We start from the raw sequence: 72089 nt of genomic DNA on the forward strand, positions 1-72089 counted from the left end.
TTAAGCCGTAGCTCCGAATCTAACAAACTTTATATGTAAATGGGGTGGAAAAATGCATAGAATAACTTGGTAGCATTACTTTGCATGTTTAACAACTCTAAAATATGTTTTAGGGCAGAACAGTACCAATTCCAAAATATGCATATGAGGATTTTCCGGAATTGTTGTTTGGTGTTTCGGTCTCATTTAAACTTGCCTAGATAGGTAGTTTCATTATGCTTCACCCCTTGCCATGTTCAATAACATTTAATAGTGTTTAATAGCTTAAATGAGAGCGAACTAAATAATCTGAATGTGGTGTTTCGTCAATATGCAACACGTTGCATATTGAGCTCCATTTAACTTGTAGTATTATTTGTTGCACTTTGCCATGCCATGCCTCATTAAACCGGTCATGCATCATACTTGCTTGTGCATCAAGTAATGTTTATGCTTGTGTGTTTACCATGTTGTTTGCTTCTTTCCGGTTTGCTTCTCTCGTTTGCTTCGGTTTCATTCCGGAGTTGTGAGGATCCGTTCGACTACGTCTGTTTGTCTTCTTCATGGACTCGTTCTTCTTCCTTGCGGGATTTCAGGCACGATGACCATTACCCGCGATATCACTTCTATCTTTGCTTACTAGTTGCTTCGTTCTATCGCTATGCTGCGCTACCTATCACTGGTTTACCATGCCTCCCATTTTGCCATGTCAGCCTTTAACTTTTTCACCCTTTCTAGCAAACCGTTGTTTGGCTATGTTACCGCTTTTGCTCAGCCCCTCTTATAGCATTGTTAGTTGCAGGTGAAGTTGAAGATTGCTCCATGTTGGACAGGATCATTTTGGGATATCACAATATCTCTTATTTAATTAATGCATCTATATACTTGGTAAAGGGTGGAAGGCTCGGCCTTATGCCTGGTGTTTTGTTCCACTCTTGCCGCCCTAGTTTCCGTCATACCGGTGTTATATTCCTTGATTTTGCGTTCCTTACGCAGTGGGGTGATTTATGTGACCCCCTTGACAGTTTACTTTGAATAAAACTCCTCCAGCAAGGCCCAACCTTGGTTTTACCATTTGCCACCTAAGCTTTTTTCCCTTGGGTTTTCGCGAGCCCGAGGGTCATCTTTATTTACCCCCACCCCCCACCCCCGGGCCAGTGCTCCTCCGAGTGTTGGTCCAAACTAGAGCACCGTGCGGGACCATTCCTTGGCAGCTTGGGTTATGTCGGTACCTATACGCTTTGCTTATCCGGTGTGCCCTGAGAATGAGATATGTGCAGCTCCTATCGGGATTTTCGGCACAGCGGGTGGTCTTGCTGGTCTTGTTTTACCACTGTCGAAATGTCTTGTAAACCGGGAGTCCAAGGCTGATCGGGTCTTCTTGGGAGAAGGTATATCCTTCGTTGACCGTGAGAGCTTGTGATGGGCTAAGTTGGGACACCCTTGCAGGGTATTATCTTTCGAAAGCCGTGCCTGCGATTATGTGGCAAACGGGAATTTGTTAACGTCCGGTTGTAGTGAACTTAACACTTGACTTTATTAAAAATGCATCAACTGCGTGTGTAGCCGTGATGGTCTCTTTTTGGCGGAGTCCGGGAAGTGAACACGGTTTTGGGTTATGTTTGACGTAAGTAGGAGTTCAGGATCATTTCTTGATCATTGCTAGCTTCACGACCGTTCCATTTGTTTCTCTTCTCGCTCTTATTTGCGTATGTTAGCCACCATATATGCTTAGTCGCTGCTGCAACCTCACCACTTATCCTTTCCATACCCATTAAGCTTTGCTAGTCTTGATACCCATGGTAATGGGATTGCTGAGTCCTCGTGGCTCACAGATTACTACAACAACAGTTGCAGGTGACGATGATACCAGTGCAGGTGATGCAACTGAGCTCAGATGGGAGCTCATCGAAGATCTTGGTCGTTGCTATGTTTCGTTTCATGTTGATCAGTAGTGGAGCCCAGTTGGGACGATCAAGGATCTAGTAGTTGGGTTATCTTCTTTTCTTTTGGCTTCGTCCGTAGTCGGACTATGTGTGTGCTCTGATTGATGTATGAATTATATGTTCTTTGTGTGAAGTGGCGATTGTAAGCCAACTATGTATCCCATTCTTGTTCATTACATGGGATTGTGTGAAGATGACCCTTCTTGCGACAAAACCACCACGCGGTTATGCCTAAGTCGTGCCTCGACACGTGAGAGATATAGCTGCATCGTGGGTGTTACAGGACACCTGCATCGCCTACACCCGGCGGCCTCGCGCCATGCGGCAGCCAATCATAGCCGCCGCTTGCGCGTCGGTCCGCCAATCGATCCACGCCACCCGCCTCCGCCGTGTCTGCTCGGCAATCTGGCGGTCTACCTCGCCGACCTCATCCTCGATTGCATCGGGACGGCTGCGTCAAGCTCGTCGGTTGCCTCAACTTGGGCGCCGCTGCTCTGTTGGTTGCTCGGGCCTCGCTGCCTGGGCACCGGTGCTGCTTTGGCAACCCGGGTGCCGGTGCTGACAAGCTCGTCCGCACAACGTCTCACACCGTCCGTCGTCACCGGCCTCACCTCGGACTCCGCCGCCACCCCGCCTCCACCGAGCGGCGTCACCGACCTCGCGTGCGATCGGCTTGATAATCCGCTCGCCGCCGCGATCCACCTCATCTACGTCGCGCGACCGACCTGGCCCGTCGGTTACGCACGCCTCCGCAGGTCCCGTGAAGATCGTCCCCGATTTCAGCGCGCCCCTCCACCGATCGAGCAATGGGCTGCCGTTGCGTCGCCCCGTCGGGCCGCAGCGCCACCGCCCCGTGGTTCACCTCGCGGCTGCATCGACTCACGCATTGCCATTGCGTCGCCCCTACGGGTCGTAGTGCCACAATACGCGGTACCAGCCGCCGCCCCGAGGTCATCCACGCGGTTGCACCGACCCGCGCTCCGCCGCTGCACCGCCCCTTCGGGCCATAGCGCCACGGCCCGCAGTCCCCGCCGCTGCCCCGAGGTCTTCCTACCGTCGCCCCGACCTGCCCACCGCTGCTGCCTCGCCTCTTCGGGCCGTAGTGCCGCGGCCCGCGGTTCACTTCGCCATCCCCGCGCGTTGACTTCCTATGGTATGCATCGCGCCGCCTCCGTTGGCACGGGAACGCCACCGACCGCGCCGGTCTTCGTCACGCTGTCAGGGTTCTTCGCCTACTTCGAGCATCATCGCCGCGCTCCTAACCTAGCCGCCGCCGCCGCCGTTGGTACCCCCGTAGCCGCCGCAGCCGCCCGTCCACCCCCTTTGTCTTTGTCCAGCACCAGCCCGTCACCAGCGTCGTCGTCATCTACCCCGATCGCTTCATCTACTCCGACAACCGCGAGCGACATTGGCCCTGCGCCGATTGGCGCTGCAACCGTCGTTGAGTCCTTCTCTGTTAGCCTCTCCGACTTCTTCGACATGGCGTATAGCTCATGCAGGTCCCAGTCTACACATGCCCGGTGCTGGCAACACTGCCGCGTGCCTTCGTCCATGACGTGTCCCCGGGCCTGGCAAGCCTAGAGCGGCGCTTCGTCAACTTCATCTTCGTCCGTCTACGCATGCCCGGTGCTGGCAACACCGACGTGTGCCTTCGTCTACTGTCCCCGGGGTTGGCAACCCCGGCGCGACGCGTCGTCAACATCATCTACTTCCTGGCGCACCACTACTTCGACAGCACTGCGCCCATGACTAACTCGGCGCCTCCTTGCGCCCGCGGCTCCATGGCGACTTTCTCGACACCGGCTAGCCGGACTCAACATCGACCACGGCATTCTTCGCACGGCTACCACGACCACGGCTCCACCACCCACGCTCTCGGCTACATCGACAAACGGCACAAAGGGCTACCGCCTGCTTGAGCAACCTCGTTGGTTTTCACTCCAGCCATGACTCCGCGATGCATCGACTGTTACGACTGTGTGGGGGCGTCAGTCAGCTTGCCTTCGGATTCTTCTCCAATCGACTGTTACGACTGTGTGGGGACTTATTCACATAAGCCGTTTCATGAGTAACTTTTTCGACAGACATTAGCCCCCAAGTGCCAAGTGTTGTTGCTTGCAAAAGGCTTGGGACATCATGTTTCTAGCCAAATCTTAACTATGATTTTGATCCGGTATATGTACAGACCACCACTGCTCAACTTCAATCAGAGCTGTCTGATCTGAAGGCTCGTTTGGACCTGCAAGAATCTGAGACCCAGAAGGCGAACTCAAAGTTCCAATTCAGCATGACTGAAACAGAAAAATTAAAAACCAACTTGGAAGAGGAAAAAAGTGCCTGGGCTGAAGAAAAGACGACCTTGACACAGTGTGCTGAGAAAGCGGAGGCGGCTCTCCAGGAGCGACCACTGAACTTACCGGCTTAAAACGCCATGTGTCTCATATGGTTTCTGCAATCTTTGGTAATTCACCTCACTAGTATCCATTTAAATTTCTTCCTTGATTCATATAAACTGCCTCTAACCCATCCATTATTATCATGTAGGCCCCAGGAGCACCAATCCCAACCAGGATATGCTTGTAAAGCTGAAGGCGGTTTACACACTTGTCGAGCAGCTTTACACTGGGGCTCAGCGCGCATTGGCCACAATTTTTCCATCTAACCAAGCGCCTACACTCTTAGTTGAGGTCTTGAGGAAGCTTTTTGTGCTGCCTGAGAGGTTTATTGAGATGAAGCGATCATCTGCGAGAGCCGGAGCTATGATAGCCTTAAGCCGGGCCAAAGCATGGTTACCAGAGCTAAACCCGGCTAATATATCTACCGGGTACCCAATATTGAAAGAAGATGGCACCCCGTTTGATAAATAAGACTTTGCCGCCTGTGTGAAGGATATACGCCCCCTGGCTAGTCTGATTGCCAATGAAATAGACCTGTCCAGATATCAGCCGGCTTATGACTTGGAAAATAAGAAGATGCCGACGCCGTCTTACAAAGTGAAGGGTCTAATACCCCCAATCCGTAAGCACACTTTTGCTCCTGAAGTTGGCCCGTCTGAGCTTATTGATGATGAGGATGAGTTCGAAGCCTTAAATGGCATTGACTAGTCATCACCAACCTTCCAGGAAGTAGAATGATACATCTCCAACGTATCTATAATTTTTGATTGCTCCATGCTACTTTATCTACTGTTTTAGGCAATATTGGGCTTTATTATCCACTTTTATATTATTTTTGGGACTAACCTATTAACCGGAGGCCCAGCCAGATTTGCTGTTTTATGCCTATTTCAGTGTTTCGAGGAAAAGGAATATCAGACGGAGTCAAAACGGAACGAAATCAACTGGAGAAGTTATTTTTGGAAGGAAACCCACCTGATGGACTTGGACCCCACGTCAGAAGATATGGGAGGTGCTCACGAGGGTGGGGGCGCCCCCCTGGGCGCGCCCCCTGCCTCGTGAGCACCCCGGAGGTCGACCGACGTACCCCCTGCACCCATATATACCTACGTACCCTAAAACTTCCAGAACAGAAGATAGATCGGGAGTTCCGCCGCCGCAAACCTCTGTAGCCACCAAAAACCAATTGGGACCCTGTTCCGGCACCCTGCCGGAGGGGGATCCCATCACCGGAGGCCATCTTCATCATCCCGGCGCTATCCATGACAAGGAGGGAGTAGTTCACCCTCGGGGCTGAGGGTATGTACCAGTAGCTATGTGTTTGATCTCTCTCTCTCGTGTTCTCTCTCATGTTCCTCTATGGCACGATCTTGGTGTATCCTGAGCTTTCCTATTGTAGTTGGATCTTATGATGTTTCTCCCCCTCTACTCTCTTGTGATGAATTGAGTTTCCCCATTGAAGTTATCTTATCGGATTGAGTCTTTTATGAGAACACTTGATGTATGTCTTGCCGTGATTATCTGTGGTGACAATGGGATATCATGTGCCACTTGATGTATGTTTTGGTGATAACTTGCAGGTTTCGTGACATTGGGAACCTATGCATAGGGGTTGGCACACGTTCTTGACTCTCCGGTAGTAGATTTGGGGCACTCTTTGAAGTACTTTTATGTTGGTTGGATGAATCTGAGATTGTGTGATGCATATCGTATAATCATGCCCACGGATACTTGAGGTGACAATGGAGTGTCTAGGTGACATTAGGGTTTTGGTTTATTTGTGTCTTAAGGTGTTATTCTAGTACGAACTCTTTTATAGATCGATCCGAACGAATAACTTTGAGGTGATTTCGTACCCTACCATAATCTCTATGTTTGTTCTCCACTATTAGTGGCTTTGGAGTGACTCTTTGTTGCATGTTGAGGGCTTGTCATATGTTCTATCTATGTTATTATTGTTGAGAGAACTTGCACTAGTGAAAGTATGAACCCTAGGCCTTGTTTCCTACCATTGAAATACCGTTTATGCTCACTTTTACCGCTCGCTACCTTGCTGTTTTTATTATTTCAGATTACAAAAACCTATATCTACTATCTATTTTGCACTTGTATCACCATCTCTTCGCCAAACTAGTGCACCTATACAATTTTCCATTGTATTGGGTGTGTTGGGGACACAAGAGACTCTTTGTTATTTGGTTGCAGGGTTGCTTGAGAGAGACCATCTTCATCCTATGCCTCCTACGGATTGATAAACCTTAGGTCATCCACTTGAGGGAAATTTTCTACTGTCCTACAAACCTGTGCACTTGCAGGCCCAACAACGTCTACAAGAAGAAGGTTGTGTAGTAGACATCAAGCTCTTTTCTGGCGCCGTTGCCGGGGAGGCTAGGTAAAGGGCACTCACTCACACCCCATCAACTAAGCTCTTTTCTGGCGCCGTTGCTGGGGAGGTGAGTGCTTGAAGGTATATCTTTAGATCTTGCAATCGAATCTTTTTGTTTCTTGTTTTATCACTAGTCTAGTTTATAAAAGAAAACTGCAAAAAAGTGGAATTGAGTTTGTCTCATACGCTTCACCATTTTAATATCTTTCGTTAGTATGATGGATAGGATAATTGTGCTCAAGTGCTAGAAGAAGAAATCTCTAAAATGTTTGGCACTAAATCTATGAATGATGAGCATGATTGCAATGTTGTTAGTATGAATTCCTTGAATATCCATGATGCTAATGATATGCAAAGCCACAAGCTTGGGGAAGCTATGTTTGATGGAGATGATATTTTTTGTCCCCCAAGCTTTGATGAGCAAATTTACTATGACGAAAGCATGACCCGTATGCTATAAAGAATAATTATAACCATGAAACTTGTCATCTTGATCTTAATTTTCAATCACATGATAGTTGTTTTGTTGAGTTTGCTCCCACTACTATTGATGAGAAGAATTTTGCTTATGTTGAGAGTAGTAAATTTTCTATGCTTGTAGATCATGAAAAGAATGCTTTAGGTGCTGGTTATATTTTTGAATTCATTCATGATGCTACTGAAAATTATTATGAGGGAGGAACATATGCTTGTAGGAATTGCAATAATATCAAGTTTCCTCTCTATGTGTTGAAAATTTTGAAGTTATGCTTGTTTTACCTTCCTATGCTTGTTGATTATTGTTCCCATAAGTTGTTTGCTCACAAAATCCCTATGCATAGGAAGTGGGTTAGACTTAAATGTGCTAGTCATATGCTCCATGATGCTCCCATTATGTTTCAATTCTTATCTTTTATGTGAGCATCATTGCCATCATCATGCCTAGCTAAAAGGGCATTAAAGAAAAGCGCTTGTTGGGAGACAACCCAATATTTATCCTTACTGTTTTTGTGTGTCCACATGATTATGCTACTGTAGTAATCATGTTTTATGGCTTTTGTTTCAATAAAGTGCCCAGTAGAACCTTTGGGAAGACTTGGGTGAAGTTTATGTGATCTTGCTGTGAAAAACAGAAACTTTAGCGCTCACGAGATTAGCTGCCATTTTTTACTGGAGAGTGCTTTTAGGTTGATTCTTTTTGCAGATGATTAATAGACAAATTTCTCAGGTACAGAAATTTATTTCATAATTTGTGGTGTTCCAGAAGTATACGTTTTATACAGATTACTACAGACTGTTCTGTTTTTGACAGATTCTGTTTTCTATGTGTTGTTTGCTTATTTTGATGCATCTACGGCTAGTATTAAGTGGTATGAACCATAGATAAGTTGGAATACAGTAGATATTACACCAATATGAATTTAGAATGAGTTCATTACAGTACCTAAGTGGTGGTTTTATTTTCTTATACTAACGGAGCTTACGAGTTTTGTTTTGAGTTTTGTGTTGTTGAAGTTTTCAAGTTTTGGGTAAGGATCCGATGGACTATGGAATAAGGATTGGAAAGAGCCTAAGCTTGGGGATGCCCAAGGCACCCCAAGGTAATATTCAAGGACAACCAAGAGCCTAAGCTTGGGGATGCCCCGGAAGGCATCCCCTCTTTCGTCTTCGTTCATCGGTAACTTTACTTGGAGTTATATTTTTATTCACCACATGATATGTGTTTTGCTTGGAGCGTCATTTTATTTTGCTAGTTTTTGCTTGCTGTTAGTTAGAATAATGTTTTGCCTCTTTTGTTTCAATAAAAAAGTCAAGGATAGCCTTTGTCATGCTTATTTTGCTAGTTTGCATGTTGCTGTTTGAAAACAGAAAGTTTACCGCTGTTGCAAAAATTCCCTAGAAAAGTCAGAGCACGGTCTAATGTTGAATATTTTTGCATATCGTGCTCTGATAAATTTATTACAGTGGGAATTTTAGTTCATATATTTTGGAGTCAAGAAAGTATTGATACTCTTGCATTCTTTACAGACTGTACTGTTTTGGAAGATTGCTGTTATGGTTGCATTGTTTGCATATGTTTGCTTGTTTAATGATTCTATTTGAGGATAGGAGTATTAAATATACAGAGGCATTTAGTATGCAATGTTGAATAATAATTTAAGTGATTTGTTACAGTAGAATATGATAAGGTTTTGCATTGGTTTATACTAACCTATCTCACGAGTTCTTGTTGAGTTTGTTGTGAATGAAGCTTTTGATAAAAAGAAGAGAAACCATGATATGAGAGGAATTAAGGAGACACAAAAGTTCAAGCTTGGGGATGCCCAAGGCACCCCAAGATAATATTTCAATAAGTCTCAAGCATCTAAGCTTGGGGATGCCCCGGTAGGCATCCCACCTTTCTTCTTCAACAACTATCGGTTAGTATCGGTTGAGCCTAAGTCTTTGCTTCTTCACATGAGTTGTGCTATCCTTGCAATGTAGTTTTCTTTAGCTTTGCTTGCTGTTTGAATAAAGTATCAAGATCTGAAATTCTTTAGTGAGAGAGAGTCTTCATATAGTTGCATAATTATTTAGCTACTCATTGATCTTCACTTACATCTTTCGGAGTAGTTTTTGTCATTGCTCTAGTACTTCACTTATATATTTTAGAGCACGGTGGTGGATTTGTTTTAAAGAAACTATTGATCTCTCATGTTTCACTTAGATTATTTTGAGAGTCATTATTAGCATGGTAATTTGCTTAATGATAATATACTTGGTATTCAAGATATGTGAAACTTTCTTTTGAGTGCGTTGAATATTAAGATAAGTTTGATGCCTGATAACTGTTTTGAGATATGGAGGTAGTGATATCAAACTTTTGTCATATTGCTATTGCATGATCTTGTAGTTGACATTGTATTTGTGGAAAAGCCACCATGCATTATTTTTCATACATGTCACTCTTGATTCATTGCACCATCCCGGTACACCGTTGGAGGCATTCATATAGAGTCATATCTTGTTCTAAGTTTCGAGTTGTAATCAATAGAAGTGTGATGATCATCATTATTAGAGCATTGCCCAAAGAAAAAAATTTAAAAAAAAAGAAGAAAGGCAAAAAGAAAAAAAGGAAAGGCCCAAAAAAAAGAAAAAGAAAAAAAGAAAAAGAAAAAAAGAAAAGAAAAAAGGGCAATGCTACTATCTCTTTTTCCACACTTGTGCTTCAAAGTAGCACCTTGTTCCTCATGTAGTGAGTCTCATATATTGTGCTTCAAAGTAGCACCTTGTTCTTCATGTAGTGAGTCTCATAAGTTGTCTTTTTTATACTAGTGGGAATTTTTCATTGTAGAACTTGTCTTGTATATTCCTACGATGGGCTTCCTCAAATGCCCTAGGTCTTCATGAGCAAGCGAGTTGGATGCACACCCACTAGTTTTCTTTTGTTGAGCATTCATAGCTCTAGTGCATCCGTTGCATGGCAATCCCTACTCCTCATGTTGGCATCAATTGATGGGCATCTCCATAGCCCGTTGATTATCCCTCGTCAATGTGAGACTTTCTCCTTTTTTGTCTTCTCCACACAATCCCCATCATCATATTCTATTCCACCCATAGTGCTATATCCATGGCTCGCGCTCATGTATTGTGTGAAGGTTGAAAAAGTTTGAGATTATTTGAGTATGAAACAATTGCTTGGCTTGTCATTGGGGGTATAGAAGTTGGGAAAATCTTTGTGTGATGAAAATGAAGCATAGCCTAACTATATGATTTTGTAGGGATGAACTTTCTTTTGCCATTTTATTTTGAGAAGACATGATTGCTTTGATTAGTATGCTTGAAGTATTATTATTTTTGTGTCAATATGAACTTTTGTCTTGAATCTTTCGGATCTGAATATTCATGCCACAATTAAGAAGATTTACATTGAAATTATGCCAAAGTATCACTCCGCATCAAAAATTCTTTTTTATCATTTACCTACTCGAGGATGAGCAGGAATTAAGCTTGGGGACGCTTGATACGTCTCCAATGTATCTATAATTTTTGATTGCTCCATGCTACTTTATCTACTGTTTTAGGCAATATTGGGCTTCATTATCCACTTTTATATTATTTTTGGGACTAACCTATTAACCGGAGGCCCAACCAGATTTGCTGTTTTATGCATATTTTAGTGTTTCGAGGAAAAGGAATATCAGACGGAGTCAAAACGGAACGAAATCAACTGGAGAAGTTATTTTTGGAAGGAAACCCACCTGATGGACTTGGACCCCACGTTAGAAGATACGGGAGGTGCTCATGAGGGTAGGGGGGCGCCCCCTGCCTCGTGAGCACCCCGGAGGTCCACCGAGGCACCCCCTGCACCCATATATACCTACGTACCCTAAAACTTCCAGAACAGAAGATAGATCGGGAGTTCCGCCGCCGCAAACCTCTGTAGCCACCAAAAACCAATTGGGACCCTATTCCGGCACCCTGCCGGAGGGGGATCCCATCACCGGAGGCCATCTTCATCATCCCGGCGCTATCCATGACAAGGAGGGAGTAGTTCACCCTCGGGGCTGAGGGTATGTACCAGTAGCTATGTGTTTGATCTCTCTCTCTCTCGTGTTCTCTCTCATGTTCCTCTATGGCACGATCTTGATGTATCCCGAGCTTTCCTATTGTAGTTGGATCTTATGATGTTTCTCCCCCTCTACTCTCTTGTGATGAATTGAGTTTCCCCTTTGAAGTTATCTTATCGGGTTGAGTCTTTTATGAGAACACTTGATGTATGTATTGCCGTGATTATCTGTGGTGACAATGGGATATCATGTGCCACTTGATGTATGTTTTGGTGATGAACTTGCAGGTTTCGTGACATTGGGAACCTATGCATAGGGGTTGGCACACGTTCTTGACTCTCCGGTAGTAGCTTTGGGGCACTCTTTGAAGTACTTTTATGTTGGTTGGATGAATCTGAGATTGTGTGATGCATATCGTATAATCATGCCCACGGATACTTGAGGTGACAATGGAGTATCTGGGTGACGTTAGGGTTTTGGTTGATTTGTGTCTTAAGGTGTTATTCTAGTACGAACTCTTTTACAGATCGATCCGAACGAATAACTTTGAGATGGTTTCGTACCCTACCATAATCTCTACGTTTGTTCTCCGCTATTAATGGCTTTGGAGTGACTCTTTGTTGCATGTTGAGGGCTTGTCATATGTTCTATCAATTTTATTATTGTTGAGAGAACTTGCACTAGTGAAAGTATGAACCCTAGGCCTTGTTTCCTACCATTGCAATACCGTTTACGCTCACTTTTACCACTCGCTACCTTGCTGTTTTTATTATTTCAGATTACAAAAACCTATATCTACTATCTATTTTGCACTTGTATCACCATCTCTTCGCCGAACTAGTGCACCTATACAATTTGCCATTGTATTGGGTGTGTTGGGGACACAAGGGACTCTTTGTTATTTGGTTGCAGGGTTGCTTGAGAGAGACCATCTTCATCCTACGCCTCCTACGGATTGATAAACCTTAGGTCATCCACTTGAGGGAAATTTGCTACTGTCCTACAAACCTGTGCACTTGCAGGCCCAACAACGTCTACAAGAAGAAGGTTGTGTAGTAGACATCATAGAACAGGACGAAGAAGCGGAGAGGGGTGATACACAAGCTTCAGGCCATCAGAGTCAAGAAGAGTGATCCGCTGGGCGGTTCATATTTGTGACTTTTCTAAAAAACAGTTAATCATTTTGACTCCTTGAGTCATGTAATAGGGTAGCAATAACTTTCCTCTGTCGTGCCATCATGCATGTTTTTGTTGTTCTCAACACTGTTAAGCCGTCACTTGATAATCATCCTTTAGACTTATCATGATGTTGATTGGGGCAGATGAAAATTTTGAATTATCCTGCACACAAGTATATCACAAAAACCCTTGGCGGTTTACCGCAAGGCGGGTTATAATACCTCATATATAACCATTGTTGTTCAAAATAGTTCTAGATAGGGCTGGTTTAGTTATAACTAGATGTAATCATAACAAAAAATATCTTAGCTTTGATATTTAATTGTACTGCCGGCTTATGATACCTGTGCAGTAAGGGCGATAACCTGAAACTTAGAAGCCAATACTTCTGAATATTAATATTGTCATATGCTGGCGACTTATCGTCCAAAGCCAGGCCGGATTAGTAGAGACCATAGGTATTCTTCATATATGAGCAAGAGCGTATCAAGAAAACCCCGAAAAAACTGTTCAAAAACTCAAACCAAAGAGAGAAAAGACGAGGCTATGCTTCGAATACGAGCAGGAAGCCGGATAAAAAATGGCTATGATTCGAATACGATCAGGAAGCCAAACCAAAAGGGATAATGGCTATGATTTGAATACGATCAGGAAGCCCCCAAGTGGTTTGTGGCATTGCGCCGATCAAAGGGGTATCGACATCTATGATTCGAATACGACCAGGAAGCCCCCAGTGACCATAATGATTACTGGTTATGATTCGAATATGACCAGGAAGCCAGACCAAAAGGGTTAATGGCAATGATTCGAATACAATCAAGCCCCCAAGTGGCTTGTGATGGTTTAATGGCTATGATTTGAATACGATCAGGAAGCCGGACCAAGAGGGTTAATGGCAATGATTTGAATATGATCAAGACCCCAAGTGGCTTGTGATGGTTTAATGGCTATGATTCGAATACGATCAGGAAGCCGAACCAAAATGGTTATTGCAATGATTAGAATACGATCAATCCCCCAAGTGATCATGAAATTATGATAGAAGACTCATTATTCTTGAAGATGAAATGACAGAGGCCCTGCTTTATTATAATCATCATAATATAAACATTGTCAAAATATGTACATCATAAGAGTCGGTGGCTCAAGTGTAGAAGATGAGCAATATTCCACAGACGGCGAGTCTCCTCCTCCGACTTACGTGAGTCCTTGTGCTCTCGAATATCGATAAGGTAGTATGACCCATTGTTCAAGTTCTTGCTGACCACAAAGGGCCCTTCCCAAGGTGGGGATAACTTGTGCACATTAGTTTGATCCTGGATGAGCCGGAGCACCAAATCACCTTCTTGAAAGGTTGTGGACTTAACCCGACGGCTGTGGTAATGGCGCAGATCTTGTTGGTAAATTGTCGGGCGGGCTGCCGCAAGGTCACACTTCTCATCTAACAGGTTAAGTGCATCCTGACGTGCTTGTTCATTATCAGCTTCAACATAAGCCGCCACGCGAGGTGAGTCATGACGGAAGACACTAGGGAGAACCGCCTTTGCTCTGTAAACCAGGAAAAAAGGCATGTAATCCATAGACCTGTTGGGGGTAGTGTTGATACTCCATAGTACTGAAGGTAACTCCTCCACCCAACAACCCGGCGTCCTCTGCAAAGGAACCATAATTTAGGGCTTGATGCCTCTCAAGATTTCTTGATTGGCTCTTTCGGCTTGACCATTGGATTGTGGATGAGCCACCGATAATACATCAAGTCGAATATGCTCGTGTTGACAAAACTCTTCCATAGAACCTTTGGACAGATTAGTGCCATTACAAAACAGTATAACGCAGTCACCTATGCCCCTCCACAATGATTTGAAGTTTTAAACCATCGGATTTATGAACTCAACGCTTCGGATATGCTCCGAACGCACCGTGCGTCCCAGGGGCTTTTTCCTGCGACACCGTGACTCATGGTCTGCCTCAATGTGCCCGGTCCACTGCTCCCGAGAGCGACCTCAACTTCCTCTCATTAATCGGGCCGAAAGCTGTTAAATGGGCCTTGATTTATTTTTTACGCTCCATAAGAAGATCGTCAGGCAGACGCCGCCGACTGAGCAAGGAACCCTAAACAAACAGAGTGGGCGGAGCCGCGTCGTGGGGGAAGGCGATGGGTGGAGTCTCCGCGATTTTTTCGTGCAATTAATAGCACGGAAGGTGATTCACACTGCCCTTCCATTTTCTTGGCTTCCCATTGTTGTTCATGGTCGTTTCTGAACTGGCCACCTCCTCTTCCCTACACGAGGCTACTTATGCCCTTCTCTCTCTACTACATCTTTCCTCTCCTTCTTGCCTCCTGAGCAACCATGGTTGACGCCTAGGTTCTCTCTACTTTCTTCTTCCTCATCATGCTATAATAGATGCTAATCACTACTTTGTTTGGAGATCATGGCTACAACGGCGATAGGCTGGTGAGTGCTAACAGCGGCGACGAGGGATGAGGAGTAGGGCACGACGTCAACGGCTTCAGGACACAAAGGAGGACAACGAGAACACAACACCACTCGAGCCATGATATGAGTGCGATACTGGGCCTCCGCTCGAACTGTGGTATTGCTTCTCCCTTCGCTGATGGATAGTTCATAATATCACTGGAGCGATCTGTTCCAATCCTTGACCCTAAACGTTGGAATGGACAAGAAATTTGTAAGCTACTTGTACTAGAAGGCCTCCCACCTACTTCTTGTGAATTTTGGTATAAATTCAGTGTTCTTATCGACCAGATGGAGTTCAGATTCTCTCGAATTAATATGCTTACAATTTATCTAATGCTATGAGTTTATATCATATTGCAGGAAAGCTCTTCCGTATGGCGATTTATTCCTTTCCAATGTAATTAGTCTGCGGTCGCCAAGACTCTTGGTCATCCATCACACAAATTATGTGTCTTAAATAGTACTAATAATTTCAAGGGCCAATTCAGTGAACAACACCAGTGAATTAGTATTCGTGCCCTTTCAGTTTCCTCACTGAATTGAAATTCCATTTCTATTCAATACATAGATTGTAATATGGACATCCAAATAAAGAGTAAACCCATTCCCAACAGATTTCCAGGTAGATTTATATGCAGAGGGTGTCCCAATAGGGTCCTGCCTATTTGAGCTTGTTGATAACAATTGTTCAGAAAAAATATTTTCAGTTTGACAAGCTAGCCGGTATTTCATAGGATCTTATTGTGGATCCTTATTTCTGGCTAACATGTGTGATAGTGCTTGGAAAATTCAAATGTGGATGTCTGTTGCTCAGTTGCGGCTAGGAATGAGAATTTGTAACTTATGTTCTTGGTTGATTAGTAGATAACTTGTGCTTTAATACTATATTGGCCTTATTGTTTGCCTGTTCCGGCTGGTGCTGGAGCATATGCTACCAGTAAATAGCTTTGAACTGCTAAGTCAAACTTTATTTTTTCTAGTTTAACTTGAACTGATTTACGGAAATACTAGATAATGAGTAATGTCATTGTTATTGTATAATTTTTCTCCCACAAGTGGGAAATCTATTAGTTGTACATGATAAAGCACTATGTTGCGTTGACAGTATGAAACATCCTTTTTAATTACTTTCTAGATCATAACTATTGTTTGCAATGGTTGGTTTCTACTCTTTGTGACTGTTCAGTCCCGTTAACCAAATTTGTGCCACCACAATGATCCAGATCAATTTGTTTGTCACATGTGTGTTCAACCGGTCATCCATGATGCAAAGCAAAGTTTCATCGCAGCAGCAACAAGCAGGTTGGAGTTTGTCCATGATGTGCTATCAGCAAATATTCACAAAGTCACCAAGGTCCTTAGCTAGCATACCACATCAGTATTCATTGGCTGATTATGTACAAAAAGTAACACCACTACCTATACTTTGAACCAATGAAATTTTATCATATATTTTTCTATGATTGTATTTGTAACGGACGGGCGCAACAACACGCGCCTTCATGGTCTAGTTATCAGTTATAATGCTGCAGGGAAAGCCAAAGGGAAAAATCACCTTTTTGATGAATTGAACCACCGTTGCCGCATCACACTTACTAGCCGGCTCTGCTTCGACCCACTTTGTGAATTTGTCAACTGCCACCAAAAGGTGTTTTTTTATATTTGGACCTTTTAAAAGGCCCAACCATATCAAGCCCCGAGACTGCGAATGGCCAAGTAATTGGAATCATCCTCAATTCTTGAGTCGGCAGATGAGCTTGCCGTGAAAATTTGTGAAAACCATCACATTTACTGACCAAATTCTCTATGTCAGCATGAGCCGTCAGCCAATAAAATCCATGAAGAAAATCTTTGGCTACAAGGGACTTTGAACCGGCATGATGACCACAATCTCCTTCATGAATCTCACGAAGAATCTCACGACCTTCCTCAGGAGAGGCGCAACGCTGAAACGCCCAAGTGACACTACAATGGTGTAACTTGCCATTGACAATTATCATTGACTGCCTGGCCAAAATTTTGTCCTCAGGTAACTCGCCCCGGGTCGTAAGCCAAATATGGTACTGTCCAATCTAGGATAGCGTGAAGAGCCACCACCAATTGTGCCTCCGGGTCAGGAATAGCTAGATCTTCCTCTATAGGCAATTTGATAGAAGGGTTATGCAGAACATCCAAGAAAGTGTTAGGTGGCACTGGCTTACGCTGAGACCCCAGCTGGCTTAAAGCATCAGCCGCCTCATTTTTTCTGCGATCAATGTGTTCCACCTGATAACCCTTGAAGTGCCCAACAATAACGTCAACTTCATGTCGATAAGCCACCGTGAGTGGATCATTAGAGTCCCATGTGCCTGAGACTTGCTGAGCCACCAAGTCTGAGTCGCTGAAACATCTCACCTGGCTTAATTTCCTCTCCTTAGCCATCCGAAGACCATGGAGCAAGGCTTCATATTCAGCTACATTGTCAGTACAGGAAAACATCAACCTTAGAACATAACAAAATTTGTCACCTCGAGGGGAAGCTAAGACAACTCCATCCCCTGAGCCCTCCAATTGCTTGGACCCATCAAAGTGAATAGTCCAATATGCGTTATATAGCTTTTCTTCAGGAATCTGCAGTTCTGTCCAGTCATTGATGAAATCCACAAGTGCTTGAGACTTGATAGCAGTGCGAGGCATATACTTCAAACCATGCGGTCCAAGCTCAATGGCCCACTTGGCTACCCGGCCTGTGGCCTCTCTGTTTTGAATGATATCCCCTAAGGGAGCAGAACTGACCACAGTAATAGGATGACCCAGAAAATATTGTTAAGCTTCCGACTGGCCATGAACACCCCATAAACGAGCTTCTACCAATGTGGATATCTCTGCTTGGACTCAATAAGCACTTCACTAATATAGCAAACCGTCCACTGAACCGGGTACTCCTTGCCTGCCTCCTTCCGTTCTACCACAATAGCTACACTGACAGCCCGAGCGTTAGCCGCCACATATAGTAACAATGGCTCCTTGTCAATGGGAGCAGCAAGGACTGGCAACTCAGCTAGCTGTTTCTTCAAAGCTTCAAATGCGTCGTTAGCCGCATCACTCCAAACAAAGTCATTTGTTTTCTTCATTGATACAGTGGTATGGCCTTCTCACCCAACCAGCTTATGAACCGGCTTAAGGCAGCAATACGACCCGCCAGACGCTGAATATCATTGATACACGCCGGCTTTGCCAGAGAGGTAATGGCCTTGATCTTCTCCGGGTTAGCCTCAATGCCTCTGTTAGAAACCAGAAACCCCAAAAGCTTGCCTGCTGGCACACCAAAAACACACTTGGCCGGGTTAAGCATCATATTGTAGACCCTAAGATTATCAAAGGTCTCCCTTAAATCGTCTATCAAAGTTTCCTTCTCTCTGGATTTCACCACAATATCATCCACATAAGCATGAACATTGCACCCAATATGACTGTGAAGACAATTATGCACACACCGCTGGTAAGTCGCCTGGGCACTCTTGAGAGCAAAAGGAATAGACACATAGCAGAAGGCTCCAAAGGGAGTAATAAAAGTTGTCTTCTCCTGGTCCTTAACTGCCACCTTGATCTGATGATAACCAGAATAAGCATCCAAAAACTCAAACGCTCACAACCCACTGTAGCATCAATGATTTCATCAATACGAGGGAGAGCAAAAGGATCAGCCGGACAAGCCTTGTTTAAGTCCGTGTAGTCCACACACATACGCCAAGTGCCATTCTTCTTAAGCACCAACACTGGATTAGCCAACCACTCAGGATGAAAGACTTCAACAACGAACCCAGCTGCCAAGAGCCGGGTCACCTCTTCACCAATGGCCTTACGTCTCTGTTCATTGAACTGACCAAGGAATTTCTTAACCGGCTTAAATTTCGGATCAATATTAAGAGTGTGCTCAGCGAGTTCCCTCGGTACACCCGGCATGTCAGAAGGTTTCCATGCAAAGATGTCTCGGTTCTCAAGGATGAACTCGATGAGCGCGCTTTCCTATTTAGGATCTAGATTAGCACTGATACTGAACTGCTTGGATGAATTACCAGGAACAAAGTCAACTAGCTTAGTATCATCAGCCGACTTAAATTTCAAAACCGGATCATGCTCTGTAGTTGGCTTTTTCAAAGATGTCATATCAGCCGGGTCAACATTATCCTTTAAAATTTCAATTCCTCTATTGCACAGATAGACTCAGCATACGCAGCATCACCTTCTTCACACTCCAGAGCTATCTTCCGACTCCCAAGTACTGTGATGCTCCCTTTGTAACCCGGCATCTTGAGCTGCAGATAAACATAACACGGTTGTGCCATGAACTTGGCATAAGCCGACCGTCCAAACAAAGTGTGGTATGGGCTCCTGATCTTGACCACTTCAAAGGTTAACTTCTCAGCCCTGGAATCGTGCTCATCTCCAAAGGCCACTTCCAGCTAAATCTTGCCTACATGGTATGCCAACTTACCAGGCACCACTCCGTGGAAAGCAATATTGGATGTCTTAAGATTCTTATCAGTTAACCCCATGCGGCGGAAAGTCTCGTAATAAAGGATATTAATGCTACTATCCCCATCCATGAGTACCTTAGTGAATTTGTATCCACCAACTTGAGGCGCCACCACCAAAGCTAAGTGACCCGGATTATCAACCCGGGGCGGGTGATCCTCTCGGCTCCACACAATGGGTTGCTCAGACCATCGCAAGTAATGGGGAACTGCTGGCTAAACAGCATTCACGACCCTCTTATGGAGCTTCTGGTCCCGCTTGCATAGACTTGTGGTGAAGACATGGTACTGCCAGCTATTCAACTGCATTGGATAACTTTGATATCCAGACTGCTGCTGCTGACCCCCCTAGCCGGATTGTTGATTGTAACCACCCTGATTGCCTTGATAATTTTGATGACCCTGAAAGCTGAAATTAGAACGCCACCTCCATAACCCGGGTCATGAGAACCGCCGCCACCAGAACCTGAGCCGCCGCCCGGCCCATGGTGGTTTTGGAATGAATTAGAATTTTTGAAAGCCCTCATGATTGTACAATCTTTCCAAAGGTGAGTGGATGGTCTCTCCTGTGTACCATGCTTTGGGCAAGTCTCATTAAACAACTTCTCAAGAGTGGGATTTGACCCACCTAACCGAGGAGGCGGCCTCCCCTTATGACGCTGACCATTGTTATGTGTATTGGTATTAGCTACAAAATCTGAGTTACCATCAGCCTTGTGCTTGCCGTTGCCACTCTTCTTTCCCTTTCCCATCTTTTCATCATCGGACTCGGGGCCCTTGGTACCATCAAAGTCGACATATTTAATTAAAGCCGCCATCAGCTGCCCCATATCATTACAATCGCACTTGAGCCGCCCCAGCTTCTGCTTAAGAGGCAAAAAACGGCATTTTTTTCTCCAACATCAAGACCGCAGAGCCGGTATTGATATTATCAGATGAGTGTATAATAGCTTTGACCCGGCGCACCCAATGGGTCGTTGATTCACCTTCCTCTTGGGCACAAGCAGATAAATCCACAATTGACATGGGCTATTAGCATGTATCCTTAAAGTTCTGGATAAACCGGGCCTTTAACTCTCCCGATGACCCGATGGAGTTGGCAGGCAGCCCCTTTAACCAAGTACGGGTCGTCCCATCTAACATCATGATGAAGTATTTAGCACATGCAGCATCACTGACCTCCAGTAGTTCCATGGCCATCTCATAACTCTCAATCCACGCCCCAGGGGGTAAGTCGGCTGTGTAGTTAGGCACCTTGTGAGGTCCTTTGAAATCCTTGGGCAGACGCTCATTACGCTGAGCCGACACCAAACAGGGTACACCCGTGGTTCTAGAAGTCATGCCTGCCTCTAGTGAAGCCGTTGGATAATCCGGAAGGGGCTGGTGAGCTGCCCGCTGAGCCGCCTGCTCAGCCTCCTGACGCACTTTGTCCGGACCGACCAGGTCATGAGCTCCATCACGCGCCGGGTCATGCCCACGCGGCTGGTTACAGCGTTGTTCATTGCTTGAAACGGCTGGTGAGTCCATGTGTCTGATATAACTACGCCTTGGCCGAGGGGTTGAATGAATCCTATCCCGACTGTAAGAATATGCATCCTGCTGCTCCGATGCAGTTTGAAGAAGCTCCCTAGCCCTTCGTGTCTCAACCGCCGCTGGAGAGTCGTCGTCTACCGGGAGAGCCACCAGTCGTGCTGCCATAGCGATCATGTTATACAAAGGGTTAGAATAATGACCCAGTGGTGTTGGCACATGCTGAGGCGGAACATTATTCAAACGAGGTGGCTCCGTCACACATGGTTGAACCGACGTTCTGGCCCCAGGTGCTGCAACCCGGTTTGTCTGCATGGGTTATTGGTCCCTGCTCCATGTGTGCAAAAGAGTTTTCTTGCCTTGTAAACCGGAGGTAAATGAGACTTGTGCCTCCTCCTGATAATTTCATTTGAAGCGTTCCGACTCATCGTAAGCCGGAAAGCCTCTACCTGAATCCGCTGAGCCTGAGCATCCAGGGCAGCCCGTTCTGCAGCTGTCCTGACGTCCTCTGCCGCCAGGTCTTCCTTGGCTAGTGATACCTCATCACATAACCTTGCAATCTCTGCATTATGCCGAGCTTGATTCGCCGGGTTGACCTGTGCTGCCAACAGATCTATCAGTTTATCCATTAAATCCGTCAAACCTGAGTCGGCGGGCGCATAGGGCCTCTGATGACCCACAAGTGTAGGGGCTCTATCGTAGTCCTTTCAATAAGTAAGAGTGTCGAACCCAACAAGGAGCAGAAGGAAATGATAAGCGGTTTTCAGTAAGGTTTTCTCTGCAAGCACTGAAATTGTAGGTAACAGATAGTTTTGTGATAAGATAAATTGTAATGACTAACAAGCAATGAAAGTAAATAAAGTGCAGCAAGGTGGCCCAGTCCTTTTTGTAGCAAAGGATAAGCCTAGACAATTTCTTATATTGAGAAAAGAGCTCCCGAGGACACATGGGAATTATCATCAAGCTAGTTTTCATCACGCTCATATGATTCACGTTCGGTACTTTGATAATTTGATATGTGGGTGGACCGGTGCTTGGGTAATGCCCTTACTTGGACACGCATCCCACTTATGATTAACCCCTATTGCAAACATCCGCAACTACAAAAGAAGTATTAAGGTAAACCTAACCACAACATTAAACATATGGATCCAAATCAGCCCCTAACGAAGAACGCATAAACTAGGGTTTAAGCTTCTGCCACTCTAGCAACCCATCATCTACTTATTACTTCCCAATGCCTTCCTCTAGGCCCAAATAATGGTGAAGTGTCATATAGTCGACATTCACATGACACCACTAGAGGAAAAGATAACATACATCTCATCAAAATATCGAACGAATACCAAATTCACATGACTACTAATAGCAAGACTTCACCCATGTCCTCAGGAACAAACGTAACTACTCACAAAGCATATTCATGTTCATAATGAGAGGAGTAATAATATGCATTAAGGAACTGAACATATGATCTTCCACCAAGTAAACCAATGAGCGTCAACTACAAGGAGTAATCAACACTACTAGCAACCCACAGGTACCAATTTGTGGTCTGGATACAAGATTGGGTACAAGATATGAACTAGGGTTTTGAGAGGAGATGGTGCTGGTGAAGATGTTGATGGAGATTGACCTCCTCTCGATGAGAGGATCGTCGGTGATGACGATAGTGATGATTTCCCCCTCCCGGAGGGAAGTTTCCCTGGCAGAACAGCTCCGCCAGAGCCCTAGATTGGTTCTGCCAAGGTTCCGCCTCGTGGCGGCGGAGTTTCGTCTCGTAAGCATGCCCCCGATTTTTTTCAGGGTAAAAGCCTTCATATAGCATAAGATGGACACTGGAGGGCCAACAAGGGGCCCAGGAGACAGGGGGCGCACCCAGTAGGGGTGGGCGCGCCCCCCACCATCCTGGCCAGGGTGTGGGCCCCCTGAGGTGTTTCTTCCGCTCAATAATTCTTATTAATTCCAAAAATAAGTTTCATGGAGTTTCAGGGCTTTTGGAGCAATGCAGAATAGGTTTCCAATGTTTGCTCCTTTTCCAGCCAGAATTCCAGCTACGGGCATTCCCCCTCTTCATGGTAAACCTTGTAAAATAAGAGAGAATAGCCATAAGTATTGATATATAAAGTGTAATAACAGCCCATAATGAAATAAATATTGATATAAAAGCATGATGCAAAATGGAAGTATCAACCCCCCCAAGCTTAGACCTTGCTTGTCCTCAAGCGGAAGCCGAAATCAAAAAATATGTCCACATGTTTAGAGATAGAGGTGTCGATAAAAAATAAAATACGGACATGAGGGCGTCATGATCATTCTTATAACAGCAATATATATAGATTTTATCATATGAATTATTATGCTCAAGTAACGATCAATTCACAATGTCAAGCATGGTTCAGAAACTTCACTGGGAGCTAGCAAACTATAATCTCAGTCATTGAAGCAATTGCAATTTATCATAACATCAAAAAGAGTCAAGAATAGAGCTTTTCAGCAAGTCCACATACTCAACTATCATGTAGTCTTCTACAATTGCTAACACTCACGCAATACTTGTGGTTATGGAGTTTCATACGGACACTGAGAAAGATAGGGGCTTATTGTGTTGCCTCCCAACTTATTCCCTTTAGGTGATGTCAACAATAAAAGTCCATGCTAACTTACACCCAATTGGATATATATATCATGATCTTTCAAACACGAGGAGCTTGCCAAAGGATAAAATGAAAAAGGGAAAGGTGAAGATCACCTTGACTCAAGCATAAAGTAAAAACATAAAGTAAAATATAGACCCTTCGCAGAGGGAAGCAGAGGTTTTCATGTGCTTTTTGGGTTGGATGCATGAAATCTTAATGAAAAAGAACGTCACTTTATATTGCCACTTGTATGTGGACCTTTATTATGCAGTCCGTCGCTTTTATTGGTTCCACAACAAGATCATACAAAGCTTATTTTCTCTGCACTAATAAGTCATACATATTTAGATAGCAATTTTTATTGCCTGCAACATGACAACTTACTTGAAGGATCTTACTCAATCCATAGGTAGGGTTGGTGGACTCTCATGGCAAAACTGGGTTTAAGGATATTTGGAAGCACAAGTAGTGTCTCTACTTGGTGCAAGGAATTTGGCTAGCATGAGACGGAAAGGCAAGCTCAACATGGTTGGAAGGTCAATGACAATATACTTTAACTGAGATGTGAGAAAACATAAACCATTACGTTGTCTTCCTTGTCCAACATCAACTCTTTTAGCATGTCATACTTAATGAGTGCTCCCAATCATAAAAGATGTCCAAGATAATATATTTGTATGTGAACATCTCTTTCCTTATTACTTCCTATTAATTGCAGCGATGACCAAAACTACATTTATCAACTCTCAAGAACTTTTAAGCCCCATACTTTCTATGTGTGAAGTCATTACTATCCATAAGATCAATATGAACTCTTTTATTCTTTCTACTTTCCCAAGATCATAGCAACATAGCAAAGCCCTTGACTCAACACTAATCTTTATTATAGATAGCTCACGGACTCGATTACATAAAGAGATCACAAAGCAAAACTCAAAGCTACTTGATATCAAAACTTCAATCTGCTAGATCAAGATACTACTAAAAGGATCGAACTAAATAAAACGGTAAAGATAGGAGTGTGATGGTGATACGATACCGGGGCAACTCCCCCAAGCTTGGCAGTTGCCAAGGGGAGTGCCCATACCCATGTAATTATGCCTCCTTCTTCACGGTTGGTGTTATGATCTTCTTGGCAATGATGCCCCTCGGGATACGATTCTCCTCCTCGAGCTTATTGACTTGTTGTTTGAGGTCCATGATTTCTTTGTGGAGCTTCCCTGTAACGGCCAAAGATCCCTTTACCCAAGGATGCTGCATGGCTTCTGGAGAACAAGTGACGCTCTTTTTCATATTTTCATAAGAAAGAAATTTAACGTTGGAAGGGATAACCGAATTTGGAATAGCCGAGCTATGTAGTTCCCCCATCATGAATCCTGCATGGAGACGAGAGGTAACTTCTTGATCCTCCTCCATGGCATCTATCCTTTTCAAGTCGGCCACCATCTCATCCTCCGTTGATGGTCCAAAGTGATAAGCATCGCTATTTGCTCCTGGACCTGGTGCCGGGTGAGACACCCGACTCTCCCCGACTGACTCTTGAGAAGACATCTTGCTCTTAAACTGCAACAGAAACAACTCAAAACAAAAACAGAGGATATTTGCATGATACGATGGTCAAAACCTTCGGGGGTTTATATAATGATTTTTTACCGACCATAATACATAACACGCAAGAAAACGGAGTCCGGGAGGCACACGAGGTGGCCACGAGATAGGGGGGGCGCCCAGTAAGGGTGGGCGCGCCTTCCACCCTCGTGGAGGCCTCGTGTCCTTCCCGGACTACTTCTTTCTTCCTAAAATTCTTAAATATTCCAAAGCTGCTAAAAATTGCCATTAGAATTGGTTTGGAGTCAGTTTACTTACCGTACCACATACCTATTCCTTTTCGGAGTCTGGAACGTTCTGGAAAGTGTCCCTTATGTATTCCTCCCGGGTTACGGTTTCAATAATATTAGTTTCAACATTGATAGGATTACCTGAGATATAATGTTTAATTCTGTGACCGTTCACCACCCTCGGACTTGTGTCTTCGAAGTTGTTGATTTTTATGGCACCGGAACGATAGATCTCCTCGACAATGTAAGGACCTTCCCATTTAGAGAGAAGTTTTCCTGCAAAAAATCTTAAACGAGAGTTGAATAATAACACATAATCACGTACGTTAAACTCACGCTTTTGTATTCTTTTGTCATGCCAGCGTTTGACTTTTTCTTTGAATAGCTTGGCATTCTCATAGGCCTGGGTTCTCCATTCATCAAGTGAGCTAATATCAAATAACCTCTTCTCACTGGCAAGTTTGAAATCATAGTTGAGCTCTTTAATAGCCCAATATGCTTTATGTTCAAGCTCAAGAGGTAAATGACAAGCTTTTCCATAAACCATCTTATATGGAGACATGCCATAGGATTTTTGTATGCAGTTCTATAGGCCCATAATGCATCATCAAGTTTTTTGAACCAGTTTTTTCTAGATCTATTCACAATCTTTTGCAAAATTAATTTGAGCTCTCTATTGCTCACCTCTACTTGACCACTAGACTGCGGATGATAAGGAGATGCGATTCTATGATTAACATCATACTTAGCAAGCATCTTACGAAAAGCATCATGAATAAAATGTGAACCACCATCAGTCATAAGATATCTAGGGACTCCAAACCTCGGAAAAACAACTTCTTTAAGAATTTTAATAGAAGTGTTATGATCAGCACTACTAGTTGGAATAGCTTCTACCCACTTAGTAACGCAATCAATAACAACTAAAATATGTGTATAACCATTAGAGGCAGGAAAAGGTCCCATATTATCAAAGCCCCAAACATCAAATGGTTCAATAACAAGAGAATAATTCATAGGCATTTCTTGACGTCTACTAATATTACCAATTCTTTTACATTCATCACAAGATAAGACAATCTTACAAGCATCTTTGATGAGAGTAGGCCAATAAAAACCAGATTGCAATACCTTATGTGCAGTTCTATCTCTAGCGTGGTGTCCTCCATATGATTTAGAGTGACACTTGCATAGGATCTGTTCCTGTTCATGCTCAGGTACACAACGTCTAATAACACCATCTACTCCTTCTTTATAAAGGTGTGGGTCATTGCAGAAGTAATGTCTTAAATCATAAAAGAACTTTTTCTTTTGCTGGTATGTGAAACTAGGAGGTATAAATTTAGCAACAATGTAATTAGCATAATCAGCATACCAAGGAGCAGTACGAGAAGCATTAACGACCGCTAATTGTTCATGAGGAAAGCTATCATCAATAGGCAGTGGGTCATCAAGAACATTCTCTAACCTAGACAAGATGTCTGCAACGGGGTTCTCAGCTCCCTTTCTATCAATAATATGCAAATCAAATTCTTGGAGCAAGAGGACCCATCTAATGAGTCTAGGCTTAGCATCTTTCTTTTCCATAAGATATTTAATAGCAGCATGATCAGTGTGAATAGTAACTTTGGAATCAACAATATAAGGTCTAAACTTATCACATGCAAACACAACTACTAAGAGTTCTTTTTCAGTAGTAGCATAATTTCTCTCGGCAGTATCAAGAGTCTTACTAGCATACTGGATAACATTCAATTTCTTATCAACTCTTTGCCCTAGAACAACACCTACAGCATAATCACTAGCATCGCACATAATTTCAAAGGGTAAATTCCAATCAGGTGGCTGAACAATAGGTGCAGTGATCAAAGCTTTCTTAAGTATTTCAAATGCTTATAAACAATCATCATCAAAGACAAAAGGAATATCTTTTTGTAATAAATTAGTCAGAGGCCTAGAGATTTTAAAAAAGCCCTTAATGAACCTCCTATAAAAACCGTCATGACCAAGGAAACTTCTTATACCTTTTATGTCCTTGGGACATGGCATCTTTTCAATAGCATCAACTTTAGCCTTATCAACTTCAATACCTCTCTCGGAGATCTTGTGCCCCAAGACAATGCCTTCATTAACCATAAAGTGGCACTTTTCCCAATTCAACACGAGACTAGTGTCTTCACATCTCTGCCTCAAGGAGCTTTAGTATCTCCTTTCTTACCACTTCTTTCATCTTAGGATTCAACCATCGTTGAGGATCTCTAACTGGTTTGACATCTTTCTCCACATTTATTTTGTGTTGGCATAGAGTGGGACTAATGCCCTTAAGATCATCCAGAGTATATCCAATAGCAGCGCGGTGCTTCTTCAGAGTTGTCAATAATCTTTCTTCTTCTTGCTCTAAAAGGTTAGAACTAATAATAATAGGATATATTTTCTTTTCATCAAGATAAGCATACTTAAGATTATCAAGTAATGGTTTAACTTCAAACACGGGATCACCCTTGGGTGGAGGGGGATCCCCAAGAATTTCAACGGGAAGGTTATGTTTCAGCATAGGTTCCTGTTTAAGGAACACTTCATCTATTTCCCTTCTTTCCTTCATAAACATATCACATTCATGGTCTAGCAAATATTGTTCTAACGGATTAGTAGGAGGCACGGCAATAGAATCAAGACCAATAATCTCATCCTTACTAGGTGATTCTCTATCACGAGGTTGTCTACGAAACTTAGCAAAATTAAACTCATGAGACATACCCTCTAAGCCAATTGTGACAGTATCCTTTTCACAATCAATCCTAGCATTAACAGTGTTTAAGAAGGGTCTACCAAAAATAATGGGACAAAAATCATCTTGTGGGGAACTAAGAACAAGAAAATCGGCGGGATATTTAACCTTCCCACACAAGACTTCAACATATCTAACAATCCCAACTGGTGAAATAGTATCTCTATTGGCAAGTTTGATAGTAACATGAATACCTTCCAATTCAACGGGTGCAATGTCACGCATAATTTCTTTATATAAATCATAGGGTATTGCACTAGCACTAGCACTAGCACCCATATCACATAAGCCATGATAACAATGATCTCCTATTTTAACAGAAATAACAGGCATGCCTACCACAGGTCTATGTATCTTAGTATCTGGTCTAACAATATTAGCAGTCTCACCATAGAAATAAATAACATGCCCATCTAAATCATCATCCAAGAGATCTTTAACCATAGCAATACTAGGTTCAACTTTGATTTCCTCAGGAGGTGTATAAGTCCTAGTATTACTCTTATGAACAATAGTCGAAGTTTTAGCATGATCCTTTATCCTAACAGGAAAAGGAGGTTTCTCAACATAAGTAGTAGGAACAATAGGATCACTATAAGTGACAGTCTTTTCTTCAACTGTAATAGGTGCAACTACTTTTAGTTCAATGGGAGGATTATATTTAAACCACTTCTCCTTAGGGATATCAACGTGAGTAGCAAAAGATTCACAGAAAGAAGCTACTATCTCAGAGTCAAGTCCATATTTAGCGCTAAATCCACGAAAAGCATCGGTATCCATAAAAGATTTAACACAATCAAACTTAGGTGTCATACCTGACTCCTTACCATCGCCAGAACCCCAATCTTCAGAGTTGTGTTTAATTCTTTCCAATAAGTCCCATTTGAATTCAATAGTCTTCAACATATAAGAACCAACACAGGAAGTATCGAGCATGTTGCGATCATTGAGAGAAAGCCGAGCATAAATTTTTTGAATAATCATTTCTCTGGAGAGCTCATGATTGGGGCATGAATATAACATTGACTTAAGCCTCCCCCAAGCTTGAGCGATGCTTTCTCCTTCGTGAGGCCATAAATTATGTATGTAATTATGATCAGGATGAACAAGATGCATATGATAGAACTTCTGGTGAAATTCCAACTTCAATCATTTATAATTCCAAGATCTCGTATCATCACATAGCCTATACCATGTCAATGCATCTCCCTTCAAAGATAAAGAGAAGACCTTCCTTTTGACAACATCATCGGGAATACCTACAAGCTTAAATAATCCACAAACTTCATCCACAAAGATAAGGTGTAAATCGGGATGCAATGTTCCATCTCCTGCCAATGGATTAGCTAGCAGTTTCTCTATCATACCCGAAGGAATCCCAAAGTAAATATTTTCAATAAGTTCAGTAGGTTGAGGAGCAACTCTTTGCTCTTCTGGTCGGGGTGAAGATACCCCGAACAAGCTCCTCAAAGGATTAGTTTCCATAGTGACAAGTAACAGAAAATTTCAGCACACTACATAAATGTTTCCTTACCAAGTTCCACTCACCAAAAGCGCTACACTCCCCGACAACGGTGCCAGAAAAGAGTCTTGATGACCCACAAGTGTAGGGGATCTATCGTAGTCCTTTCGATAAGTAAGAGTGTCGAACCCAACAAGGAGCAGAAGGAAATGATAAGCGGTTTTCAGTAAGGTTTTCTCTGCAAGCACTGAAATTGTAGGTAACAGATAGTTCTGTGATAAGATAAATTGTAACGAGTAACAAGGAATGAAAGTAAATAAAGTGCAGCAAGGTGGCCCAATCCTTTTTGTAGCAAAGGATAAGCCTGGACAATTTCTTATAATGAGAAAAGAGCTCCCGAGGACACATGGGGATTATCGTCAAGCTAGTTTTCATCACGCTCATATGATTCCCGTTCGGTACTTTGATAATTTGATATGTGGGTGGACCAGTGCTTGGCTACTACCCTTACTTGGACAAGCATCCCACTTATGATTAACCCCTATTGCAAGCATCCGCAACTAAAAAAGAAGTATTAAGGTAAACCTAACCACAACATTAAACATATGGATCCAAATCAGCCCCTAACGAAGCAATGCATAAACTAGGGTTTAGCTTCTGTCACTCTAGCAACCCATCATCTACTTATTACTTGCCAATGCCTTCCTCTAGGCCCAAATAATGGTGAAGTGTCATGTAGTCGACGTTCACATAACACCACTAGAGGAAAAGAAAACATACATCTCATCAAAATATCGAACGAATACCAAATTCACATGACTACTAATAGCAAGACTTCACCCATGTCCTCAGGAACAAACGTAACTACTCACAAAGCATATTCATGTTCATAATCATCGGAGTAATAATATGCATTAAGGATCTGAACATATGATCTTCCACCAAGTAAACCAATTAGCATCAACTACAAGGAGTAATCAACACTACTAGCAACCCACAGGTACCAATTTGTGGTTTGGATACAAGATTGGGTACAAGAGATGAACTACGGTTTTGAGAGGAGATGGTGCTGGTGAAGATGTTGATGGATATTGACCCCCTCCCGATGAGAGGATCATTGGTGATGACAATGGTAATGATTTCTCCCTCCCGGAGGGATGTTTCCCCAGTAGAACAGTTCCGTCGGAGCCCTAGATTAGTTCCGCCAAGGTTTCGCCTCGTGGCGGCGGAGTTTCGTCTCGTAAGCTTGCCCCCGATTTTTTTTCAGGGTAAAAGCCTTCATATAGCAGAAGATGGACACTGGAGGTCCACCAGGGGGCCCAGGAGACAGGGGGCGCGCCCAGTAGGGGTGGGCGCGCCCCCCACCCTCCTGGCCAGGTTGTGGGCCCCCTGAGGTGTTTCTTCCGCTCAATAATTCTTACTAATTCCAAAAATAAGTTTCGTGGAGTTTCAGGGCTTTTGGAGCAGTGGAGAATAGGTTTCCAATGTTTGCTCCTTTTCCAGCTAGAATTCCAGCTGCCGGCATTCCCCCTCTTCATGGTAAACCTTGTAAAATAAGAGAGAATAGCCATAAGTATTGATATATAAAGTGTAATAACAGCCCATAATGCAATAAATATTGACATAAAAGCATGATGCAAAATGGACGTATCAGCCTCCTGCCCCGGCCGCCGCTGCCGCTACTGACCCAGAGATCATTGCCGCTGCAGTTGAAGAATTCTGAACAGGCTGTGTACCGGCCATAAAGATCCCAACCCGGTTCGGTGGCTCATAGGGGTCCGGAATACTGTCACCATCGAAACAACCCCCAAGCCTACCATCTTGCAGTTGATACAATGAAGTACTCTCACCTGTGGACGACTCACCATCAGAATAGATGGCCGTCTCACCGCCAGAAATAGATCCTTCATCAAATTCCGCTCCATGGATGAATCCCACGAAGGCACGTTTCACGGCGGGCTGAGCTCGGGCGGGTCTCGCACGCTGAGCCATCTCGATGATGTCGGTGGAGAGGTCTAGCCCAGGGCCCGGCTCGCCGATCTTGCCGATGAAGACGTGGATTCTACCGAAGGGAAAATGGTACCCGTACTCGATTGAGCCGGCCTCGGGGCCCCAGCCTGCATCGTCGATGTAGAGCTTGCCACGACGACTCTTGGTCATCCAGCCCACAGCGTATCCCTTGATCCCTTCGAAGCTGCCCTTTAAGAACTCGAAACCACCGTGTGCTGGCCCCACGGTGGGTGCCAACTGTCGTGGAATAGTCACGGCAGATGTCTTACTTTGAGGACTTAGTCATGGAGCCATCGCAATCAGGTTAACTTAAAGGGGTTAAACGAGGCAAAGGACACATGAGTTTATACTGGTTCGGCCCCTTGTTGTGAAGGTAAAGGCCTAATCCAGTTTGAGGTGGTATTGCTTATGTCTTGATTACCAGGTAGCGAATCCGCTTGACCTAGCTTTCGATCTGTTATGTCTTGCCTTGAACCGCCACCGGGTCGTCCCTTTATATACAAAGGTTGACGCCCAGCAGCTCACGGAGTCCCGACCGGCTCATAGACAACGTGTCCAGCTCGATGACTATCTATACATGCCTTACAATACAAGTCTTACATATATGGCGGTTTACCCCTACGGGCCTTAAGTCACCCTTGGGCCTTGGGTCCTTTATGTGAACCGCCATCTTCAATATCCTCATGGGCTTCATATCAAGAATCACCATAGGTATAACCCGGTCTCCGGGGCGGGTCATACCTAATAGTTATATCCCCAACACGTCCCGTCACATTTAAAATTGCAAGCCTGTTCACACCAGTCAAAACCTAAATGGTTTCCCAGTTAGCAGCGTATTAGTACTCGGTTATAAATACTACTACTCCAAGATGACTGCACATTCCTCCTCAGCTCCCCATCCTCAAAAACAAAGAAGTCATTCATCATTGTTCCCTTGCGTTTGTCATGGCCAGTGTGAGTTCTGGGTCAAGAGATTGCCACCAGGGAGTGGCGAGCATGGAAGCGGAAGCACGAGAGATGTCCCGCCTTGCCACGAAAGCAGCCGACATGTCCCGCCATGCAGCCGTAGCAGCACAAAGGTCCCGCTGCGCCACTGAAGCAGCACGGAGGTCCCGTCGTGCCGTCGATGCAGCAGACTTGTGCGGCCGCGCCGCGGAAGTAGAAGAATTGTCTGGCCGCACCGTGGAAGCAGCAGAGATGTCCTCCCGCGCCGCGGCAGCCTGGGAAAATGTCTCGCTGGCAGGAGAGGACTCTTACAGGCGCATGCATGCAATCATCCATAGCCAGATGGATCAGATCTCCGGCTGGGCGAGGTTGCAGGACGACATGAAAGCCTCGATTGAACAGGTTATCAGCGTCATCCGGCAACTAAGGGAGAGCAATGAGAAGTTCCAGGCCGAGTGCGACCTGCTGAGGGCGAAGATCATCGGTAGAGCGGAGCAGCAGGAGGAGACCACTGCCTTGTTGAAGAGGACCAGCGTCATCGTCGAGAAACTTATGGATTAGAATGTCGTGCTGCGTATGAAGCGCAAAAGGCTGGTGGAGGAATCCGTGGATGCTCTCAAGCAGTATATCGAGGACGGGAAAGAGCTCATCCCTGCTCGCCGTAGAGGCCAGTTCCGGCAACCTATAGCAACGCATCAAGAAAGTAGAGATCAGCGAGCCAGATCGTTGTCTTCCTTCTTTTGCCCTTGTGTATTCGGGCATTGCCGCATGTGGATTTTTTAAATTATGTTCCTAAATATGTAAGACAATTATTATCCACTTTCATCGTCCTTATATTCATCATCAAGATCCGTGAAAAACTTTCTTTTCAGATTTTCATTTCTCTCTCTTAAATCTCAGTCCAGTGAGACATGGCCACGCCGTGAAACAAGGGCTCGGGTGCCATTAATAGATGTTAAAGGGCTCTCCTCCCGATGAGCACGCGCAGGGGTTTGATCGCATGCCTCCCGTACTCAAATAGTTACCCCGCACGACACCTCCTAGCCAATAAAAAAGGGACACGTGGCGGCACATAATTGGTAAGTAGAGTGCCCACTGTTTCAATAATAGTTGTGTTTCCTATTTGTAACGTGACAACACTTGTTCCAAAATGACTTTGTTGATTGTTAGTGTGTCGCCTTCGCATATCGGACAGAAAAATTACCATAGCATGTTGGTGCCATGTCATGACACCATGCCAAGGTTCATGATTTACAAGCGTGTTTTGGATTTACAGGAATTAAAAAACCAAATTTCTCAATGTTTCCGGCTGAGCCACGACGCCCAGATGTTGGAATTTCATTCCTATTTCTTGCATGGGACCTAGAAATTCACCCAAGGACATACATGTGATTTTTCAACCAATTTTGGTGCACTGGAGCATGTGGTTATAGTTCAAATTTGAATTATGCACATTAAATGCCCAGAAATTCAATTAATGTATAAAAAGGCCAAACGAACCCGGAATAAATCCAAAATTTAGCACAATACTTCTATTTGGTCTAATCTGCATGTGTAAAAAAATTAAGGCGGGAGAAGGCAGTGTACGTATGTCGTTTCGCACATGGAGGTGACACGTTCCCTCGCGGAACCACAAGCCTTCTTGAGAGAAGCTTCGATTTGCAAGAAGCCTATACCAAAGCTTGTCCCAATTCGACCAAAAAAATTACCGCAGCATGTTGGTGCCATGTCATGACACCATGCCAATTTGCATGATTTTCAGGCATGTTTTGGATTTACATGAATTAAAGAAAGCAAGTTTCTCAATCTTTTCGGCCGAGCCACGACGCCTATATGTTTGAATTTAATTCCCATTTTCTACATGGGACCTAGAAATTCACCCATGGACATACATGTGAGTTTTCAACCAACTTTGGTGCACTGGAACATGTGCTTGTAGTTCAAATTTGAATTATGCACATTAAATGCCCAGAAATTTAATTAATGTATATAAAAAGTCCAAACGATCCCGGAATAATTCCAAAATTTAGCATGATACTTCTATTTGGTCTAATATGCCCGTGTAAAAAAATTGAGGCGGGAGAAGGTAGTGTACGTATGTCGTTTCACACACGGAGGTGGCACACGTTCCCTCTCAAAACCACGAGCCTTCTTGAAAGAAGCTTCGGTTTGTAAGAAGTTTATACCAAAGCTTGTCCCAATTCGGCCAAAAAAATTACCGCAACATGTTGGTGCCATGTCATGACACCATGCCAAGTTTCATGATTTTCAGGTGTGGTTTGGATTCACATGAATTAAAAAACCAAGTTTCTCAATCTTTTCGGCCGAGCTACGACGCCCAGATGTTTGAATTTCATTCACATTTCTTGCATGGGAACTAGAAACTCACCCAAGGACACACATGTGATATTTCAACCAACTTTGGTGCACCAAAGCATGTGCTTGTATTTCAAATTTGAATTATGCACATTAAATGACCAGAAATTCAATTAATGAATAAAAAGGCAAAACGAACCCGGAATAATTCCAAAGTTTAGCATGATACTTATATTTGGTCTAATCTGCCTGCGTAAAAATATTACGATGGGAGAAGGCAGTGTATGTATGTCGTTTCGCACACGGAGGTGACACGTTCCTCTCGAAACCACGAGCCTTCTTGAGAGAAGCCCTGGTTTGCAAGAAGCTTATACCAAAGCTTGTCCCAATTCGGCCAAAAAAATTACCGCAGCATGTTGGTCCCATGTCATGACACCATGGCAAGTTTCATAATTTTCAGGCGTGTTTTGGATTTACATGAATTAAAAAACCAAGTTTCTCAATCTTTCCGGCCGAGCCAGGACGCCCAGATATTTGAATTTCATTCACATTTCTTGCATAGGACCTAGAAATTCACCCAAGGACACACATGTGATTTTTCAACCAACTTTGGTGCATTGGAGCATGTGCTTGTGGTTTAAATTTGAATTATGCATATTAAACAACCAGAAATTCAATTAATGTATAAGAAAGTCCAAACGAACCCGGAATAATTCCAAATTTTAACAGGGCACTCATATAGTTCTATGTTGCCTCTGTAAAAAAAATAGGGGGCAGGCAGTGTATATCGTTTCGAACACAAAGGTGACACGTCCCCCCTCGGGAACCACGAGTCTTCTCGAGAGAAGCTCTGGTTTGTAAGAAGTTTATATCAAAAACTTGTCCAAATGCAGCCAATTTTTTTACCACAACATGTTGGTGACATGAAATGACACCATGCCAAGTTTCATGATTTTTAGGCGAGTTTTGAATTTCCAGGAATTTAAAAACCAAGTTTCTCAATGTTCTCGACCGAGCCACGACACCCAGATAATTGAATTTCATTCCTATTTCTTGCATGGGACCTATAAATTCACCCAAAGACACACATGTAATTTTTTAACAAATTTTGGTGCACTGAAGCATGTGCTTGTAGTTCAAATTTGAATTATGCACATTAAATGCCGAGAAGCTCAATTAAACCATAAAAATGCTAAACGAACCCGGAATAATTTCAAATTTAAACATGACACTCATGTAGTTGCATGTTCACTGTACATAAATGTTCTAGCAATTCAAACACTATCCTTTCCCTCCGTAACACCATTTTGTCTTTAAAAACATAATGAGAAAATCAGGTATACCACAAACAGTTTACTAGAAAGAATCATGTGGGATGTGATAAAAAATATCTTGGCACATCGTCTTGTCTGGATTATATAGGAAGCTTCGTTGTCTACAGTCCACCGCCGCCGCTTGAACCACACTTGTGCACCAGTTTCTCGCGGCACCGAGCGAATTTTTTTTGCCACCGCGGAAATATCTATCTCCCCACCCCCTCCCTTCCACCAAAAGTCACATTTCCACTGTTCCTTCTTGCTTTCCAAGTTCAAATCTTCACTGCTGCTTACTAGCAGCTCAGCCTTCTTGCCGGCGGCCCTTCTTCTTGCAGTGCAACCTCCACGCCAGCTACCCTTCTTCTTACAGCGCCGCCTCCTTGTCGGCGACCCTTCTTCTTGCAGCGCCGCCTCCTCGCCAACCCTTCTTCTTGCTGCATGGCGTCCTCGCCATCGACCCTTCTTCTTGCTGCGCGGCCTTGTTGATATGGTCAGGTAATCCACACCCCACCCACACCATCCTCCTCCTTTCCCGCCCCACATGCCCCGACTAACGGCACGACACCTTCCGCCGAAATCACTACCCCCCCCCCTCCTCCAACTAAGCACCGCCCATAGCCATTTTGCACGCAGTATAACATGGAGCTCAGTAGCATCTGGCAGGGGAGAAGCAAATCATGGCCGCACGCGCGCATGAGGTCGCTATGGCTGCCATGTGTGTCGACCGCTAGATCTTGGTGGAGCACCTCGTCTTTGAGGCCACCTCGACACTGCGACGTGGTTGTCTACTTTAAAATACAGTTCATGCTATTTTCTCGAGGCCACCGCCAATGCCTTCTAGTGATTAGTCCTCTGTAATGTTAATATGCAATCTGATGTTCAGTTTACAGTTTGGTCCTCTAACACTTTGGTCCTCTGAAATGTAATGTCCAGTTAACAATTTGGTCCAACAATTGCTACATTTCATAGTAGTATTCTCAAGCATTCTTTGTTTTGTTAACTGTCTTATCTTCTAGTACATGTTTCTATTCTGCAATGTCGTGCTCAATTAACTATTTTGGTTGATTTGGCTGCTGTCCATTTAACTGTTTGGTTCAGTTCAGCAATTTGATTTTCATTTGTTGTGGGTACAATTTTGTATTGTTACGCATGTGAAATAAATCGAATTTGGTTGTACTCAATACATATTCTACTAATAGTATGACAACTCTCAGTTACCCTAATCAAGATCTTCCTTATGTGTGTTGCAGGGAAACAATGGGAGACACTGCGGTTTACCATCGAGGTTTGTTCAGGCATGGTCCCTTGGCTAATAGCACATTATTGTGCAGTTGCAGGAATCATTCTGATATTTAGGTTTCTTACAATTTGGTCTTGCACATGCAGGTCCTGCTGTCAAAGGCTTAGACCCACTGTTCAACCCATTTTGCATATGGGGAAATGAGATGTCCATGAATATCAGTCAAGTTAAGAAACTCAGAAAGATTATTAGTATGAAGAAACTTGTGACGAATAACATGAAGATCTTTGTTTGCACAATGAACAAGACATCAGTCAAGTATAGGATGGTACTAACTCTTTTACCTTGTTTTCACCCCTTGCGCCATCCGTCAACTATAGGATGGTACTAACTCTTTTACCTTGTTTGCATATCTTTGTTTTTAGTACTTTGCAAAGAAGTTCACCGATGATTACCTCTCAAACCACCTGCATGGAAAAGAGGCGAGGAAGGTATTCATTCAACACCCACGGTACAATATTGAAGTCTTGCTGAAGAGGACGAAGGTTGGGCGTGCAATTATCCATAGCCACTGGCCTAAAGTTGCAAGGACATTCAACATCACTGAAGGCTCAATATTTGCCTTTCGCATCTGCAGTTTCCCAGATGAGATTCGTCTGTCTATTTACCGTGTATGATGCTACTTTCCAAAAGTTTTTTGATGTTACATGTGAAACTTGTTGCTGTTGTGTAATGGCAGAACTGAGTGTCGAAGCTATCTGATGTAATTCGATTATGAAATCCTGGTTGCTATTATACGGATATGAAATATCTAGTGTGTTTTTATAAAAAATATCAATTTGATCAGTACATGGATTATCAATAATAGGCTAATTACCATGCTTATTGGGGTTTTCTATTGCAGACGGTTACTCAGACAACATTGTGGGCGATGAACTCAAACAACCCGCATGGTTTCTCGAAAGTAGCTGTGTTCGATCAACTAACAATCACACACGCCTTCTGGCAGAGAACTATTTGCGTTAGGCCACCTTGCACAAATGTTTCCAAACAAAAAACTGTGTGTGATATACATACGAATGGAAACAATTGGGTTTCGATGCCCCGCCAGATCGCACATGACCTCATATTGCCCCAACCTGTGTGCCAGGAGGGCCTATCCCCGACGGTTTCTGGGTCATGTGGGAAGGACCCCCCTATCGCCCACACTCACTTGGCGACGATTCCAAACTTCATCGTGGAAAGGGTTTAAAAACCGTTTGTATAGCAGCTCTTTGTACCAGTGTTATGGAAGGGATCACTCTGACTATCCAGCACATTGATGTTTTGATTGTGGTACAATCGAATTCTTCGACAGCATTGACTATACTAACTTTTGAAGAACTCAGACACTTTGCTAGTAGGTAGGGAGTTTGTTCCCCAGAAAAGTACTCAGATCGGAATATAGTGGCAGATAGCCTAGCAGATCATGGTCGAATTGATTGTAGCATTGCTTGTTGGCTACACATTGGTCCTTCGTGTATTGCTGATCTTTTGCTAGCTGATTGTAACTCTGAATTGATGGAATAAAATTCCCTTTTACCTCACAAAAAAAAGATCATGAGTCTTCTTTGTGTTGCGTGCCAAAAGCCAAAAGCCATCAGCATCTGTATCCTAGCCCAACTAGTGTGTCAAGTGTTCCTTTTTACTTTTTGCGGGTAAGTGTTTGTTTGGAGTTATTTTTTCAGATATATATGGCATGCTCCAATTACTTTTGGAAGATGTATAAGTGTTGTGTGAATTATCTTGATGACATAGCAAGTTTTACTTATTACCCATCTAAAATAGTTTTGATCTTTCCTTGGGAATTTAATGTTTTTCAACACCCCCATGAAGCGTATATTTGACCAGAATAATCTAGCCATGCCAACTTGAAGGAAATATGCCCTAGAGGCAATAATAAAGTTGTTATTTTATATTTCCTTATTCATGATAAATGTTTATTATTCATGCTAGAATTGTATTAACCGGAAACTTGATACATGTGTGAATACATAGACAAAACAACGTGTCCCTAGTATGCCTCTACTAGACTAGCTCATTGATCAAAGATGGTTAAGTTTCCTAGCCATGGACATGAGTTTTCATTTGATAAGGGATCACATCATTAGTGGAATGATACGACGGACAAGACCCATCTGTTAGCTTAGCATAATGATCGTTTAGTTTCATTGCTACTGCTTTCTTCGTGTCAAATATATATTCCTCCGACTATGAGATTATGCAACTCCCGGATACCGGAGGAATGCCTTTTGTGCTATCAAACGTCACAACATAACTAGGTGAATATAAAGATGCTCAACAAGTATTTCCGTAGGTGTTTGTTGGGTTGGCATAGATCGAGATTAGGATTTGTCACTTCGAGTATCAGAGAGGTGTCTCTGGGACCTCTCGGTAATGCACATCATATGAAGCCTTGCAAGCAATGTGACTAATGAGTTAGTTGCGGGATGATGCACTACAGAACGAGTAAAGAGACTTGGCGGTAACGAGATTGAACAAGGTATGAAGATACCGATGATCAAATCTCGGGCAAGTAACATACCGATGATAAAGGGAATAACTATATTGACATTGCGGTTAGATCGATAAAGATCTTCGTAGAATATGTGGGAACCAATATGAGCATCTAGGTTCCGCTATTGGTTGTTGACCGAAGAGGTGTCTCGGTCATGTCTACATAGTTCTTGAACCCGTAGGGTCCGCACGCTTAACATTCGATGAAGATAGGCATTATATGAGTTATGTGTTTTGGCGACCGAAGGTTATTTGGAGTCCCGGATGAGATCACGGACATGACGAGGATTCTCGAAATGGTCGAGAGGTAAATATTGATATATTGTAAGGTTACATTCGAACACCGGAATGGTTTCGGGAAGTTTCAGATGTTTCATCAAAACGAGCAAAACAATGCATCAAAAACAGAATTTGTCTTAAACAAGACAGTCTGTAGTAATCTGAACATCTACCATACTTCTGGTACTCCAAAAATTCTGAAAAATTTAGGAAAAAACAAACAATTTGCATAGCAAGACTGTGCAAAAAGTTTCAGAACCATTTGACGTTCCAGTAAAAAAGGTAAAACCGCGCACTACAGCCAAAGTTTATGTTTCTGCACCGCACGTACCAACAAGCAATCTGCCCATCCTAAAGGCAAATACTGGCACATTATTTTTATAATACAATGGATTTGTACAAGGGGATAATTATTTTTGTGAGAATCTTCACGAGAAATTCTACATTGTTTCCATGAGCATGAACACAAGTGTTCAAGGTCGACCCTCACTTCACCAATGCATCACCTTTCAATCGCTTCTTTTTTTGTGAAGTTTTAAGCCCCCCCCCCCTCCTAAATTTTTTTGTTTTTAAATTTCATAAAAGCACTCAACAGAAATAAATGACTCTCTAAAACTTCCGGTTGTCTCCCTGGCAGCTCTTTCTTTAAAGCCATTATGCTAGGCATAAAGTGCTCAAGTAATGGATCCACCCGGATCCCAAGGTATATCAAAGCCAATTTTAATTAACAATGATTTGGCATTTAGTAGTGAGCACAAAGCAACATATATCAAGCAATGACGAAGTCTAACTCTCTTCCTATGCATCGGCCAATCTCTCGGAGAAGGAGAGGTGGTCGATATCACTTCTCTCTGTATGCATATATGTTCATGACGATCTTCTGTTTGCTTACTAGCTAGCTAGCGTGTCTAGCTAGTCCTCTCTATACGTATGTATGTATGGTACGTAGCCTCGACCAAGCACGGACAAAAGAGAGGACACTTCTCTCTATTAATTAGCTAGCTATAGCACAATATATGAAACACCTAAATTAACCCCCCAAAACCCCCCAAACCCCCCCCTTTCAAAAAAAAAACAAAAACCACAGCCACATAAACGCTGACGCGTGGATGCCTATTGGTCCTGGTTGGTGCCACCAACCGGGACCAAAGGCCCTCCTGCCTGGGCTCAGGGGACAGGCCACGTGGAGGCCCTTCTGTCCCGGTTCTGGATTGAACCGGGACTAAAGGGGGGAGGCATTAGTACCGAGCCTTTAGTCCCGGTTCACCAACCGGGACTAAAGGCCCTTACCAACCGGGACAATAGGCCCTTTTTCTACTAGTGGCATGTCATACAAGAACAATTCATGCACATCAAGTAATGGCCAATACATAGCATAAGAAGTTTCTTGCAATTTTATTGTGTTGGAAACATAGAAAGGTGGAGATGTAGTTCCTCTCTCATAATAATTGCAAGTAGGAGCAGCAAGCACATGCATATTACATTCATCAAAATTATCATCTGCAACGGTTAAAGGCAAGCCATCAATATAATCCTTAATAGGAACAAACTTCTTTGATATAGTGTAGTTTGGGGAATTCAAAAAGATAATAGGACTATCATGTGTGGGTGCAATAGCAACAATTTCATTGTTAACATAAGGAACTATAATAAGGTCATCTCCATAAGCATCATTCATATTGGCATCTTGGCCACAAGCATCAAGTTCATAGAACATGGATATTTCAAACGAATCAACGGGATCATAGCAATTCTCATAGCATTCATCTTTCGGTAAGAACGAAGGGACATTAAACAATGTATGAGTTGAAGAGTTACTCTCATTAGAAGGTGGGCACGAGTGATCAATCCGCTCTTCCTCTTTTTGTTCTTCGCTCTCCTCATCATCTTTTTCATCCAATGAGCTCACAGTTTCATCAATTCCTTCTTCCACAGACTCCTGCAAAATATTAGTCTTTTCTTAGACAATGGAGACTTTCTCAATAAACGCATCAATATTGGAATTTTATGTGTAGTTATCATAGCAATATTTAAGGATGGCAAAATTTTCAGGTCTATAGACATCATCATCAAAAGCTTCAAACTTTAAAAACAAAGATTCAATTTCATAAGAACCCTCAAAAGCAACAAATTCTTCTATTCGTTCCACATCATAGTAATCATATATACCATTAGCATAAGAAGCCAAGGTTTCATTATCATTAAATTTGCATGAAAAGGGAAGATGAGGAGCATTCATCCTAGAGCAACAAGTGAAATCATATCTCAAGCATAAATCCTAAGCATACCAATGCAACATATAAATTTGATCCCATAACAATTTCCCTTTATGAATCAAGCGATAATCCCTAAAGTATTCACATTGATCCAACGTTACTCCCATTATCAAGTTGAATGGGATTTTCTCAGGATTATCAAAGTAGTGCATAATATTTTTCACATAACGAGCATCGAGGGTTTTAGGAGGTTACCCATCTCCATGAGTAGCAAGTAAAACTAATTTTTTTGGCGTTTCGTATTCCATATCCATAACTAAATATAGAGAACAACTTTGAAAAAGAAATAAAAACTACTTAGTGACAAAGCAAACAAGCACACACGAGAATATTCACCCCCACGCTATTGCTCCCCGGCTACGGCACCAGAAAAAGGTCTTGATAACCCACAAGTATAGGGGGTCGTTTGTAGCCTTCTTCGATAAATAAGAGTCTTGAACCCAACGAGGAGCTAAAGTCATAATAAATATTCCCTCAAGTTCTATCATCCACCGATACAACTCTATGCACACTTGACGTTTGCTTTACCTAAAACAAGTATGAAACTATTTTGCAAGAATAAAACTACGAGTATTTTGTGAGAATAAAACTACGAATACAATGCAAGGTAGTAAAAGTGGATAGCTTTTGTCAACAAGAAAGTCATTTGTCCCAAGGCAATCGATAACAAGTACCGGTAATCATTCATGTAATTTTATATGAGGGAGAGGCATGAGCTAACATACTTTATCTACTTGGATCATATGCACTTATGATTGGAACTCTAGCAAGCATCCGCAAGTACTAAAGATCATTAAGGTCATGAAACCCAACCATTGCATGAAGTATCAAGTCCTCTTTACTCTCATACGTCATACACCACTTACTCGGGTTTAAGCTTCTGTCACTCTCGCAACCCACCATAAGTGAACCATGAACATATTGTAACACCCTAAAGTGGGGAGGGGGGGTCTCACATTTGCGCGAGACGGAGGGCACCATAGGACAACACCATAAATAAAATATACAATCATACCAACCAAGATCACGATTAACCCATAGGACAAAATGGATCTACTCAAACATCATAGGATAACTAAATATCATTGGGAAATAATATATGGAGTTGAGCACCATGTTTAAGTAGAGAATACAGAGGGGAGAAGGGGTGTTACATTGCTGCATAGAAGGGGAGAGAGTTGGTGTTGATGGTAGCAAGATTGTTGATGTATATCACCGTCATGATCCTAGCCCCGGCGACACTCTGGCGCCACCAGAAGGAGGGGGAGAGAGCCCCCCTCCTTCTTCTTCTTCCTTGGCCTCTCTCCTAGATGGGAGGAGGGTTTCCCCTCTGGTCCATAGCCTCCATGGCAGCGGAGGTTTGGAGCCCCTCCGAGATTGGATCTCCCTCTCTGTTCTCTTCTGTTTCGTGCTCCCAAGATCTGGCCCTTACATGGTATCTTAAATTCTCGGAGATCCGTAACTCCGATTGCGCTGAGAGTTTTACATGATTTTTTCCGGATATAAGCTTCCTTGCGCCCGAAGTAGAGCTCCAACCGATGTTCAATGAGGGCACGATACACCAGGGCGCGCCTAGGCCTGGTGGCGCGCCCTGGTGGGTTGTGGTGGCCTCGGGCCTCTGTTTACGTTGATTCCACCTCCTAAAATTCACAAATATTCCAAAATAATTCTTCGTAGTTTTTTATCGCATTTGGACTTCGTTTGATATGGATTTTCTGCGATACAAAAAACATGCAGAAAACAAAAACTGACATTGGGCACTGGATAAGTAAGTTAGTCCAAATTAATCATATAAAAAGTTGCCAAAAGTATGTAAAAGTTGAATAATATTGGCATGAAACAATCAAAAATTATAGGTACGATGGAGACATATCACCCCACATGGCTAAGAGATTCTCGTGGGTTATGTGGCGTCCCCTCCCACATATATATGGTGGGGTAGAGGGGAGGCAGCCAGGAGGCACCCCAAGTGTGTCCGCCGGCACCCTTGGGCTCCTCGCCTATGCCCCCCCTACCTTGTTTGCACAAGGGGGAGGAAAGGGGAGGAGAGGGAAGGAAGGGGGAGGCCGACTCCCTCCTTTCCTTCTCTCCCCAAGGGTTGTGGCCTTAGGAGGGGTGTGCCAGCACCTTGTGGGTTGGTGTGTCCCCCCCCTTTGGCCCATATGGCCCATTAACCTTCCGAGGGTGCCCGGAACCCCTTCCAGTGATCCGATGACTACCCGACACATTCCAAAACTCTTACAGTGTCCAAATAGTAGCATCCTATATATCAATATTTACCTCCAGAACATTCCGGAGCTCCTCGTCATGACCGTGATCTCATGCGGGACACCGAACAACATTCGGTCACCAAATCATATAAATCATATAACACTATATCTTCAACGAACGTTAAGTGTGTGGACCCTACGGGTTCGAGAACTATGTAGACATGACCAAGACACCTCTCCGGTCAATAACCAATAGCGGAACCTAGATGCCGATATTGGTTCCTACATATTCTATGAAGATCGTCATAGGTCGAACAGTTATGACAACATACGTAATTCCCTTTGTCTTTGGGTATGTTACTTGCCCGAGATTTGATCGTCAGTATCTCCATACCTACTCCAATCTCATTATCGGCAAGTCTCTTTACTCGTTCCGTAATGCATCATCTCATAACTAACTCCTTAGTCACTTTTCTTGCAAGCTTATTATGATGTGTATTACCGAGAGGGCCCAGAGATACCTCTCCGATACTCGGAGTGACAAATCCCAATCTCGATCCATGCCAACTCAACAGACACCTTCAGAGATACCTGTAGAGCATCTTTATGATCACCCAGTTACGTTGTGACATTTTATAGCACACAAGGAATTCCTATGGTATCCGGGAGCTTCATGATCTCATGGTCGAAGGAACATGTATTTGACATTCAAGAAAGAAGTAGCAATAAACGGAATGATCATATGCTAAGCTAATGGATGGGTCTTGTCCATCACATTATTCTCCTAATGATGTGATCTCGTTATCAAGTGACAACGCATGTCTATGGTTAGGAAACCTTAACCATCTTGGATCAACAAGCTAGTCTAGTAGAGGCTTACTAGGGACACGGTATTTGTTTATGTATCCACACATGTATATAAGTTTCCGATCAATACAATTCTAGCATGAATAATAAACCTTTATCATGAATAAGGAAATATAAAATAACAACTTTATTATTGCCTCTAGGACATATTTCCTTGAAATAGAAATTACACTTCATAGATACTAGTTTAAGATCGGAATGCATATATAATAACATTCCATTGGATAAGTGACTAGAATGTATAGAAGAAATGCAGGAGGAGCTAATGCAAAAGGCAACCGAAGATACTTAACTGGCGTAGCAACCTAAACCAAGGTTTTCAGTAAGCTAGAACGAGCTAGCTACCCATAATTGTCAGAGATGACATTGGCCTCCTTCCCCTTGGAAGAGGACGAGGCCTCCACATCGTGGGTGCCCTCCTTATTGTCTGAGCAAATGAAGACTAGCACTGCTTAGTAGTTGTTTGTCGTCTGAGCTAGTAAGGGCACCAACCTGTTGGTCCTTGATTGGAGCTAAGCACAAGCACAATGATAAAACACCTCGTAATATTTGTCATAGGAACCGACGATGGCCTCGAAAAAACACCACAATATGTCAAAGCTATCCCTTGCTCGGTTTTCATAGTTTATCAGTCTCAAGGTGCTGGGTGGAAAACCCGATTATAGGTTTCATTGCCATATTGTTAGACGGCTATGCGCAAATAGCTTGATCACGTCGTATATGTAGAGTGATCAAACATTTGCATGTGTTGCATCATCCATTTTGGCTGATCTTGGTTGGTACTCTATGTGAGGACCTAGATCATTTTTTAGCTTCAAAACAAGCCCAAGACCCTCAAAAACAAAGTTCATATGAAAAAGTTACGCATGTTCTCGCGTCATGCCTGTCGGTGTCAAAACCGGCGGATCTCGGGTAGGGGGTCCCGATCTGTGCGTCTTAGGCTGATGGTAACAGGAAGCAAGGGACACAATGTTTACCCAGGTTCGGGCCCTCTCGATGGAGGTAAAACCCTACTTCCTACTTGATTAATATTGAAGATATGAGTAGTACAAGAGTAGATCTACCACGAGATCGTAGAGGCTAAACCCTAGAAGCTAGCCTATGATGGTATGATTGTAATTGTGATCGGGCTTCTAAGGACCATCCTCTCCGGTTTATATAGACACCGGAGAGGGCTAGGGTTTACATGGAGTCGGTTACAAGGAAGGAAATACAATATCCGGATCGCCAAGCTTGTCTTCCACGCAAAGGAGAATCCCATCCGGACACGGGACAGAGTCTTGAGTCTTGTATCTTCACGCTCCAATAGTCCGGACGATCTATATAGTCCGGTTGTCCGGATACCCCCAAATCCAGGACTCCCTCAGTAGCCCCTAAACCAGGCTTCAATGACAATGAGTCCGGCGTGCAGTCTTGTCTTCGGCATTGCAAGGCGGGTTCCTTCTCCGAATACTCCAAAGTAATTATTGAACACGTAGACTGTGTCCAGATATGTGAGATGATCGTCGCGTACCATTGTACGGAACACAACATAAATTCGATTTGCTGGCAATCTTAGTACGTCGTGCCCTTGCATCGTGGCCTGGCTCAACACGAACCGGTATCTCTTGGCCCACCTCGACTCGCATTGCGAGGCAGATTTATTGGCACGCCCCGTCAGAGCAGAGATCTAATACGTCTCCAACGTATCTATAATTTTTGATAGATCCATGCTACTTTATCTACTGTTTTAGGCAATATTGGGCTTTATTTTCCACTTTTATATTGAAATTATGCCAAAGCATCACTGCGCATCAAAAATTCTTTTTTATCATTTACCTTACTCGAGGATGAGCAGGAATTAAGCTTGGGGATGTTTGATACGTCTCCAACGTATCTATAATTTTTGATTGCTCCATGCTACTTTATCTACTATTTTAGGCAATATTGGGCTTTATTTTCCACTTTTATATTATTTTTGGGACTAACCTATTAACCGGAGGCCCAGCCAAGATTTGCTGTTTTATGCCTATTTTAGTGTTTCGAGGAAAAGGAATATCAGACGGAGTCAAAACGGAACGAAATCAACTGGAGAAGTTAATTTTGGAAGGAAACCAACCTGATGGGCTTGGAGTGCATGCTAGGGGAGTCCCGGGCTGTCCACGAGGGTGGAGGGCGCCCCCCCTGGGCGCGCCCCCCTACCTCGTGAGCAACCTGGAGGTCCACCAACGTACCCCCTGCACCCATATATACCTACGTACCCTAAAACTTCCAAAACAGAAGATAGATCGGGAGTTCCGCCGCCGCAAGCCTCTGTAGCCACCAAAAACCAATCGGGACCCTGTTCCGGCACCCTGCCGGAGGGGGATCCCATCACCGGAGGCCATCTTCATCATCCCGGCGCTATCCATGACGAGGAGGGAGTAGTTCACCCTCGGGGCTGAGGGTATGTACCAGTAGCTATGTGTTTGATCTCTCTCTCTCGTGTTCTCTCTCGTGTTCTCTCTCGTGTTCCCTCTAAAGCACGATCTTGATGTATCCCAAGCTTTGCTATTGTAGTTGGATCTTATGATGTTTCTCCCCCTCTACTCTCTTGTGATGAATTAATTTTCCCCTTTTGAAGTTATCTTATCGGGTTGAGTCTTTTATGAACACTTTATGTATGTCTTGCATGGGATAACCATGGTGACAATGGGTTATTCTATTGATCCAATTGATGTATGTTTTGGTGATCAACTTGCGGGTTTCGTGATACTTGGGAACCTATGCATAGGGGTTGCACACGTTCTTGACTCTCCAGTAGTAGCTTTGGGGCACTCTTTGAAGTACTTTTATGTTGGTTGGATGAATCTGAGATTGTGTGATGCATATCGTATAATCATGCCCACGGATACTTGAGGTGACAATGGAGTATCTAGGTGACATTAGGGTTTTGGTCGATTTGTGTCTTAAGGTGTTATTCTAGTACGAACTCTTTTATAGATTGATCCGAAAGAATAGATTTCTGGTGGTTTCGTACCCGACCATAATCTCTATGTTTGTTTGTTCTCCGCTATTAGTGGCTTTGGAGTGACTCTTTGTTGCATGTTGAGGGCTTGTCATATGTTATATCTATGTTATCATTGTTGAGAGAACTTGCACTAGTGAAAGTATGAACCCTAGGCCTTGTTTCCTATCATTGCAATACCGTTTACGCTCACTTTTATCGCTCGCTACCTTGCTGTTTTTATTATTTCAGATTACAAAACCCATATCTACTATCTATTTTGCACTTGTATCTTCATCTCTTTGCCGAACTAGTGCACCTATACAATTTACCATTGTATTGGGTGTGTTGGGGACACAAGAGACTCTTTGTTATTTGGTTGCAGGGTTGCTTGAGAGAGACCATCTTCATCCTACGCCTCCTACGGATTGATAAACCTTAGGTCATCCACTTGAGGGAAATTTTCTACTGTCCTACAAACATGTGCACTTGCAAGCCCAACAATGTCTACAAGAAGAAGGTTGTGTAGTAGACATCAAGCTCTTTTTTGGCGCCGTTGCCGGGGAGGTGAGTGCTTGAAGGTATATCTTTAGATCTTGCAATTGAATCTTTTTGTTTCTTGTTTTAGCACTAGTTTATTTTATAAAATAAAACTACGAAAAAAATGGAGTTGAGTTTTTCTCATACGCTTCACCTTTTTAATATCTTTCGTGAGTATGATGGAAAGGAAAAAAATTTCTCAAGTGCTAGAAGAAGAAATTTATAGAATGTTTTTATATGATGAGCATGATTGCAATGTTGTTAGTATGAATTCCTTGAATATCCATGATGCTAATGATATGCAAAGCCACAAGTTTGGGGAAGCTATGTTTGATGGAGATGATATTTTTTGTCCCCCAAGCTTTGATGAGCAAATTTACTATGATGAAAGCATGCCTCATATCTATGATGATTATTGTGATGATACGTATGCTATAAAGAAAAAAGTTTGCTTATGTTGAGAGTAGAAAATTTTCTATGCTTGTAGATCATGAAAAGAATGCTTTAGGTTCTGGTTATATTGTTGAATTCATTCATGATGCTACTGAAAATTATTATGAGGGAGGAACATATGCTTGTAGGAATTGCAATAATATCAAGTTTCCTCCCTATGTGCTTAAATTCTTGAAGCTATGCTTGTTGTGCCATCCTATGCTAGTTGATTATTGTTCCCATAAGTTGTTTGCTCACAAAATCCCTATGCATTGGAAGTGGGTTAGACTTAAATCATTGTCATCATCATGCCTAGCTAAAAGGCATTAAAGAAAAGCGCTTGTTGGGAGATAACCCAATATTTATCCTTACTGTTTTTGTGTGTCCACATGATTATGCTACTGTAGTAATCATGTTTTATAGCTTTTGTTTCAATATAGTGCCAAGTAGAACCTTTGGGAAGACTTGGGTGAAGTTTATATGATCTTGCTGTGAAAAACAGAAACTTTAGCGTTCAAGAGATTAGCTGCCATTTTTTACTGGAGAGAGATTTTAGGTTGATTCTTTTTGCAGATGATTAATATCCAAATTTCTCAGGTTCAGAAATTTATTTCATAATTTTTGGGGTTCCATAAGTATACGTTTTATACAGATTACTACAGACTGTTCTGTTTTTGACAGATTCTGTTTTCTATGTGTTGTTTGCTTATTTTGATGAATCTATGGTTAGTATTAAGTGGTATGAACCATAGGTAAGTTGGAATACAGTAGATATTACACCAATATAAATTTAGAATGAGTTCATTACAGTACCTAAGTGGTGGTTTTATTTTCTTATACTAACGGAGCTTACGAGTTTTGTTTTGAGTTTCGTGTGGTTGAAGTTTTCAAGTTTTGGGTAAAGATTCGATGGACTATGGAATAAGGAGCGGAAAGAGCCTAAGCTTGGGGATGCCCAAGGCACCCCAAGGTAATATTCAAGGACAACCAAGCAACTAAGCTTGGGGATGACCCGGAAGGCATCCCCTCTTTCGTCTTCGTTCATCGGTAACTTTACTTGGAGCTATATTTTTATTCACCACATGATATGTGTTTTGCTTGGAGCGTCATTTTGTTTTGTTAGTGTTTGTTTTCTGTTAGTTAGAATAATGTTTTGCATCTTTAGTTTCAATAAAAAAGTCAAGGATAGCCTTTGCCATGCTTATTTTGCTAGTTTGCATGTTGTTGTTTGAAAACAGAAAGTTTACCGCTGTTGAAACAATTCCCTATAAAAGTCAGAGCATGGTCTAACGTTGAATCTTTTTGCATATTGACCTCTGATAAATTTATTACAGTGGTAATTTTATTTCATAATTTTTGGAGTCAGGGAAGTATTTATACTCTTGCATTCTTTACAGACTGTACTGTTTTGGCAGATTGCTGTTATGGTTGCATTGTTTGCATATGTTTGCTTGTTTAATGATTCTATTTGATGATAGGAGTATTAAATATGCAGAGGAATTTAGTATTCAATGTTGAATAATAATTTTAGTGATTTTTTACAGTAGAAAATGATAAGGTTTTGCATTGGTCTATACTAACCTATCTCATGAGTTCTTGTTGAGTTTGTTGTGAATGAAGCTTTTGATAAAAAGAGAAACCATGATATGAGAGGAATTAAGGATACACAAAATTTCAAGCTTGGGGATTCCCAAGGCACCCCAAGATAATATTTCAAGAAGTCTCAATAATCTAAGCTTGGGGATGCCCCGGTAGGCATGCCACCTTTCTTCTTCAACAGCTATCGGTTAGTATCGGTTAAGCCTAAGTTTTTGCTTCTTCACATGAGTTGGGCTATCCTTGCAATGTAATTTTATTTTGTTTTGCTTGGTGATTGAATACAATACCAAGATCTGAAATTCTTTATTGAGAGAGAGCCTTCGTTTAGTTGCATAATTATTTAGCTACTCATTGATCTTCACTTATATCTTTCAGAGTAGTTTGTCGTTTGCTCTAGTACTTCACTTATATCTTTTAGAGTACAATGGTGGTTTTATTTTTAAGAAACTATTGATCTCTCATGCTTCACTTAGATTATTTTGAGAGTTGTTAATAGCATGGTAGTTTGCTTAATGTTAATATACTTGGTATTCAAGATATGTGAAACTTTCGTATGAGTGTGTTGAATACTAAGATAAGTTTGATGCTTGATAATTGTTTTCAGATATGGAGGTGATAATATCAAAGTCGTGCTAGTTGGGTGATTATGAATTTGAGAAATACTTGTGTTTAAGTTTGCAAGTCTCGTATCATGCACGTATGGTTAAAGTTGTGTAACAAATTTGAAACATGAAGTGTACCTGGCTTGTGCATCCATATGAGTGGCGGTCGGGGACGAGCGATGGTCTTTTCCTACCAATCTATCCCCCTAGGAGCATGCGCGTGGTACTTGACTTTTGATGACTTCTAAATTTTTGCAAGAAGTATATGAGTTCTTTTGACTAATGTTGAGTCCATGGATTATACGCACTCTCACCTTTCCGCCATTGCTAGCCTCTTCGGTACCGTGCATGGCCCTTTCTCACCTTGAGAGTTGGTGCAAACTTCGCCGGTGCATCCAAACCTCGTGATATTATATGCTCTATCACACATAAACCTCCTTATATCTTCCTCAAAACAACCACCATACCTACCTATTATGGCATTTCCATAGCCATTCTGAGATATATTGCCATGCAACTTCCATCATCATCATCATGACATACATTACTTCTGTCATATTGCCATTGCATGATCTTGTAGTTGACATTGTATTTGTGGCGAAGCCACCATGCATTATTTTTCATACATGTCACTCTTGATTCATTGCACCATCCCGGTACACCACCGGAGGCATTCATATAGAGTCATATCTTGTTCTAGTTTCGAGTTGTAATACTTGTGTTGTAATCAATAGAAGTGTGATGATCATCATTATTAGAGCATTGCCCAATAAAAAAAAGAGAAAGGCCAAAAAAAGAAAAAAACAAAAGGCCCAAAAAAAGAAAATAATAAAAAAAGCTCAATGCTACTATCTCTTTTTTCCACACTTGTGCTTCAAAATAGCACCTTGTTCTTCATGTAGTGAGTCTCATATATTGTGCTTCAAAGTAGCACCTTGTTCTTCATATAGTGAGTCTCATAAGTTGTCTTTTTTATACTAGTGGGAATCTTTCATTATAGAACTTGGCTTGTATATTCCTACGATGGGCTTCCTCAAATGCCCTAGGTCTTCGTGAGCAAGCAAGTTGGATGCACACCCACTAGTTTTCTTTTGTTGAGCATTCATAGCTCTAGTGCATCTGTTGCATGGCAATCCCTACTCCTCATGTTGACATCAATTGATGGGCATCTCCATAGCCCGTTGATTAGCCTCGTCAGCATGAGACTTTCTCCTTTTTTGTCTTCTCCACACAATCCCCATCATCATATTCTATTCCACCCATAGTGCTATATCCATGGCTCATGCTCATGTATTGCGTGAAGGTTGAAAAAGTTTGAGATTATTTAAGTATGAAACAATTGCTTGGCTTGTCATCGGGGGTATAGAAGTTGGGAACATCTTTGTGTGACGAAAATGAAGCATAGCCTAACTATATGAATTTGTAGGGATGAACTTTCTTTTGCCATGTTATTTTGAGAAGACATGATTGCTTTGATTAGTATGCTTGAAGTATTATTATTTTTGTGTCAATATGAACTTTTGTCTTGAATCTTTCGGATCTGAATATTCATGCCACAATTAAGAAGATTTATATTGAAATTATGCCAAAGCATCACTCCACATCAAAAATTCTTTTTTATCATTTACCTTACTCGAGGACGAGCAGGAATTAAGCTTGGGGATGTTTGATATGTCTCCAACGTATCTATAATTTTTGATTGCTCCATGTTACTTTATCTACTGTTTTAGGCAATATTGGGCTTTATTTTCCACTTTTATATTATTTTTGGGACTAACCTATTAACCGGAGGCCCAGCCCAGATTTGTTGTTTTATGCCTACTTTAGTGTTTCGAGGAAAAGGAATATCAGATGGAGTCAAAACGGAACGAAATCAACTGGAGAAGTTAATTTTGGAAGGAAACCAACCTGATGGGCTTGGAGTGCATGCCAGGGGAGTCCTGGGCTGTCCACGAGGGTGGAGGGCGCCCCCCTGGGCGCGCCCCCCTACCTCGTGAGCAACCTGGAGGTACACCAACGTACCCCCTGCACCCATATATACCTACGTACCCTAAAACTTCTAGAACAGAAGATAGATCGGGAGTTCCGCCACCGCAAGCCTCTGTAGCCACCAAAAACCAATCGGGACCCTGTTCCGGCACCCTGCCGGAGGGGGATCCCATCACCGGAGGCCATCTTCATCATCCCGGCGCTATCCATGATGAGGAGGGAGTAGTTCACCCTCGGGGCTGAGGGTATGTACCAGTAGCTATGTGTTTGATCTCTCTCTCTCTCTCTCTCTCTCTCTCTCTCGTGTTCCCTCTAAGGCACGATCTTGATGTATCCCGAGCTTTGCTATTGTAGTTGGATATTATGATGTTTCTCCCCCTCTACTCTATTGTGATGAATTGAGTTTCCCCTTTTGAAGTTATCTTATCGGATTGAGTCTTTTATGAACACTTGATGTATGTCTTGTGTGGGATAACCATGGTGACAATGGGTTATTCTATTGATCCACTTGATGTATGTTTTGGTGATCAACTTGCGGGTTTCGTGACACTTGGGAACCTATGCATAGGGGTTGCACACGTTCTTGACTCTCCGGTATTAGCTTTGGGGCACTCTTTGAAGTACTTTTATGTTGGTTGGATGAATCTGAGATTGTGTGATGCATATCGTATAATCATGCCCACGGATACTTGAGGTGACAATGGAGTATCTAGGTGACATTAGGGTTTTGGTTGATTTGTGTCTTAAGGTGTTATTCTAGTACAAACTCTTTTATAGATTGATCCAAAAGAATAGCTTTGTGGTGGTTTCGTACCCGACCATAATCTCTACGTTTGTTCTCCGCTATTAGTGGCTTTGGAGTGACTCTTTGTTGCATGTTGAGGGCTTGTCATATGTTCTATCTATGTTATTATTGTTGAGAGAACTTGCACTAGTGAAAGTATGAACCCTAGGCCTTGTTTCCTATCATTGCAATACCGTTTACGCTCACTTTTATCGCTTGCTACCTTGCTGTTTTTATTATTTCAGATTACAAAAACCCATATCTACTATCTATTTTGCACTTGTATCTTCATCTCTTCGCCGAACTAGTGCACCTATACAATTTACCATAGTATTGGGTGTGTTGGGGACACAAGAGACTCTTTGTTATTTGCTTGCAGGGTTGCCTGAGAGAGACCATCTTCATCCTACGCCTCCTACGAACTGATAAACCTTAGGTCATCCACTTGAGGGAAATTTTCTATTGTCCTACAAACCTGTGCACTTGCAGGCCCAACAACGTCTACAAGAAGAAGGTTGTGTAGTAGACATCAAGATCGTGTTCCTTTTATTGCGGGAACTTTCATTAATACGGGCATGCGCAACCCCCGACGACCGTTGGTATGACTCCGTGTGTCTTCAGATAAGTCTCAAGCGGTCACGCTGAGGACTCTTGGTATTTCTCCCCTTTATAAAGGGGCCGAGGCTTATACCTCTTTTCCACCACCCTTGCGCCCTTTCGCATCTCGAGTTCTAACACCCGAAACCAAAACTCGAACGACCCAGATCCTCCAATATTTCCGGACCCAACTCTGAGGGCCGGTGGGTGGCCTCGTCGATCCAAGAGGAGGACATTGTGAGGCTCAGGGAGGTCGGATATCTGACCGCTGACATCCAGCACAGGCTTCCCGCTCCAGGGCAGGTCATCCCTACGCTGGAGCCCAACGAGAGGGTCGTGTTTGTTCCTCACTTCCTCCACGGCTTGGGCCTCACCCTTGATCCCTTTGTGAGGGGGCTCATGTTCTATTAGGGATTAGATTTTCATGATCTAGCTCCGGACGCTATCCTCCATATCTCGTCGTTCATCATTGTGTGCGAGGCTTTTCTCCACGTCGCTCCACACTTCGGCTTATGGCTCAAGACCTTCAATGTGAAGCCGAAGATGATCGAGGGGCGACATGCAGAGTGCGGAGGTGCCATAATAAGCAGGAATGCCGATGCTCCATGCCAGAGGGTTCTTTCCCAGAAGTATCTGATATATGGCAGCGGAGGTGGTTTTATGTCACGGCTCCTAGAGGCACAAAGTGGGTGGCCGGCCCCGAGTTCTGCTCGGGCCCTCCGTCGCAATTGGCATCCTGGACCGACATAGGACGGAGTTGGGGGCCCGCTGGTGATGTACCAATACTGCAGAGCCGTATCCGGGAGCTTCTTGAGAAGGACATTAACCTCGTCAGCATAATTCAAGTAATGCTAATCCGACGGATGTTGCCATGCAAACGCCGGCCTCTCCGGATGTGGGAATTCAATCCGGAGGGTCCGTGGACTATTAAGCACTTCTTCGGCCTGACCCTCGAAGGGATGTGTAAATTATTCTTCGGACCACAAGTAAAGTGTCCAGACACCATCGAGGATGCGGGCCTAAGTTGTAACCGCCTAGATGCCCAAGTAAGTAACTCTAAAGCCGGACACTTCACTTTTATTTATCATAGTCATCATTCTGAAAACCCTCCATAGCCAGGAATGGCTCAGCAAGGCAGAGAGAATCAGGTGTCCGGCGCCACTTCCCGAAGGCTCGCCTAGTCCTACCATAGCCAAGATGCTTGGCCGGGTGCTTAGCAAGATGCCCTCAGGGAAAGGCGAAGAAAAGGACAGTGAAGCCGAACTTCACACCCCGCGCATCCGAACCGGGGGAATTACTTCCTCCCCAAAGGAGGATAGTCGTTGAGGGGAGTCCAAGGCCTCCTCCCCGCGCGGGAAGAAAAGGGCCACCTCTGAGGAATTGGAGACGGAGATGCCCAAGCAGGGGAAGAAAGCGTCGCCAGGGGGCTCTGCCCCAACAAGCGTCCTCACCATGTCATGCCCACCAACGGGCCAGCCCTCCACCGAGCTGTGAGTTAACCATTAATTCAAAAGTACTGCATTTCTCCGAGATCAATAACCAGGATTCATTTTTGTAGTCCGGCTAGCAGCTCTTCTCAACAGAATTCGTCTTCGGGGGACCTTCGTCCGGAGACGATGGAGAGCGAGACACCACCCACCTCTCCTCCTCATGAGGCGGGCGACACCGAGGTGTCGTCACGAAGGAGCTCGGATCTGCCGAAGCCGGAAGCTAATATGTAAGCCACCCTGAGCCCGGAGCGTTAGGCTCCCACGGGGGGCGATGAGAAGGGTCCGACACAGTTCAGTGTCAGGCCGGACATACTGACGGGCCTTCTGGAGCGAGCTGCGCTTTCGTAGGAGCAACGCTCATTAATGAGCGTGGTGCTCAAGAAGATTTCATCCGCCACAAGCAGTTTGAATGAAGCATTTACAAGCCTGCTCGGGGTCTTTGAGGTATCTAGTGAAAAATACACTATTTTTGGCTGTGAGGCACGCGCTAGGGGTGCTCCATATGGATAGTAGCCCCTGAGACTCTGGTTGCCCGCCCTAGGCGGCAAACGGGGGATCATATTGTGTAAGAAATGATTGCGCTGTACATATGCGCAGGTATCTAAGGGTCCGTCAGCCGGCCAGTCTGTAGAAGTTGCCAAACTAAGGAGGCAGATCGGATCTATTGATGCCGACATCGCACTGGTGAACAAGCGGTTGAACGAGTCACAAGGTATGTGCTCTGGCTTTCCTTATTATGTTGTATAGGACAATATGAGATGGGCATAATATTAATGCGACATGTTTGGACTGCAGATGGAGCTACTGCCGTGGAAGCCCTGAGGGCGGAACTTGACCAAGCCAAAGAACAAGCTCGGGCTAGCAATGCGGCTGCTCTAAAGGCGGCCAAAGAGTTGAGAGCCGAACAGGCTGCTCATTGCCGAAGCGACGAAAGATAGCCGAAATGGCTGTGCAACTAAAAAATGCCACCGACCGGTATGAGCTCCTTGAAAAGGAGAATCGGGTTAATTCGGCTGACCTGAACAAAGCACTTAACGCCACTAAGGAGATGCGGACCGAAGTCAGGGGTGTGCGGGAGGAGCTCCGACAGGCCGGTGAAATAGTGCCTGGGGCTCCTACCCACAGCGGACGAAGTGTTTGGATCCGAAGTATGCTCCCCTGGATGGACGCTGGAGTCCTGCAGACGCGTATGCGGACTTGGCGAAGAGTACAACCGATGCATCCTTCGAGAATCAAGGTGATAAAGAAGTGGAGAAGCTTTTCTAGTCGCAGTTCAATGCTCTCGCTTGCCCGCTGCCATTGAGTGAGAAGATGGCTGCTGTGGCGGAACTTCATAGGTTGTCCGGGCTTGCCATGCGGTCTGTAATAGACCATCTGTGGCCGAAGGAGCCAAAGCCGAACAGTTACTTTGGTTTGGTGCACCAATTCCTTGGGGCTGTATCTCAGATCAATGCCATGAGAAGGTCGGCGTGCATAGTGGGCGCGCGAATGGCTCTTGCCCGCGTTAAATCATATTGGATAGATATCGAGGTCACCATTGTGGCGACCCAGAATCCGGCGGGAGGCCAGGATCCGGCCGAGCACTACTTGGAGCAGGTAACAGAAGGTTCCCGCTTAATAGAGGCGCAGTGCTCGAAGAATGTCTTGTTCGAGTGACAAATCGAGTCATTGTAAAAACAATGTTATTTTGATTGCAAGGCTATATTTATACTTTTTGCTTGAAAGTATTATTATGTCTCCTGCGCGGCCGTTTTGATGTATATGTGTAATCCGAAAGTTAGCAGTCGTTGGCTTCAGCCCCCATGCATACAATGCAGGGGTGTTCGCGAAAAATGTGCATAATCACACTTGATCCAATGTCTTGGTCCATTAAGGAGGTGATCGCACGTCAAACTAGGCAACCGGACTATATAGCTGTAACACTTTCGCTTAGCCATGGGATTTTAATGGTGGGGCTACTATGTAGCCCCTAGTACCTTCACGTGCATCCGAATACGGGCGCGTGTGTACATGATCGAAAATGGTCCTTCGTTAATGCGGAGGAATCCTAGAGAATCCCGTAAGTCTTCGAGTGGTTGAACAGTCTCTTGTTGTATCATGACAGTTAGTTTTCGGCTTTCTCTACTGAGGTTCTCGTCTGGCATAACTGGGGCACAATCGCAGTAGTTCTCCTTTGGCCGCCTTAGCCGATAAGAACGGAACGTAAGGCGGCAAACCCAGGAGCCGGGCAAACCCAACTTTTGATGAAAGACATGGTTCGGAGCTGATGCATATAAGGCCAAACTCGTGACGCCGAACACTCCCGAAGGTATTCGGTCTTTATAGCAAAAAATGGGCTGAAGAGCGCCCTTTCATTATAAACCCTGTATTTCCAGGTACATGCATCGGTCTGCCATGGCGAAATGCCAATAACGACAGTATCCTCTGTGGGTATAGTACCCATGGGATGTGCGAACAACAAGAGGCAATATAAAAGGTATACACAGGGGCTTAATCTAAAGAGAAACCTTTGAGCAGGGCCCTGCTGCACGTCTGCACCTTTGTCTTTGTTGTGCCGTTTCCTGGAAGGGTATCACCCGCATTGTGTCTGTAAAAAAAAAAGAAAAACTCGTGTAAAAAAGAGTACGACTTAAGCTTGCGATGGAGGATAGAAGTGTAAGGTATTGGCATGTAAATAAGGTCATGCCAACAGTGATTTTTTTAAAATATTTATAGCCCCTAGTGTCCTCTATGGGATTACATATATGGTGCCCTGGCTTACTTTTGTCCGAGCTGCCGGACTCGTCTAACCGTGTCCCTGGTCTTAGCGACCATTCATGTTTTTGGGTACCGGAGGCCGTCTAGACTCTGGCCGCTAGGGCAGTCGCGGATTCCTCCGCGCCTGAAGAGCGCTCTGCGTTTTCGTTAATGGTGATGACACCACGTGGACCGGGCATCTTGAGTATAAGGTAGGCATAGTGCGGCACTGCGTTGAATTGGGTGAAGGCTGCTCTTCCAAGCAATGCGTGATAGCCGCTTTGGAAGGGTGCGATGGTGAAGAGTAGTTCTTCGCTTCTGGAGTTGCCTGGGGAGCCGAATGTTACCTCCAGTACAACGGAGCCCCTGCCATAGGCTTCAACGCCTGGTATCACCCCTTCAAAGGTGGTGTTGCTTTGGATAATTCTGGATGGGTCTATCCCCATCCTGTGGACAGTGTCCTGGTATATTAAATTGAGACTGCTGCCGCCGTCCATGAGGACGTGGGTTAATTGGTATCCGTCAATTATTGTGTCAAACACCAAGGCCTCTGATCCTCCGCGCTGAATATTAGTCAGGCAGTCCGTGTGATCAAAGGTGATCGGACAAGCCATCCAGTAGTTAGGTGTGGGTACAATGGGCTCTATAGCGTATGCGTCCCTGAGCGCGCGTTCGTGCCTTCTCGTGGATGTGTGAGTCGCGCGGATCATGTTTACTGTTTTAACCTCTGGTGGGAATTTTTCTGTCCCCCAGTGTTCGGCTGGCGAGGTTCATCTTCGTCTTCACTTGGTGTTTCCCTCCCCTTGTGTTCGGCATTTAGTTTGACGGCCTTCTTGAAGACCCAACACTCTCTGTGTGTGTGGTTCGCAGGTTTGTCAGGGGTGCCATGAATTTGGCACAGTCTGTCCAGGGCTCTGTTCAGACCGGACGGTCCCTCTTTTCTGCCTTTAAATGGCTTCTTTTGCTAATCGGGTCGAGAGCCCCTGAATCCGGCGTTAACTGTTGTGTTGTCCGGGCTCTCTTCCTTGTTTTGACGTTTGTTTTTATTACGCCGTGGCTTCCCGTTTCCATCCCTTATTTCGAATGTGCTTGGGTCGCTGGTGCCTTTACGGGCCAACCAGCTATCTTCACCCGCGCAAAAGCGGGTCATAAGGCCTGTTAAGGCTGCCATTGTCCTTGGCTTTTCTTGGCCGAGGTGTCTGGCGAGCCACATGTTGCGGATGCTGTGTTTGAATGCCGCTAAGGCTTCGGCGTCCGGACAATCAACAATTTGATTCTTCTTAGTGTGGAATCTGTTCCAAAGCTTGGGGCGGACTCTCCGGGCTGTTGGATTATGTGACTTAAATCGTCCGCATTCGGAGGCCGGACATAAGTCCCTTGAAAATTGGCCCTGAAATCATCCTCAAGTTCCTCCCAACTCCCAATTGAGTTTTCGGAGAGGCTTTTCAACCAGGGTCGAGTTGGTCCCTTCAACTTGAGGGGAAGGTATTTGATGGCGTGGAGGTCATCCCCACGAGCCATATGAATTTGCAGGATAAAATCCTCGATCCAGACCCCTGGGTCTGTGGTTCCGTCGTATGCCTCTATGTTCACAGGTTTAAAACCCTGTGGAAATTCATGGTCCAGTACTTCTTCGGTGAAGCACAGGGGGTGAGCTGCCCCTCTGTATCTAGACGCGTTGTGGCATGCCGCCAGTTGTTGTTGTGTCCGGTGTTTGTTCCGAATTGATATTTGATTGTTATAATCGTTTTGGTGACCATAATCCCGCGTCGGGGTGTGTCCTTTAGATCCGTAGATGGACCTAGCCGCGCCGGCCTTCTTATCCAGTTGCTCATGCAAATAGTGTGAGGCGTCGATAGCTGCTCTGTTGTGGTTATGAAGTGGCACGTTCGGCCTCCTGGTCGTGTTGCTCTTTGGTGGAGCGTCCTCGTCGTCGAATTCCGGTAGTAGCTTGCGTTTTGGATAGCTCTTTGTATGGCGATCATCGCCGTATCTTTCTTCAGTGTCTAGCACTTTATTCCATCTGCGATTGAGCGTTTCCTGTGCGGCTTTTAGCCATTGCTTCTGCTTCTTAGGACTTCTCGCGGTGGTCATAAGCTTCTTGTGGAGGTTATCACGTTCCACGCGTTTGTCCGGGATGATGAATGCATCGTCATCCGGACTGTGTTCTTGTCCTGGGGCGGTTTGATGAGCTCGTCCCTCGGGATCATTGTGATTGGGTGTCTGCTCCTAACAGTGTTCGGCGTGACCTGGCTCGTCCTGCTCCATCGCTGGGTCCGTATGATCGTTGTTGCCTTCGGAGTTGACTGGGGTGTCGATCTTTCTGGCGCTCTTGTCGCTATTTTTACTGTTGCTGGACTTGGAACAGCGTCTGCGACGTCGCTTTGGTTTTTGCCCGGGGGTTTTGCCTTCTGGATTGTCCTTTTTGTCACCTTTGTCTTCTTTGGGAGTGTCTACCATGTAGACGTCGTATGATGAAGTGGCTATCCAGCGCCCCGTGGGAGGTGGTTCTAGATCGTCCCCTACATCGTCGTCCATACCGTCGATGTTATTGGGGTTGGAGTCAAGCATGTCTGTTAGGTCATCGACAGTGGCTATAAAGTGGGTGGTCGGTGGGTTGCGATTTTCTTCGTCTTCCGTATCCCACACGGGCCGGACATAGTTCGGCCAGGAGTCTCCTGACAGAGAGAGAGAGAGACCTTAATGAACTTAGCACGTCTCCGAAGGGTGAGTGCTGAAAGATATATGCGGTGACGAATTCCATAACTTGGTCCCAGCTAGATTCGATGGGCTCGGATGCGCGCGGTCCGGAACACACGACCGGAGATGAGTTCGGGGGTCCGGATATATAGATCTCTTTTGGGGAGGAGTCTGTGTTCGGCTCTAAAGCCGATGGGTGTGTGGTCTTCGGGGCGGGGTCCATCCACCCATCCTCACAAGGCAAGGCCTGCTCTGGAACAAAGTCCGGAGCGGTGGCAGGTGTGATGTTCTGAATGTTGTCCGACTGCTGACCTAGGTCATGCTCGTCGTGATTGTTCGGTGCACCTGACATGGGCCCGAATCCATCGCGGATCAAGTCTCCGCGGATGTCGGGGGTGTAGTTTTGGGTTCCAAACCTGACCTGATGGCCAGAGGCGTAGCTATCGATCTGCTCCAGATGGCCAAGCGAGTTGGCCCGCAGTGCGAAGCCGCCGAACACGAAGATCTGTCCCGATCTGTGCGTCTTAGGTTGATGGTAACAGGAAGCAAGGGACACAATGTTTACCCAGGTTTGGGCCCTCTCGATGGAGGTAAAACCCTACTTCTTGCTTGATTAATATTGAAGATATGAGTAGTACAAGAGTAGATCTACCATGAGATCGTAGAGGCTAAACCCTAGAAGCTAGCCTATGATGGTATGATTGTAATTGTGATCAGCCTTCTAAGGACCATCCTCTCCGGTTTATATAGACACCGGAGAGGGCTAGGGTTTACATGGAGTCAGTTAGAAGGAAGGAAATACAATATCCCAATCGCCAAGCTTGTCTTCCACGCAAAGGAGAATCCCATCCGGACACGGGACGGAATCTTGAGTCTTGTATCTTCACGCTCCAATAGTCCGGACAATGTATATAGTCCGGCTGTCCGAATAGCCCCAAATCCAGGACTCCCTCAATGCCATTGGCTATTCCTGCATGATCTGGACCCTTCGAACGGTTCCAGGGAGCTTCTGGATGTGCCCGGAGGTTGGCCCAGAAGTTTTGGGCATTCAGAGCTCTACATGGTTCATAGGGGTTTCTAACAGATTGCACAAATCACCAAAGGGGTTGATTCGGGCGGGACATAAAACCCCTTCTTCCTCAACGGGATGAGAGGCTCAAGATCTGATTTCCCCGCATTGTCGGACCTTTAAGCTCCTCCTCCAAAGTCCAAACCCCCATCTATCTAGAAATCATTTTGTTGGCCTAATCCATTGTTCATGTCCTCTCCCATCCCTCCATTACAAGAGCTTTTTGGAGTGAGATTTTAGAGAGTAGTTGATCACAAAGTGCTTTGCTTTACATTTGTTGCATTGGTTTGTGCACTTTCTGTTGGTTCAAGTGAGATTTCGAGAGGTTGTCACTCTTAGAGGCTACCGCCTCCTAATCCTAGGCAGTTTGGTGGTGTTACCTCACTGAACAGGCCCAATTTGCGGAATGTTTAGGAAGCTTGTCGCCTTTGGAGTAGAGAAGAAGATATGTACAAGTGAAGGGAGCTTGGGAATCGATTGGCTGAGACGTTGCTTGTCTTCTGAGGGAATAGGTTGGCCCTGCCTCTGCAACGAAGAGGTGAATATCGATGGATATTTGGACTCCCGGAAGTACATCGGTTTATCATCGATATATCTTTTGATAAGTTTGAATTGCTTGCTTGTATCCTTCAATTCCACATCTTTTTTGGTACTAAGTTGTTGGTGCAGCTATTATAACCTAGCACATGTGGGATTTGTTTGAGAAGTATTCAACTAGTTTACCAAATCCGTAAGAGGTTCAAAAACACCTAAAAGAAGGTGACAAGACAATTCCAACAACTTGATCAATTCTACAGGTTCGAGAAAGAGCAAAACATGTTGCAGATACTTTACTCTTATCCAAACCTATTGCACATACTTTATTCAAATCCTAGGCGGGCATTAAGTTGCCCATCTTTAATTTACGGAAATGTTAATGCCCACACGTGTGGGCGTTAGCCAACTCACCCACACGCCTCCATCACCGTCCAGTAACTTCTGCATGAATCTTGGCACGAATTAGCTGATTTTGTATGCCACGTAGGACAACTTGCGTGTGTGGTGTGTGAGAGAGGTCGCCCACACATCCGTTTTACCACACGGAGGGGCTGGTGTGTGGGCGTTTAGCAGTTCGCCCACACACCAGTTTCAGTCACGCCCAAGGGCTAGTGTGTGGGCAGTTTGCCATCTCGCCCACACGCCCGCCTCCTCTCCCACACCCAAGCTGCCAGTTGCCGTGCGTTTTGTAGTGTACATGGCAACTGCCTTAGTGTGATTGCAAGCAGATGGCAACTCTCTTTTTTTTTTACCCGAACATCTCAGTTGTCATATGTTTGGCATGGTACATGGCAAACTGCCCTAGCGTGCACGTAAGCAGATGGCAACTCTTTCTGTTTTAAATAGCAACTGGCCTAGCGTGCTTGTGAGCACATGGCAACTCTCTCTTTTACCTGAACATGTTTTTTGCCATGCTTTTTTTTGTAGCGCTACATGGCAACTGCCTAGTGTTAGTAGGTGGCAACTCCTAAAGTTTTGAAATCATGGCAACTGCAGTAGACCAGACCACACATGGCAACAGCTGTAGTTGTCCAAAAAATGGCAATCTGAAACTTTGACCTGAGATGGCAACTGCAGTTGAGCAAACATGGCAACTGTAGTTGTCCGACATGGCAACCGTAGTTCAGTGACATGGCAAATGCACTTAAATGAACATGGACGAGGGTCCGGCCCATGACAACTGCGGGGCGCGCGGTAAAGTGTCGCGTGGGGCGTGCGGGCCTTACGTACCGGGCGTGTGGGCGTTATCTATTTCGCCCACACGCACGCGTGTAAGAGGGACCGGAAGGGAAAAAAGTGGCGTGTGGGTGCTAGTTGTTTTGCCCACACACAGACATGTGGGCTGGTCCTCTTAGGCATCACACAGAACGTGTGGGCAGATTCCTTAACGCCCACACGTGTGGCAGTTAGCGGCGTCCTTAGTTTAACAATCTAGCTCAAAGCAATGTTCAACTAGAAAATACCGGTTTCTGATGAAATACTTGTGTTCCTTTTGGCTTGTCGGGTTTTGCGCGTTTCAAATTTCAAGAGAGATTGCGTGATCATTCATAATATTGCATGCATAAACAAATGGTGATGTAATCAAGGTTTTCCATGCATTCAGAATATTCCGAACACATCCAACAGTATTACACAAAGTAAACGACACGTTCAAAAGACAGGTAGGGCTATGACTTCTGGAAATATCTTAACTTAGGCTACAACAATGTAGAAAACAATGGGTGGGACCTGGACTTGTCAATATCTTCAATCGGGTTGGAAAATAATTGTGCATGTGTGAGCAATGCTAGCCAAACCCGTCCCCTCACTCAAATTCAGATTCACTAATATAATCGCTGTCATATTCCTCGTCAGTGTCGTCGTCGGTGTCGTCGTCCACTGCTCCCAGATGATCTAATGCCTCGCATGAGAAGCTGATGATACTATAGTTCGCGAAAACTACATGACGTCATCTGGACAGGGTTCCTCTTTGTAGGGATCTATTCCATAGGCCATGTTCTGAAACTCCAAGTCGCGTCCTTTGAACTACATATTATACACGTTATGCATATATATCATCGAATTCATATATAACGTGTACAATATGTAGTAGCGTAAAATATGTTTGAAATGAAAAAGAATTGAATAGAAAACACAAAATTAAAAGGAAAAATAAACCATAAACCTCTAAACCTTTTAGTCCCGCTTGGTGTAACCAACCGGGACTAAAGGCCCCCGGCCCCCCGGCGCAGGCTCGTGCCACATGGTGGGTCTTTGATTCCGGTTCGTGATGAACCGGCACTAAAGGGGAAAGGGGGCTTTAGTCCCCCACCCTTTAGTGCCGGTTGCAGAACCGGCACTAAAGGTCCTTACGAATTGGGACTAAAGCCCGATTTTGTACTAGTGGTGCAACACACATGATTTGTCTGAGAAAATCGTGTGAGATAGAGTGATCCATCACATACACCTTTCTTGTTGTAAATGTTTGCGGCCTATTGGTGTATCGCAAACGGTTGTCCTAGACGGCATCGTGTGTGGTCATTCATTGACCCACACACTTTTTTTGTAGCAACTGCGTGTGTTTTGAGTGGTCATCGCCGCCGGTACTTAATATGTAATCTTGTGCAACACATTGACCCAATTAACATGTTTATTAGCCCATGACTGTTAATCCATATAATAGCAAATTGACATTTCATATCAAACAAATTAAATGTTTACCATGATTTCATATCAGACACATAATATATTTTGAATTCATCTAATGGTCACCAGAATTCTATAGTTGGCACTACAGTGCATACCAGATAGCTAATTCACCACAACAAAGTACAATTGATAGCTAGTTTAGTACATAAGCACCAAGTTTCACATGTAACAGTAAAAGTTTGGAAAGCAGCATCATAGATAGTAAATAGACAAATGAATCTCATCTAGAAAACTGTTGAAACGGAACACGAATATTGAGCCTTCGGCGATGTTGAAGTTCCTTGCTACTTTAGTCCAACGTTTGTGGATGATCGCCTGCCCATCCTTTGCCCTCTTGAGAAAGCCTTCAATATTATACCATGGGTGTTGTATGAATACCTTCCTTGACTCTTGAGCTTACAGGGGTACAAGAGATAATCATCGGTGAACTTCTTTGGAAAAAACTGAAAATAAAAATATGCATAAATACGTTTCTAAATATTGACATGGTGTGCATATAGAAACAAAAACAAGTAAGAGAATTAGTACCATCCTATAGTTGACTGATTTCTTCTTCATTGCATAGGCAAAGAGTTTGTTATTTTTCTTCGCTGCCTTCTTTATCCTAACAATCTTTCTGAGTTTTGTGACTTCACTGATATTCATATACATCTCATTTTTTCCATATGCAATGGGTCGAACCGTGGGTCTAAGCCTCTCATACTAGGGCGTACTTGCAAGACCTAGATATTAGAAACTAAATATTTGAAAAAAAATGCAATTGCACAATGATGTGCTATAAGCCAAAGGGGCATGTGCAAACCTTCATGGTAAACTTCAGTATCCCTCATTTGTTTCACTGCTGTTACATAAAGTGGATATTGCTTAGGTTAAGTGGGGATTAACAATTTAACATACTATCAATAATAGGTTAGTGAAGAATATACACAGTGCAGGTCCAACCGATTCAAGCCATGGAAAGGCTAGTTAACCACAACGTGCTTAACATCTAAAAACATAGAAAATGTATATGATTCTCATGTATTTAGTATATCCAAATTTTATCTATTTCTCACATATATAAGAATAAAAATTTGTATCCTAACAATTGAACATCACATTGCATAAAAAAAACACCTCAGGGTGTCAAAGCTATTCCTTGCTCGGTTTTCATAGTTTTATCAGTCTCAAGGTGCTAGGTGGGAGACCCGTTTATAACTTCATTGCCATACTGTTAGACGGCTATTGCGCGAATAGCTTGATCGCGTCATATGTAGAGTGACCAAACCTTTTCATGTGTTGCATCATCCATTTTGGTTGATCTTGGTTGGTACTCTTTGTGAGGACCTAGATCTTTTATTTAGCTTCAAAACAGGCCCAAGACCCTCGAAAACAGAGTTCACATGAAAAAGTTACACGTGTTTTCGTGTCGTGCCATTGGCTATTTCTGCATGATCTGGACCCTTCGGACGGTTCCAGGGACTTTTGGATGTGGCCAAAGGTTGGCCCGAAAGTTTTGGGCATTCAGAGCAACTCCAACGGGCCGACCCAAACGGACGGCTCTTTTGTCCGCTTTTTGTCCATTTGGGTCGGCCACCCCCCCGTCGTCCGCCCTCTTTTAGATTTGGGTCGGCAGCGCGCCCAACGCGCCGACCCATTTCATGACCGTGCGCGCTTTAGATCATGCTAGCGGCCATGCCAGCGCGCGGGAAAGGTTCGCGCGCGCAGGGGAACTTCGGCCTAGCGCGCGCTGGCTTTGGCGCTCCAGAGCACGGGCAGTATTTGCGCGCGCATTTTGGCGCCCACGGCCGGCGCTCGTTATAAAGATGGCGCTCCCTCCACACTCAGTCCGCCACCGCCGCCCACTCATCTCGCCCCCTCTCACTAGCCTCGCCGCCTGTGCGCCAGCATGTCGATGCGCATACTCGACGCTTCGGATTTTCATGGAGTCCGCGAGCGCCGCTCCGTCGCCTTCTCCGTCGAGATCTTGTTTGGCGAGAAGCGGCTCATCCTCGGCACCCTCGACACCGCTGAGTAGGCGGCCCGCGCGTACGATGCGGCGGCGTGCCGCCTCCGGCGGCCGAGACGGGAGATGAATTTTCCCGACGCGTCGAGCCAGCGGGCGCAGGATCTGGCGCCTCTGCCACGGCTTTTCACCGACGAGGATCGTCGCGTCCACCGGAGGCGGATGCGTCACCTCGCCCTCGCCGAGATGAACGTGCAAGCCTTGGTGGTGTGGCGCGAACGCTTCCCGCAGGACATCATTGACGAACGTCAGTTCTATGAGCAGAGGAGGATGGAGAGGAATGCCAGGAGGACGGAGCGAGCCGCCTATCGGGAGGGCAAGCGTACGCGAAAGCTGACCGCTCAAATGAGACTGAGGCTGCGAGAAACATCGGGGTGGGACTTCGCGGACGAGCATGCTGATGACGCCTATATTCATATGTCGGAGGAGGACATTACCGAGTCAGAATCGGAAAGCGACGAGTAGTTGATCTTTTCTTTTATCTGTGTACACAAGAACTATCTATGTATCCTTTTTTATTGGAAAAATGGCCGGCGGCATCGGTCATGAAGCCGGCGGTGGAGGTTGTGCACGCGTGGGGAGGAGAGAGGGCGTGCGCGCGTGTCCGTCTTGTGTCCGTGCCGACGCAAAACCGGCTCAAAAATGGGACGGGAATGGGTCGGCAGGCGGACGAAAGCGGACGCGCGTCCGTTTAGGTCGGCGCGTTGGGCCGTCTTTTCTGTCCGCGCCGACCCAAACGGACGCGGGCGGACGAAATGGGTCACCCCATTGAAGTTGCTCTCAGAGCTCTAAATGGTGTCGGGGGGTTTCTAACGGATTGCAGAAATCACCAAAAGGGTTGATTCGGGCGGGACATAAAACCCCCTTCTTCCCGAATGGGATGAGAGGCTCAAGATCTTATTTCCCCCTATTGTTGGACCTTTTAGCTCCTCCTCCTCCAATGTCCAAACCTCCATCTATCTAGAAATCATTTTGTTGTCCTAATCCATTGTTCATGTCCTCTCTCATAAATTCACTACAAGAGCTTTTTCGAGTGAGATTTGAGAGAGGACTTGAGCACAAGGTGCTTTTCTTTACATTTGTTGCATTGGTTTGTGCACTTTGTGTTGGTTCAAGTGAGATTTCGAGAGGTTGTCACTCTTAGAGGCCACCGCCTCCTACGCAGTTTGTTGGTGTTACCTCACTGGACAGGCCCCGGTTTGCAGAATGTTTAGGGAGCTTGTCGCCTTTGGAGTAGAGAAGAAGATATGTAGTAGTGAAGGGATCTTGGAAATCGATTGGCCGAGGCTTTCTGTGAAAAAGATGAGACATTGCTTGTCGTCTAAGGGCATAGGTTGGCCCTGCCTCTGCAACAAAGAGTTGAATACCGATGGATATTTGGACTCCGGGAAGTACATCGGTTTATCATCGATATATCTTTTGATAAGTTTGAATTGCTTGCTTGTATCCCTCAATTCCACATCTTTTTTGGTACTAAGTTGTTGGTGCAGTTATTATAACCTAGCACATTTAGGATTTGTTTGAGAAGTATTCAACTAGTTTACAAATCCGTAAGAGGTTTAAAAACACCTAAAAGAAGGTGACAAGACAATTCCAACAGCTTGATCAATTCTATGGGTTCGGGAAAGAGCAAAACATGTTGCAGATACTTTATTCATATCCAAACCTATTGCATATACTTTATTCAAATCCTTGGAGGGCATTAAGTTGCTCATCTTTAATTTAACAATCCAGCTCAAAGCAATCTTCAACTAGAAAATACCGATTTGTGATGAAATACTTGTGTTCCTTTTGGCTTGTCGGGTTTTGGCGTTTGAAATTTCAAGAGAGATTGCGTGATCATTCATAATATTGCATGCATAAACAAATGGTGATGTAATCAAGGTTTTCCATGTATTCAGAATACTCCGAACACATCCAACAGTATTACACAAAGTAAACGGCACGTTCACAAGACACGTAGGGCTATGACTTCTGGAAATATCTTAACTTAGGCTACAGCAAAGTAGAAAACGAACGGGTGGGACCTCAGACTTGGCAATTTCTTCAATCGGGTTGGAAAATAACTATTCCTGTGTGAGTAATGCTAGCCCCTCACTCAGATTCAGATTCGCTAATATAATCACTGTCGTATTCCTCGTCAGTGTCGTCGTCCACTGCTCCCAGATGATCTAATGCCTCGCATGAGAAGCTGATGATCCTATAGTTCGTGTGGAACTGCATAACGCCGTCTGGATAGGGTTCCTCTTCGTAGGGATCTATTCCATAGGCCATGTTCTGAAACTCCAAGTCGCTCCCTTTGAACTGGAATTCCTCCATAGCCAGGTGCACAATTTTAGTCCCTTCGTGGTCACAGTACATGCAGCGGGTTTGTTCTTGTTATGGCGCTGCTAGAAGAAGGGCGCAAGAGGGCCGGCCGGGGGCCTTTTTGCCCACGGCCGGGCAAGAGGGAAGGGATTTCCTTCTTAATTCTTGCTTGATTAGATTGCTACATCTCCTCTCTTTATATAGAGAGGTTTACTTGACTCCCAAGCAAGGCTTACTTGACCCCTAAGCAAATGACCCTTATCTCTAATTAACCCTAAAATTAATGGGTCCATTAGGCCCATTACGTACTCTAACACTACACCCCACTTGGACATGCAGCTTGTCCTCGAGCTGCAGCCTAACCAACTTATAACCACGAGTAACACAAACCTAACACCTAAAAACAAGCCTTTTACATCTCGGCTTGTTTTATTATTCTTAACCTGAAATGGACTGGGATACTTTATTTTGGACCCCTTAACAAAAAGTGGACACCATCTGCACGTCGGACGTGCACGTGTACAGCCATCTGGATCCCATGGCCACCACCTGGACACAAAGAGTGCATGTGGATGACCACCTGGAAGTGGTCGCAAGAGTGGCCAGCAGAGGCGCCCTCACGGTGGCCGGTGGCGGAATGCAGTGGTGCTACGCGGTGCGCTGCTGTCGGTGACACCATGCCTTCTCCCTGCTGGACGGCTGTTGGTCTGCACCGCACAGGGAAGAGTGAAGGGCTTGCGATGGAGAATGACGAGGGGAGCTCCCCCCAACCGCCGATGTCGCAGACTTTGAGGTCGCTGCCCGCGGGGAAAACAGCATGCCCGCCACCCGTGGGGGAAACCGCATGCCCAAGATCCCCGATGCAGCGGACGAGATCGAGGTCCTTTGCACAGCGAAGGGCAACTTGGAGGAGCAGCAACTGCAGACCACACATCTCTCGCACACGCCGACGCGCTAGGAGGCCGCGCGCAGCAGCTTGCAGCCTCACCGCCGCCGACACGTGGCAGGTAGCGATCCAAGATGGAAGCGGTGACGGTGACGGCGGGGACTTGATCTGCTGGATGTGGACACCCTGGGATGGCAGCGGCGCTGATGGGAACGAGTTCGTCGCACTCCCGTCGTAGGGCATCCCATACTGGGCGGCGGAGCTGACCGACGGTGCCTGCTGGAGCTGCAGCGGCTACTGCGGTGCCGCGTCGGGCAGCAGCGGCGGCTGCTGCGGCGGAGCGCCGGGCGCGGCGGAGACCGCCAGGAGCGGCAGCTGCGACTGCGGTCAGGGCTGGGCGGTGGTGGCGATGGATGGCAGTTGCAGCGGCCCGACGAGCGCGGAGAAGGCTGCCTGGGGCGGCGGCAGCCATGGCGGGG

The sequence above is a fragment of the Triticum aestivum genome, chromosome 2B (genome assembly GCF_018294505.1).
Source record: "Triticum aestivum cultivar Chinese Spring chromosome 2B, IWGSC CS RefSeq v2.1, whole genome shotgun sequence".
NCBI classification, from domain to species: domain Eukaryota; kingdom Viridiplantae; phylum Streptophyta; class Magnoliopsida; order Poales; family Poaceae; genus Triticum; species Triticum aestivum.